Source organism: Styela clava, chromosome 11 (assembly GCF_964204865.1).
Source record: "Styela clava chromosome 11, kaStyClav1.hap1.2, whole genome shotgun sequence".
Taxonomy (NCBI): domain Eukaryota; kingdom Metazoa; phylum Chordata; class Ascidiacea; order Stolidobranchia; family Styelidae; genus Styela; species Styela clava.
In genome coordinates, this window is record NC_135260.1 from 8,222,657 (window position 1) to 8,293,692 (window position 71,036).

The window sequence follows — 71,036 nt, forward strand, 5'->3', positions numbered from 1 at the left end:
CGTCAGGCTGTTGCAAGAACTAAGCGCTGGTTGTTGTGGTCATATCGAGTATCCGTTTTAGACGCCGCAGTACTACATGCCTAATATGGCAAACTATACCTATACGTCATGCGACGCAGCATTTTTGAGCGGCAGACAAGCAGCATATAAACAAGCTGTTGTTATGGCAGCGCACTATGCTATTCGAGCACGTCGGTGATAGTCGCTACTGCAAAAATTTTGCCTCGACGATTCAGCATATCCTTGTAAGATTGGGATTAATGAGTAGAACGCCACAAACCGGCAAATATTGTCTGTTTATTTACTTTGGTGCTACTACGAGATACGTGTAGTACTAGTCACCTACATATAGGCACGTATATATATGAATTAGCTTAGTATTGAGAAAATGATTATTTCTGCCGAGTTTTGTAGTACTTTCTGACGTGTTGTGATATATACTACGTCGTCCACGAAGGAATTGAGCTGCTGCGTTTTGTGTAGTTATTATACAAAACAAATATACATTGGAAGAACAAATTGCAAATTAATTAAGATTAGATCAAATAAGTCATGTCCTCCCACACTAATTTGTATTTATTTTTTACTTTATGTCGTATCAGTGCGTTACAATAAGAAACGTTTTAGTTAAAATCGATAAAACGCAGAAACAGCCCAAATGGAAGAGAATTTTGCTGAAATACGAGCCTTGTTACCCCCAGAATGCGTTCCCATTTGGGATAAAATGATGAGCATTGATATGTCAGAATTTTTTACTGTCAAGAAAAAGACTTTACCCATTGAAGACTGGAAAGGGCATAAAATGCAACCTTCATTCAAAGCTGAAACCGTCCGGTTTGCTTATGAAGATTGGACGCCAAGAGAAGGCGACGTATTCGTTGTGGCCTATCCTAAAACAGGTATAAAATTTATAGTAGTCTTGTATTATTAAATATTTTTGGGATACCATAGATCTTGTGGGATGTAGGTCTTGTTTGCGAAAAAAGGTAACGACTAGTTTTAACATAAATCGTCTAAACTCTAATTAATATAAATTTTTATATTTATCCAACTATTAGTTGTTGCGCATCTTTTGCGTCGCAGACCATAGTCTAGGGACAAAACATATTGTTTGGATCGGACAGTCAAGATTAGATCTCCTGCCGTATTTGATAGTACATTAACATAGTTACCCAATTGATTATATATAAGCACGTCGGGGTTTGTATTAAAAAGGGGCGAGAGACAAGTCAGAACGTAATAGCGTATAATAAAATACTGTAGAACTGTGACGATCAAGTCGGCAATAAAATATCAATTGTGTGCTGGTGAAATCTGATATTATTGTATTCGATGTTGGTGGTTGGGGAAGACGGCGCTTAAAAATAGTCGTGTTGGTATGATCATGGTGGTGAGTTAGTTTTGAAAATGTTTTCTCGCATTTTTGCTTGGCCGAATTCTCTATGGGTTTTTAAAATATCCGCATTGAAGCCAGTCATCTACCCATCTCTTATTACAGGACTAAATTGGACAAACGAAATTGTAAAACAATTGTTATACTTTGGACAAGAACGAGACTACAGAATAATGTCAAGTCAGGCAATGGTCATGAGCCTTATTGAAGGAGGGTGGTGTAAGCTATGTTTTCATTTTTGAATCTCATTCGAGAACCATGATTACAATCTAATCATCTTTAATTACTATTCTCTAATAAATGACAAGGTTTTAGTTGAATATTTGATTCAATTTGCTATCTTTGTGATAATCGACCAATGGCCGAACTAAAGTTGCCTACGGCTCTTTATCGTTTATAATTTTGTCTTTGCAGCTGAAAAATACAAAATATTTGATGCAATGCCATTAAAAAGAAGAATATTATGCACACATTTACCTGCACCAGTGATAAATGTCGACAAAATCAAGAAAGTCAACGCGAAGGTAAACATTTCAAAAAATGTATTTCACCCATCTACTCAAATACGATATGTTATGTTTTAGTTTAAAGAGGCGTCCTTACACAGTATACTCTTTTATTCCACATTTTAGTAAAATCAGTTGTTATATATATATATATTATTAGGGAGTGTTTCATATATTTTGGTTCTGAATTAAAAACACCCGTTTTGTGCCGAACTACTATATATATATACTATTTGTTTTTTATATTTACCCTGGGCCTGGAAAATTTTTGTCAAGAAAGAGTTCTATTTATTATAAACCATTTCGCTGCTCTCCGAAAATTTCAAGTTTACTGTTTCTTCTTAGGTTGTCTACGTGTTGCGCAATCCCAAAGATCAAGCAGTGTCCTGGTTTAACTTCATTCCAAAGTTGCCGAATCTACAAATCGAACCGCTAGATAAATTATTTGGATCAGACTGGGCTACTTTTCTGGACAGCTTTATTGCGGGTATATATTTAACATTTTTATCTTGCCATTTGAGTAGTATATGACTTTACTTTTTGTCGACGACTTTGTCAAGCATGTATGTATATATATGTGTGTGTGTGTTTGTGGGATTAGTGTGTGTGATTTCTTCAAAAATATATGCACGATCGTGTCATTCCTGTGTGCCTGAGATACACTTTTACCGGAATTCAGAGAACATTTTTTTTTTTATATTTAGGCAAAATGCCCATCGGTATGCGTGACGGGGAATGGTATTTGGACCATATTTTAGGATGGCTACAGCATAGAGACGATAAGAATGTGATGTTTTTCTATTACGAAGATATGAAACAGGTATGTACAAAATTGAGATCTCATAACAACACATCTTCTGCCATTTTATCATTTATTGCTATATGTTTAAGTTTATATATATATATATATATATATCAAATGTTATAGAATCCGGTAAAAGAATTTAGCAGAATGGCGAAGTTTTTGGATTTAAATCTCACTGAAGAAAACATACGAGAAGTTGCCGAGAAAGTTGCCTTTTCGAGCATGAAAAAATCAGATCAAAAAAGCGGAAAAGAAAATGTTGATCAAAATTTGAGAAATCAACTTGGAATACTTAGAAAAGGTGAGGCGTAAATTCATAGCAGAGTCTGCTTTAATGTCAGCACACAGTTGTAGTTCCAAACAGTTGTTCTCGCCATTTTAAAAATCTTTTAAATCAACGCGTTTTCAATTTTTTTTTAATTGTTGAATTGTTAATTAAGAAGTTTATGAGCGTGAGAAATGTGTTATTCTCTTTTTCTTTTAAGTATTCGTTGACTTTGTTTTGACGAAATATTAGATATATATACCGAATTTTTGTGCAAGCTAAGTTCTAGAATAATTTAAAATATCGTATATATAATATAAAACGTTTTTTCTATCAGGTGAAGTTGGTGGTTGGAAAGACCATTTCACGGTTGCTCAATCTGAACAGATGGACAAAGAAGTGAAGAACAAACTTGGAAATACTGATATAAAATTCAAATACACTTTATAGTTAGATAGAAAAAAGTTGAAAATGAAGCACGTTTAAATACAAGTTATTAATATACCTAAATATATGAAATCATGTGTTTTCCTTCTATAGCTGGTTCGACAATATTATATGCTATATACGTTTGGAGAAGCAAGCAAATTCGGCATGTTTTAACACCGCTTTTGTACGCCCTCAATACTTTGTGAATGTCGAAATCATAGCAGTTAACAAATAAAAGTGTGATTTTTCAACTTTGGCATAAACTCTTGATCACAGCGCAGTATATGGGTTCGAGGTCAGATGTGACTGCGTTGAATGCTTAAAACCAGGCAACGCAAAGGCGTGGGAAAAATTGAAGAAATGTCTGTCCCATGACTGTTTATTTAAACCAGGGGTGGGCATCATACGGCCTGCGGTCCAGGTCCAGCCCGCGACGAGATTTTGACTAGCCCGCTGACTGTATCCAATCACACTCTGTAATGTGGTCCGACGCATCATTCCTGAAAGTTGCCGATCGCTCTACTCCCACCGCACTGTCAGTGCGAGCTGGTGAAACAAACAATTGCTTTAGTGAACAAACAATTGCGTTAGCACACTTGTTAAACAATATAAGGTCAAAGCAGGGAGCGCTGTAAACATTCCCTAGCACTGTTATCAGTTATATTTAAATTCTAATATAAATAGATTTTAGAAATTAGATTTTATAGATATATATTAGGTTTTATTGACCATGGAATATCCCAAGAAACGTACAGTTGACAGAGAGTGTCGAGCATTTAATAAAGATTGGATACCGAAGTATTTTTTGTAAGAATCCGACCAATCGAGGACTTCATTTTCCCACATCTGGCCCGCCGACTAGAAAAGTTGCCCACACCTGATTTAAACCTTTGGATAGTTGGATAGATATTGCTAGTCTTATAGTTTTGCATTTTATATATAGCATTGTTATATATGTAAACAATTTGAATAAAATATAAGCTTTTGAAGCGTTCAAAACAGACCTGCTAATTGACCTGAATTTTTTCAGTTGGGTTTGAGTTCGAATGGAAAGTATGTCACGACTCACGAATCTGATTTAATCTGGAGAAATGTTTGCTCGCCAATACACAGGACAACCTTTGAGATTCAGTAAACTAGATTTGTTTTATTGTACAAAGCAACCTACCAAATAGTAAAAATGTAACGTCATCTCTACTATCATACAACACACAAAGCCAAATTATAATTCGCAATAAGGTGTTGTTATTAAAGTAAATGGGGACCAGGTGCAAGATGTAAATTTTATCGTATTGTGATCTTATTGAGAGTACCCTGCGCATATGATGGCCCTTCACCGTAATCTCCAGATAGCGATGTTGGTTGGTTAATTCGTTAATGCCATGCTCACCGATAACAACTGTTACGCGAATATAAAATCCCCGATTTTGTTAACACAGAAACTTTATCCTAGTTTATCCATACTCCCTTTGTAAACGCTCGTCAGTCAGTGAAGATAATATTATGATTTATTTTTACCCCAGCAGGAAGGATAGTTTATAGAACATCTTCATTTGGGATATGTTACAATTATCTGACGAATATATAGCTGAACCCAAAATTATCTTGTAGAAAACGAGACAACCTTCCAACAGTTAACTCTTTCACATTTACATTCACGTAGCCTACAATAACCGTCAATCTTATACATAATACAAAATAGTGAATATTGGGGGGCTAACTATAATGACCTCGTGGTCGTATAGCTCTTTTGTTTGACTTCTGACATGTATGAACCGAATGATAATAATAAGTATAATTATACAAGTTGATACAGAAATGTCTGAATGTCCTAATAAATTGTAGTGTGATGAATATTGTAAATCTGTCCATGGTATTACATACGGCCACAATAATTTTGCCCTGCCTTACACCGTTACACGAACCTATGAACAAGTACTAAATGGTGCTTATAGCGCCTATCCATATGTCGTCGACCACCGCGAGGTCTTTTATATAAAAGGCAAGTGAATGGGGCTTCTAAATCAAATTATATTTCTCCACGGCCTGAACTAGTTAACACCAAGTGCGATTCAGAATGTTGCAGAAGTTTGACGGAAGACTCATTTTTGGCGCATGTTCCGATGTTCGGTAAACGACGTAAGTACTTTTATTTGGCGTGGTACAACGATTTTGCATGTGTTATTCCTAACCCCCACCTTGCTCTGTCACTCGAAGATTACGTCACTACAACCTCACAATCACGTCAAAGAGCTTGCCAGAGTATAACTACAATCGCCCGAAATGGCATCTTCGGCGGCGATATCGAACTCACTTATTAACGCCAGGTATCGGGATCGTTACGACGAGAGAAATAGCTTGCTCGATTTCGGGTGATCGCATGCGCGTCTTGAATGACAGTTGGTATAGTTTGGAGGACCTTAAGGTTACTGTAGCGTCGTAGTGACGTAATTTTCGAATGACTTAGTCAGATGGGAGTTAAAAATATCATATGTAATATTGTATTTTTTTTTTGGCCCCATTTTTTTTTTATTAATAATGATAGAAATGCAGCGGTAGAACTCATGCCATAGTACTAGACTAGCTGTAGCTTTGAGGTGGATGCCAGGTAATAGCGTAGTAGACGTCATGTCATATGACGTCACCATTCTGAGCCCAAACAAAGTAAATAGACTTCTCGACGAGGACTTTCACAAATATATCGCAACATACCCTCTCAAGCCTTGGGCGTTAGATATATACCAATTACTTACAGTGCGCATGTCGCGAAATAGCTATAGGTTAACCATGCCTTGTTTGGAAGATAAACAGCCAACAAATTGTTGCACAAACAGCCGTCAGGCTGTTGCAATAACTAAGCGCTGCTTGTTGTGGTCGGTGACCGTACATTTGAACCCATGTACATTTGAACCCATGCGTATATCCACGGGTTCAATCTATATGCGGGTGCTAAAACCCATGGGTTAGGGTTAGTATGGGTTTAACTATCCGTGAAACAAAAAAAATTCCATAGGTGCAATAGCATACAGGTGCAATTGTCATGGGTTCAAATGTAATGGAACCGTTGTGGTCATATCGAGTTTCCGTTTTAGACGCCGCAGTACTACATGCCTAATATGGCAAACTATACCTATACGTCATGCGACGCAATCAATCAATCAATCAATCGTTTATTTTGTCATCACAAAAAAACACGTTCAAACATAAAGTGACACAATGAATAAATTACAGTACTAATCATGTTTTTGCGTGACTGGAGTCGCGAGGCACCTAAGAAGGTCTTCAAGCAGCGACACCTACAGCGCTACAGGTTAGAATAAATATAATTAAATAAGGGATAAAATGAATAAATCCTAGGAATAAGTCACATAAGTTACAGCGACATTCGAAATGTATGCGATTATGACACAGTAAAACAGCAGCATTTTTGAGCGGCAGACAAGCAGCATAAAAACAAGCTGTCGTTATGGCAGCGTACTATGCTATTCGAGCACGTCGGTGATAGTCGCTACTGCAAAAATTTTGCCTCGACGATTCAGCATATCCGTGTAAGATTGGGATTCATGAGTAGAACGCCACAAACCGGCAAATATTGTCTGTTTATTTACTTTGGTGCTACTACGAGATACGTGTAGTACTAGTCACCTACATATAGGCACGTATATATATGAATTAGCTTAGTATTGAGAAAATGATTATTTCTGCCGAGTTTTGTAGTACTTTCTGACGTGTTGTGATGTATACTACGTCGTCCACGAAGGAATTGAGCTGCTGCGTTTTGTGTAGTTATTATACAAAACAAATATACATTGGAAGAACAAATTGCAAATTAATTAAGATTAGATCAAATAAGTCATGTCCTCCCACACTAATTTGTATTTATTTTTTACTTTATGTCGTATCAGTGCGTTACAATAAGAAACGTTTTAGTTAAAATCGATAAAACGCAGAAACAGCCCAAATGGAAGAGAATTTTGCTGAAATACGAGCCTTGTTACCCCCAGAATGCGTTCCCATTTGGGATAAAATGATGAGCATTGATATGTCAGAATTTTTTACTGTCAAGAAAAAGACTTTACCCATTGAAGACTGGAAAGGGCATAAAATGCAACCTTCATTCAAAGCTGAAACCGTCCGGTTTGCTTATGAAGATTGGACGCCAAGAGAAGGCGACGTATTCGTTGTGGCCTATCCTAAAACAGGTATAAAATTTATAGTAGTCTTGTATTATTAAATATTTTTGGGATACCATAGATCTTGTGGGATGTAGGTCTTGTTTGCGAAAAAAGGTAACGACTAGTTTTAACATTAATCGTCTAAACTCTAATTAATATAAATTTTTATATTTATCCAACTATTAGTTGTTGCGCATCTTTTGCGTCGCAGACCATAGTCTAGGGACAAAACATATTGTTTGGATCGGACAGTCAAGATTAGATCTCCTGCCGTATTTGATAGTACATTAACATAGTTACCCAATTGATTATATATAAGCACGTCGGGGTTTGTATTAAAAAGGGGCGAGAGACAAGTTGCTTGGCCGAATTCTCTATGGGTTTTTAAAATATCCACATTGAAGCCAGTCATCTACCCATCTCTTATTACAGGACTAAATTGGACAAACGAAATTGTAAAACAATTGTTATACTTTGGACAAGAACGAGACTACAGAATAATGTCAAGTCAGCCAATGGTCATGAGCCTTATTGAAGGAGGGTGGTGTAAGCTATGTTTTCATTTTTGAATCTCATTCGAGAACCATGATTACAATCTAATCATCTTTAATTACTATTCTCTAATAAATGACAAGGTTTTAGTTGAATATTTGATTCAATTTGCTATCTTTGTGATAATCGACCAATGGCCGAACTAAAGTTGCCTACGGCTCTTTATCGTTTATAATTTTGTCTTTGCAGCTGAAAAATACAAAATATTTGATGCAATGCCATTAAAAAAAAGAATATTATGCACACATTTACCTGCACCAGTGATAAATGTCGACAAAATCAAGAAAGTCAACGCGAAGGTAAACATTTCAAAAAATGTATTTCACCCATCTACTCAAATACGATATGTTATGTTTTAGTTTAAAGAGGCGTCCTTACACAGTATACTCTTTTATTCCACATTTTAGTAAAATCAGTTGTTATATATATATATATATTATTAGGGAGTGTTTCATATATTTTGGTTCTGAATTAAAAACACCCGTTTTGTGCCGAACTACTATATATATATACTATTTGTTTTTTATATTTACCCTGGGCCTGGAAAATTTTTGTCAAGAAAGAGTTCCATCTATTATAAACCATTTCGCTGCTCTCCGAAAATTTCAAGTTTACTGTTTCTTCTTAGGTTGTCTACGTGTTGCGCAATCCCAAAGATCAAGCAGTGTCCTGGTTTAACTTCATTCCAAAGTTGCCGAATCTACAAATCGAACCGCTAGATAAATTATTTGGATCAGACTGGGCTACTTTTCTGGACAGCTTTATTGCGGGTATATATTTAACATTTTTATCTTTCCATTTGAGTAGTATATGACTTTACTTTTTATCGGCGACTTTGTCAAGCATGTATGTATATATATGTGTGTGTGTGTTTGTGGGATTAGTGTGTGTGATTTCTTCAAAAAATATATGCACGATCGTGTCATTCCTGTGTGCCTGAGATACACTTTTACCGGAATTCAGAGAACATTTTTTTTTTATATTTAGGCAAAATGCCCATCGGTATGCGTGACGGGGAATGGTATTTGGACCATATTTTAGGATGGCTACAGCATAGAGACGATAAGAATGTGATGTTTTTCTATTACGAAGATATGAAACAGGTATGTACAAAAATGATATCTCATAACAACACACCTTCTGCCATTTTATCATTTATTGCTATATGTTTAAGTTTATATATATATATATATCAAATGTAATAGAATCCGGTAAAAGAATTTAGCAGAATGGCGAAGTTTTTGGATTTAAATCTCACTGAAGAAAACATACGAGAAATTGCCGAGAAAGTTGCCTTTTCGAGCATGAAAAAATCAGATCAAAAAAGCGGAAAAGAAAATGTTGATCAAAATTTGAGAAATCAACTTGGAATACTTAGAAAAGGTGAGGCGTAAATTCATAGCAGAGTCTGCTTTAATGCCAGCACACAGTTGTAGTTCCAAACAGTTGTTCTCGCCATTTTAAAAATCTTTTAAATCAACGCGTTTTCAATTTTTTTTTAATTGTTGAATTGTTAATTAAGAAGTTTATGAGCGTGAGAAATGTGTTATTCTCTTTTTCTTTTAAGTATTCGTTGACTTTGTTTTGACGAAATATTAGATATATATACCAAATTTTTGTGCAAGCTAAGTTCTAGAATAATTTAAAATATCGTATATATAATATAAAACGTTTTTTCTATCAGGTGAAGTTGGTGGTTGGAAAGACCATTTCACGGTTGCTCAATCTGAACAGATGGACAAAGAAGTGAAGAACAAACTTGGAAATACTGATATAAAATTCAAATACACTTTATAGTTAGATAGAAAAAAGTTGAAAATGAAGCACGTTTAAATACAAGTTATTAATATACCTAAATATATGAAATCATGTGTTTTCCTTCTATAGCTGGTTCGACAATATTATATGCTATATACGTTTGGAGAAGCAAGCAAATTCGGCATGTTTTAACACCGCTTTTGTACGCCCTCAATACTTTGTGAATGTCAAAATCATAGCAGTTAACAAATAAAAGTGTGATTTTTCAACTTTGGCATAAACTCTTGATCACAGCGCAGTATATGGGTTCGAGGTCAGATGTGACTGCGTTGAATGCTTAAAACCAGGCAACGCAAAGGCGTGGGAAAAATTGAAGAAATGTCTGTCCCATGACTGTTTATTTAAACCAGGGGTGGGCATCATACGGCCCGCGGTCCAGGTCCAGCCCGCGACGAGATTTTGACTAGCCCGCTGACTGTATCCAACCACACTATGTAATGTGATCCGACGCATCATTCCTGAAAGTTGCCGATCGCTCTACTCCCACCGCACTGTCAGTGCGAGCTGGTGAAACAAACAATTGCTTTAGTGAACAAACAATTGCGTTAGCACACTTGTTAAACAAACAATATAAGGTCAAAGCAGGGAGCGTTGTAAACATTCCCTAGCACTGTTATCAGTCATATTTAAATTCTAAATATAAATAGATTTTAGAAATTAGATTTTATAGATATATATTAGGTTTTATTGACCATGGAATATCCCAAGAAACGTACAGTTGACAGAGAGTGTCGAGCATTTAATAAAGATTGGATACCGAAGTATTTTTTGTAAGAATCCGACCAATCGAGGACTTCATTTTCCCACATCTGGCCCGCCGACTAGAAAAGTTGCCCACACCGGATTTAAACCTTTGGATAGTTGGATAGATATTGCTAGTCTTATAGTTTTGCATTTTATATATAGCATTGTTATATATGTAAACAATTTGAATAAAATATAAGCTTTTGAAGCGTTCAAAACAGACCTGCTAAGTGCTAATTGACCTGAATTTTTTCAGTTGGGTTTGAGTTCGAATGGAAAGTATGTCACGACTCACGAATCTGATTTAATCTGGTGAAATGTTTGCTCGCCAATACACAGGACAACCTTTGAGATTCAGTAAACTAGATTTGTTTTATTGTACAAAGCAACCTACCAAATAGTAAAAATGTAACGTCATCTCTACTATCATACAACACACAAAGCCAAATTATAATTTGCAATAAGGTGTTGTTATTAAAGTTAATGGGGACCAGGTGCAAGATGTAAATTTTATCGTATTGTGATCTTATTGAGAGTACCCTGCGCATATGATGGCCCTTCACCGTAATCTCCAGATAGCGATGTTGGTTGGTTAATTCGTTAAAGCCATGGTCACCGACAACAACTGTTACGCGAAATTAAAATCCCCGATTTTGGTAACACAGAAACTTAATATTATTAAGTTACAGAAAGATAATATTATTCATATTTTCCCCAGTAGAAAGGACAGTTTATAAGACATTTTCTTTCACATTTACATTCACGTACAATAACGGTCAATCTTATACATAATACAATATATTGAATATTGGGAATACGATACAATATAAGGAATACAATATAATGACCTCGTGGTCGTATCGCCCCCCGAGGTCTGTACCAAAAACTTCTTAGTATTTTTTATTGTTGCAATGTTCGTTTTCTGGTTGATGAACAATAAATTTTCTCTCTTTCTCTTAATCATGTGATTGGCGGTGGTTTCTCGCTCGTGAAAAGAGGGATACGATAAACATTTAAATAGATGAGAGCAACTAGAGCCCCTCGGTCGCTTACCAGAAAAAAATAAGTCCAAATGTTGCATCACCATTAAATTCTTACTGGTTAGGCACTGATGGACATGAAAATGCCCAAATACTACACGCGGATATCTATTTTTGGATAAATAACTTATGTCTCCGATGTAGTTGTGCTGGTATCCGACTGTTTTTTTTTCAGCTTTTCACTTCTCTCATTTTGGTTCGCGTATACAATATTGTTCAATTCGATATATTTGTAACCATGCGATACTTGAATAGTTAAAATAATATTTAGTCCGTGTTTTTTTCCTGGTTTTATTTTGGTCGAAGTATTTTAGTCTCCGGTGCTAAAATTGATAAAGCTGGTTGTAATGTGACTCCGTACACTAATTTGCTCCAGTGGTTAACGCGAAAATAAGCTTACGTTCGTTTTTCTTGATCGGTTTATCTTTACGTCTCACAGTCTTTAAGATCCGAATAGTCTATTTGCATTCTGCCTGGTACCGGTACCGGTATTACTTTTTGGTTTGGAGGTATAACAATTGAAGTCGCGATCTAAGATAGGGAAACACTTGAATATCAAGAATGGCGACATCTTTAGGAGCTAACCGATATAATCGTCAAAACTGGGAAGAATCGGTGAGTTGTCAAAATCATTCTGTCAAGTTTATGACTTGATATTCATAGCACCCATACCTGCAAACAATTGAATAAGCTTAATACGGAATAAATATAGAATTAGGAATAAAGCTATAAATACATGAAATAGCTTGGAAAGGTTGAGAAATATACAATTGGACAACCAGAATCAGAACAAAATTATTTTTAATTTTTGCCTGACCTCAAATCGCAGAATCATTTATTTTTGTTTGACTTCTGACATGTATGAACCGAATGATAATAATAAGTATAATTATACAAGTTGATACAGAAATGTCCTAATAAATTGTAGTGTGATGAATATTGAAACTGAAATTTAAATCTTCACTTTCTGACTTTAGGATTTCCCGATTCTATGCCAGACATGCCTTGGAGACAATCCATACATCAGAATGGTAAGTTTTTGTGTTGCCATCGACAGAATTGCTTGTTGTAGTCGTATGTACCGTATTTATTCAATTATAACGCGCACTCGTGTATACTGGTATAACGCGCACCTTTAAATTTTGAATGAAAATTGGTATAAAATTCTTTTTTTTATTTTTTCTCTACTAACTACTGGTAAGCACATAAGGTAACAACTCACAGCATGAACAAAAATTTATTAAAAGCACACAGTAATTCAAAACTCTTCAAAATCGGATTCAGTCTCTGACTTTTGTGCAATTTTTGTTTTCTGGCGTAGTGCAAGTCCATACCTTCTCATAAACTTTTGTGCCCAACCATTAGATGCTTTAAAGGTTGAATCTTTGCAAATCTTTTGTGCACGGAGTCTAATATGGAGCGAAGTGACGATGTACCCACTAGATCTTTGATCAACTATCCAATCATAAAGCTCCTTCTCCAACTCTGGGTACCGGGCTTGTCTCCCTCGCCGCGCTTTCTTTGTTTTGTTCATATCTTTTGAACAACTTTCTGCTTTCTCCAATCTCTGACATTTGTCTCTGGTACATTGAATTCTCTAGAAGCTTTTCTATTTCCATGAGTTTCCGCATAATCAACAACCTCCAGTTTGAATGCAGCCCTATATGCAGAACGTTTTTGTCTTGCCATAATAGATAATGGGTAATATATAATGGGTATCTACAGTACAGTACGATAATGGCAAATAAATATTCTCAACGCAGCGGGAATGTCAAACACATGCTGAGCTGTCGCATGTGCGTGTGCTTGCACGAAATCGAACGCTTGCACGAATGTCAAACGCACGCTGAGCTGTCGCATGTGCGTGTGCTTGCACGAAATCGTCCTGCATTGGAATGTGCATGCGCGAGCGCACGCACGTTTCAGATGTTTAAAACCACATTTTCAATACCGCATTTCTCAGACCTCGTGTATAACGCGCAGCATTGATTTTTGCCTAAAATTCAGTTCAAAATTTTGCGCGTTATAATCGAATAAATACGGTATGTAGCTTATTGTCATGATTCAGTGATTATTTCAATTTTTTTAAATTGAAACATTTCACTTCACTGATTAAAATCCTATAAACAACTAAGTGTAACTGTGTTGCTATCTAATCTACCTCTAGTGACTTTAATAGCTGAAAAATATTCTGATAAGATTTAAGACAAACCAAATTTTTCGATGAAAAAATCTGCAATTATCGGTTAAAAAATCTTAAATTATTACAGCAGTTAACGGATAAAAAATGCTAGTGTCCACAATTTGGACATCCCTGCTATAGATGAATTCAATACAAATATACTTTTCCATACTTTATATACTAATGAGAAGAAATCAACTGTTTTTGTTTTTCATAGACTAAGGAAAAATTTGGCAAAGAATGTAAAATTTGTGATCGACCGTTCACAATATTCCGATGGTGTCCGGGTGCCAGGATGAGATTTAAGAAAACTGAAGTCTGTCAAACTTGTTCAAAACTCAAAAATATCTGCCAAACTTGCCTACTGGATCTCGAATATGGTAAGGATTACGATAAACAAAATTTGTCTAGTTGTATATCTATAAGTTAGTATTAGTACTCTTGAATAAACACTTAAATTTATAAGCCTTATTTTAAATGCATACCGGTAATTATTTCCAACAAGGTAAAGAGATGTTTTTATGCTCGGGCCATGTGATGAAAGAAATGCACTGCATTCCATTAAAACAAATAACCTCCGATATTTTTGCAAAATCTTAGACACATAGCGCGTGTGAAATTTTCGAGGATGTGTAAGCCTATTCAACTAACTACTAATATATTTCATGAATGAAATACGGTTCAAGTAAACAAACGAGAAATGAGATTTTTGGGATGTAGCAGCCATGTTGAAAAATTGGCTACGGCATACTTATGTCAAATTCAATTTCAAAATTGGGACATGCTCTGCTTTTCAGGCAAATGTTTACATTAATTTTCAGGTTTGCCCGTTCAAGTTCGAGACCATGCACTGGGACTGATTGACGATCTTCCCAAATCAGACGTAAACAAAGAATTTTATACTCAAAATATGGAAAGAGAGGTAAATATTATTTCAAGTTTGGTTATAAAATATTTATACACTATTTTCTCAAAATGAGCTTCAGAAATAAATGTTCAAATTTAAACAGTTGAAAAATGCTTGTCTGAAGAAGTTCGACCTCGTATAAATGAAACGTTACAGACATACATTTATGCTAGTGTGCAGCAAGACTCTTGAATTAAATTAAATATTTAAACTGCGAAAAAACACAGTATGACTCTCACATTGCGTCAAATAAAATAGTAATGATTTCAATTTATATTCAACAGTAATCATGTAACTACCCTGAAAAAGGTATATTCTAAGTGGTTCCCAACTAGGATTTTGATCTCGGGAAGGAATTACAGAATATAATTTTGTATTATTATTTAGTTAATACTAGCCTAGCCTATTATTGTAATGCATATTTATCCTCACATTATAAACTATTCAAATTTGCAAAAGCAATCGCGCTCCAGAAGTGTTTGTATGAATATGAAGGTAACTTATTTTGTTTGCCTACTTTACATCAAGTTGTGTAAAAGGACTGAAACCTATGGGCAGGGGTATATTCACTTGGCTAACACTGACAGTCCCCGAACTCGTAATAGAACTAAAATAAAGAAAAAAACGAATAAAAGTATGTCCTAACCCTAACCTGGTACACACACTACGGGAGTACCAAAGCCAGTGTGCGAGTTGCAAATAACATTAGCTCACGATCCCTTGAAAATTGAACAAATAACAGAACAGAATGTTTCTAACATTTTCAACATATTCACAGATTGCTAATACAGATGGAACAGTAGCTGTGGGCTCTGTTGGGAGAAGTCAAGCTGCCAATGATTTGCTAATGAGAATGGCAAGAACCACACCTTATTACAAAAGAAATCAAGCTCATATTTGTTCTTTTTGGGTAAAAGGGGAATGCAAAAGAGGAGAGGAATGTCCTTATAGGTATGAAACATTGCGACTTTGTCTTATTGATCTAGCATTCTATTAAAGGAATGTTGATGTAAAAATAGAATTCCCTCCGAGACCAGGCAACATCATTTAGTCTTGAATATTCTATTATAGACTCATACTGTCTAAAATGAGTTTTTTATTAATCTATTATACTTATTATTATTTACCTGTAATCATCTACAACAGGCATGAATCACCCACTGATCCAGAAGATCCTCTTTCAGACCAAAACATTAAGGATCGTTATTATGGAATTAATGATCCAGTTGCAGATAAAATGATGAAAAGGGCTCAAAATTCTGCTGATATAAATCTGGTAGCCCCAGAAGATAAAACCATAACTACTTTATATGTAGGTGGTCTCACAGAGGAAATAGAAGAACAAGATTTAAGGTAGTGTGTAGCTCATTGAAATACTTAAATAGTTTTGAAATTGAATGGATTCCAAATAGAAATAGGCAAAGGAATCTATATAATAATTTAATGACTTCAAAAATATTTGTCTGATAGTTATATAAAACAACCATAGTACCATAGGCTAGTGATAACTTGACTTGAGATAATGGTCATTGTAATCAGTCATATAAATTAATCTTATTTTTATAAATATAATATTGTTTATCTTTAATGAGCTGAGATATTTAAAGGTTTATGGTCTGGTTTATTAACAATCTAATTAATGCACTGTCCTTTATTTTAAACTAGTCCTCCCTTATTAAAAATACCCAAGTAATCTATTAAAAATATCAATTTAATAAACTTTATATGATTGATGGTTTTTTTTTATTTTTCATTCGGAATTGGGTATTGAATTGACCATCTCTATCATTAAGTGTACCAGTAAATTATTCAAACAGTATCAAATGACATTTCCATATGTACAACCCATGAAGTTTTTCTTTGGTCGAGGTGCATTCGTCCAACATTTCAATGTGGTATTAATTTAAGAAAGGTCTTTTTGAAGTCACATTCTTCAAGGTTAAAAAATTCCTGTTTAGGGTGCCACACTCGAATGTTGAAATTGGAAGAGCTATCATTTGTTGCTTTCTAGACTAACCTCGATTTTTTTTATCTATAGAGATCATTTTTATCAATTTGGAGAGATAAGATCGATACACATTGCATCAAAACAGAGTTGTGCCTTTGTTCAGTTCACAAAAAGATCAGATGCTACATCAGCTGCTGAAAAAAGTGTTGGAAAACTTATTATCAAAGGAAAAAGGTACATATCATTCTCATATTACAATATTTATTATATATTTATACTCATTCAAGTCATTGATGAAATTTTCTATTTCAAAAGCCATTTATCTATAATATAATTCCTGGTTAAACAGTGTACCAAGGAGTATTCAGTCAGTTGCAATTGTATGTGAAGACAATTATATCCAGGAAATGTGATGCAGTCCTCCAGTCCCAAATGTGTAGATAAACCAAATATAACATGTACTTGTGGGACCAACTTGGAATCTATGGCTGTTGTATTGTCTCAATGTCAAATAATCTTGTCCTTCAGATTAAACATTCGTTGGGGAAGATCACAAGGATCTGGTAGATCAGATTCTGATAGTAAGCGTGGTAGTGAGGACAAAGAAAAACCGGTTGCTCGTGTTCCTGGATTACCTGGAGGTAAAATACGGGTTCCTATTCGAATGGAAATGAAATGTTTCAACATTTCAGATTCTTGATTTTAAGAATTATTTAGACTAAATTCAATTGAAATATCATTTTGAACTATGGAAGTCTCACACTAGTACTAAAGAATATGACTTCTACTTGTCCTTATTAAACACAACTCGATTAAAAAGCGATCAATATTCAATATATTGAAAAATATGACCGGTATATGGTATCTCCGAACACATACATAGTAATAATCATAATTATAAGTTTTTCAATTTTGGTCATGTGTGGTTGAAAATAATTTCCGATTAGATATAATTTTTCTTGCTATTACTTCGTCTAAAAGTTCATTTAGTTTTTGAAATAGAATTGGTGCCCTATCATAGTTTTAAAACAACATCCAAAGACGGTCAATTCTGGGGGAATCTTAAATAAATCACTGACTGTAGGCCATTCATACACAAATATTTACATCTGCCATTTTTCATTAAATAAAAATCTTTATTCACAGCTTTGCCAATGCCTGAAGATGTTTTGAAAGGAGATGGTGAACGACGGGGCAAGAAACGTCCTCACAATTTTAACGAACCTCCCCCACCAGGAACTTTTGGTCCACCTGGAATGATGCCACCGCCACCTTTCATGGCTCAAGGTCCCCCACCTTTGATGGGAATGCCTCCACCACTTATGGCACCACCTCTCATGCGACCAGGTTAGTACCTGAGTACTTTCTATTATTAACCATATTCTTGACCTGGCTGTGGAGTCTGGATTTGTCATTTTTCACTAATATCAGGGTTGTATTGTCTGATTTTGAATCAATTTGAGTCTGATTTTGGACTCCTAACGGTGGTAATGGAATTTATGAAAGCCCAAATTTGCGACAGAAAGAAAAATATTGTCCAAGGATTACCATAAAAAATGCCTGTTTACACATACAGAGTTCGGAATCTAAGTCTTAATAAGTTAAATTTTTATCTCTTCGAAAATAACCCAGATTTGGAGTCTGATATGAATTCTTCCAAACTTTTCCCAATTATTACTGTATTGCCTTGCGAGTAGTTTGAAATGGCAGCTTGTGTGATTTTAAACAATGATCGTCAGAACCAAACCAAAGTTTGATTTATTGTAGGTGCCCATACCCTCAACACCATACTTAATCAGGTAATAATGCACGTTTTCTGGTAAATTGTTTATGTAAATGTAATGATCTTATACCAATTTTCTAGGACCTGGTCCAGGATTTATGGGACCTCCAAACGTGAACCAACAAAGACCACAGGCATATTATCCATCGCAAAATCCTCAAAGACTGGGCAAAAATCCATGAAGATTTCACAACAAACCAATAAAAGATGACCAAAGGAATTATGGAGTACCGAAGTCTATGACCCCATTGCCATACATCTATTGTGGAGAACTGGTGAATTGTGATAAGCTCGGCATGACATTTTTTTCTGCTGTTTTATGAATGCTAAATCGACCACATAATAGAAACTTTGTATATAAATTTGTATTTTGTCTTGATTGAATCATGGTTAGCTAGTATGTACAGATGCAGTGAATTCAAGAGGCACTGATGATTGCTGAATATTGCCACTAGATCTGACATACCAATTACCATTAGTGAAGATAGAGTGTCATGGGTTAGGCGAGGCAGATTTGACCAATGAATGATATATAGATGAGCTTTGGCCAGTTCCGGAATATGTTTTTCTGCAACATGTGGGCGTGGCCATATAAACTCAAGAAGTTTTTTAAAAATGCCTTTGTGTTGCAGTGACTGATTTTTGTGGCCTTAGTTGTTAATTTAAAACCCGAATTAACAGCCTCCTATTATCTTGATTTCATGTATGCATTACATTCTCAAGCAAAATATCAAGCCAGTAAGGTTCTCAAATCTTTGTTCAGGAAACTGCAAATATCTGCATGTTACTCATTATGTGCAGCCGAGATTGTGTTACAAATAACCTCTGACTTATGCAGTCCTCCTTTGCGATTTCAGAAATTTGTACAAACAAAAATAGTTGTGTATTTAATAAACTTTGAATAGGAAATGGGATGTAAGAACATTGAAGTTACCAGATTCACAGTGGGATATAATATAGTAATACAGTCTGTATTGCATAAATATTTGGTGTAATCCATTATAAAAAAATTACATTTTTCTGTGTAGTTACAGTGAATGATGAGGAAAGCTATGCACAGGAATTGAAAACTAATAACTTGTTCTAAGTCTGTCTGCATATGGTTCAAACCAAAGGAGAATAAACAATTGGAACTTTTCTCTAAAAATGGGTTAATTGGTGTAAATATCACACTGCACAATTACCACAATATCTGAATTTGAAAATATAGAACTATATTTTCCCATTTATCCTGGACAGGAATGCAAATAGAACGATTCGCCTCTAGTCCAGTCAGGTATAAGAATAGTTGAACTAACAGTGTATTGGGTGTATAATGCCTTAACAATGCATAAGTCTTTGTGCATGTTATGTGAAATCATCAACGAGTTTGTTTTTTAATAATAACTTCCTGAACGATTAAAAAAATACTTATGGCTAAGAGAAGCATAGGAAAAATGGTATAAAACTCTCATAGCATGATGAAGAAAATTTTATGGCTACCGATATATCAAAAAATAATTTCTAGAAAAAGGTAAGAAAAATTTCTGGCCTAAAAAATTAAAAATCATATTTCAATTAGAGGGAAATTATAACAATGTAGGTACGGTAATTTAAAATAGTCACAGTCGATTGTCGGCGTTACATAATATGAGTAAGCCATTTTTTAAGAGATGGAAAAGTAGGACTGATTTGTCTCCGATTTTCAATTGTCATTAATCTTAATTATATTCATGATGCAAGTCTTCTTCCCCTGTGTCTTGCAGCTTCAATTCTCAGAAGTTCAAGTCTTTGCCAGGCAGGAAACAGATGCCTTGTAAAGAAAATACGCAATTTCAAAGACCATACATTAAATTGCTTCTCTTTTTCTTCCATTTCTTTAGTGATAACTTCAGGCGAACTACCTTTACTTTTTGGACTCGCCATTGCCATTTCTTCTCCATCCTCATCCATGTCATCAAACATAGATGAAAGATCTATACTCGAGGATGAAGAGGTTCGTCGAATACTTGGTCGTCCAGTGGGATCCTCAATTCCAAGTTCTTCCAGCTTGGACATTGTTGTGTCCATCTTTTCTTCCATGTCATTTTCTTTTACTGATTCTGCATCTGATTTAATTGTTGCTAATTCTGAATTCATATCATCTTCATCTATACTGGTGATTGTAGCTGGTTGTGACGATACTGTTTTAGAACTTCTAGCGCTCGTGTGCCTCGCATAAGCAGATCCTGGTCGAGAATGTCCCAATGAACTCTTTGCACTGCTAGGCCCGCTGTTAAACTTTCGACGAACCTTTGGAGCTTGAAAAGGAGCAGGTTGTTTCATCATTTCTTCATCTACAAATAAAACTGCACTTGCTAATAGGGCTTCAAAATATTCAAGAAATGTCATTTCTATTTCAAGGTTATAGACACCACCTTGCACTACGCTTGGATTGTCTGATGCGAGAATTTTTAAGAATGCATCTGCTGAAAGACGTGGGCCAATTATTTGGAAGTCTTTCAATGCCAATAAAAGTTTTCTCATTCTGAGAGTTGGCTCACGTGTCTGTTGTTCGCACAGTGATCTATAAATTTTCCAACTTCCTTCCATATATGCTAATGCATTAATTGTCCTACGTGGGTCGAATAGAAAACCACCCTTCACTCGACCGGAATATTTCATGATATGTTCAGACATGAGCATTTGTAAGCATTGAGGCAAGATATATGACTGGGATCTAAATGAACCACTAGAAGGTCCAGAAGATTTTGATTTATCTTTTTTTGTTTTACTATTCGTTGGGCGGTTAGTATTATTTCTGATTTTATCTCGAAACATAGCAAAACTTAGAATAGTAATAGCACTTAAAAAGTCTGATAATGAAAGTCTCTCAGTTGGTTGGTGGACAGAACCCTTTTCAAGGCAAGCTGCGATTATCCTGTCCATTTCTGGTAAGGATAATCCATAATGATGTATGTGACTGTCTTTAACAAATCGCCAAAACTGAAGACGTGTCATTTCTGATTTTGTGCTCTGCACTCGATTATGTCCAAGTGTGCAGTAAAAGTGATAAACTTGACGTAAGTTAGATATATTTCTGAGGATGAGAAACGTTACTTGAGTCTGTTCGTCTTTTCTTTGTGACAGAGGAAAATTTTGAAGCAGCGCATTAAGTTTTAGTGTCAAATTTGGTGCAAGTACGTTGCCACTACCATCACGACCCATCATTGTGAAATACTGATCGCATTCTTTAGAACAAGTTCTTACAGAACCACGAAGCCTCTAGCAATAATGGAGCAAATGGCATCAATATTGTAGATACATAACTATATCCATATATTGATCAGGCTATTCCAATGTTGAGGAATATATCCTATGTTATTATAGACATTCAAATCACCATCATTTCATTCGTTTTTGAAGGATATTTTCAATCTTTAATGAGCATGTATCACTATCATTTACAACAAATTCACTGAAAATAAGCATTGGTTCATTACTCATCACTATTAATAATAAACCAAACAAGCAAAACAACGAATAGGCTTCGAGCATGAATAAAACTAAATGTTACCCATGCTGTCATTTCATGTTATGCTGCTTAATTTATCTGACTTCAATAATTTGAAATCAGACGTTACACTACCACAGTACTAATATATATTATAGAGCATCAATTATGAGAAATAGAATATCTACTAGCAAAAACTTCGAACTTCTAGAATTCTATTATAAACCTCTAGAATTCTTTGTCTTCTCGTTGCGTCGTCACTGATTTCACCAGTGAAACAAATAGAGAAATAGACAAAAGCCACCAGCATGAAACAAAACACCTTACACATCAACGTCAATAAAAGCTGACAAATACCGACGTTTATCTGGTGCAACAGCCTATATAGTGTCAGTCATTAACGATACTATATGATGATTGCTTATTCTTATATATAATCAGAATATTTCTTGTCTGAGATCGCAAATACTGTAATATTATACCAATGTTCATATGAAATAAATTAACTTTACTAGCTTTTACTGGGGAATCCCCAGCGTGATAATCAATCATGCGTCACCGTTGCTATGGATACGCTCACGCTTTCGTTTGGTTGGCAAACGCTGAGGCTTCTTTCCTATTTACACCCTACATTTCTCGACCCTGTACAGAGATTGTGACAGTAAGGCAATCGAGGGCTCCGTGTTATTAGATACAAAACAAAAGCCAGGTAGATGATATGAAAGAATTGTATGTTTGACTTGCTTCAGAAGACAATAAGACGGCCATATTAATATGGCCAATCCCTTTGTGATTTTGATGTTTTCGATATCAAATTTCGCTTGCTTGCGTGGAAAAGAAGGTACGAGCTTTCAGTAAATGCGCGAGATTTTATTGTTTGTTGAAACTCAAAACATGTTTGTTAATGAGAGTTTAACATTCTTGAAGGCAGACGTGAGTTATTGTTGACCTGATTTCCTGTTGTTTTGCCACCTGTTAGATTACTTGGTACGTTTTTGCATTTGCGCAAACTCGATGAAGGCGAGAATGTTATTTTGTTGAAAACGGATAGATGTATCTGTAGTACAAGTTTTATATGTCTTTGGGAAAAAATATTTAAAAATAGAAGATAGTCTTCATCAGAGAGCTAATGAATAAAATTGGTAGAAAATGAAGAAGATTGTTTTACAAAAATATAATCCATACTACTTAAGTTAAAGACATTTCATTTATTTTTATATTAACTTTTAACTTAAAGTCTTGTCTTGTATATTGAATATATAATGATCTATGTATGAATAATATTATGGTAAGAAAATTAGAATGGGTAACTTGGATCTGCAGTGAAAAGATGCATTATAAGGGTGAAGATTTATGGCATTTCAGTGATTTTTTTTTAATACAAATAGAAGTTTTTATTTTTATTGCAACCAAAATACCAAGTGTTACAAATTTTTGCAATGCATTCAAAACATTTTGATTTATTGTCAGTTAGGATACATTTTGTTAAACAATATGGCTAAAGGTCGAAAGCATTCTGCTGCAGGACAGGGATCAAGAGCAACATCAGCCAGTGTATCATCAGCGAAAGGTAAAAAGAAAAAAGATGAAAAGGAACCAGAAGCATCTAAGCAAGAAGAAGAACAAGAAGCTCAAGCTGCCGAAGCAGAGTTAGAAAATATTGAAACAAAATCAGTTGCTGAAAGCGACAGTGGAAAAGCTTGCGGAGACATGTCAGGAAATGTTGAAGTGGTCGATCCAGATGACGGTCAGGACTATCTTGAACCATCATTGACTGAAATTATTGTTACCCATTATGAAGGTGATCGTGGCCGTGGCGGGATTTACGATGGTTACGGGGAGGCTCAATTTGTTAGTGGTAATGTTTTCAAGGGAAATTTTGATAAAGGACACATGCATGGTAAAGGATCTTACATATGGAGCAATGGAATGAAATATGAAGGAGATTTCTGTAACAATCGTATCACAGGTTATGGAACTTATAAATGGCCTGATGGTAGTGTATATGAAGGTGAAGTCTCGAATGGATTTCGTCATGGCGTTGGTGTTTTCAGATCTCCCCAGCAAGGTGTGTCATATTCTGGCCAGTGGTATCTTGGAAAACGACATGGAAGAGGGATAATGAATTACAGTGAGCAATCTTGGTATGAAGGAGATTGGGTTAATAATGCAAGGCATGGATTTGGTGTTCGTCGATATAGAACTGGTGAATAATTTTTCTAGTTTGGAATTTTTTGTTGTCAAATCTTCCATATTTATATATACACAAATGCAAAGCTGAATGTTTTCATTCAATAACTGTAATAATGTTGCAAATTAATCTTCTCGGGGGCAGTATTGGTGATCCAAGACAGATGCCAAAAATTTGGTTTGTTTGTAAATTTGGATAATTGTCTTTCTGAAGACTACAGATTCATATGTTGAAATTTTTGCTTGTCTAAAGCCTTATTTAGGGCAAAAGATGACACGTTAAAATTTGTTATTCATATAAAGTTAATTGTTATTATGAACTAAACTGTTTTTCTATATTTTTGCAGGCAATGTTTTTGAAGGTCGCTGGACAAATGACAAGCGCCATGGCGAAGGAACAATGCGGTGGCTTGCAACAAATGAAACATATCGTGGCATGTGGGAGAATGGCGTTCAACATGGCTATGGTACTCACACCTGGTATCTTCAACGTGTTCCTGGCTCACAGTACCCACTCAGAAATGAATATATAGGGGATTTTATAAATGGACTTCGGCACGGAAGAGGAAAATTCTTTTATGCCAGTGGAGCTGTCTATGATGGAGAGTGGGAAAACGGCAAAAAGAGTGGTTGGGGTAAATTCATCTTCAAAAATGGACGAGTGTTTGAGGGACAGTTTGACAATGACCACATGGTTGATTATCCAACTTTTGAGATTAGTGGCTCAAAGACCCCCGATCTGACACAGATTCGTACTCGCACTCCTGTTGGTTGGGAAGAACAAGATGTTTGTAGTGATAGTCTGGAAGGCAGTGGTGCCCAGACACTTGGTCCAGGGTTAACTTTGGACATTGATACTCTTTTGGAAGAATTTCCAGAAGAAGAAAGAGCTGAAGAGCTCAAGCAAGTCAGCCATCTTGTCCTTCGAAACATCACAATTTTCCGTCGAGTTTACAGCTTTTATAGTGCTTTGGGCCATGATCGATCATTGGATAACACATTTGTCATGACGAGATTTCAATTTTGGCGTTTTCTCAAAGATTGCAAGGTATGCTGAAGGTCTATCATCAAATAGGTTACAAAACATTTTAGTTGTTTTTTAATATACTAGTAACTAATAGAAAAAATTAGAACTTAATTCAACTGATTTTAGTTTTTCTTGGTTTGAATAGTTTCATTCACTATGTACCGTATATATAGTGTATAATGTATATATAGTATTTCTGCAAAATTGTTCACTGAAAATTTCATACCTAGATTCATCATCGCCAGAAATCTCTTTCGTGGATGGATAGAGCCATAGCTCGATGTCACGCAGCAGAAGATATTCACAATCCCATGGAAAAGGTCCTAATGCGGGAATTTTTGAGCAACATCGTCATTTTGTCTCATTTTATTTTTAAAGATGAAGTTACCAAACCTGCAATTAAGCAAAGTCCTAACCAAAAGAATGCTCCGAATTCATTGATTCTTGCACAGTGTCTACAACAACTTATAACACACCACGTTACCAAGTATTCTTGCATTGTCAAAGGATTTTTCATGTTTGAACCGCGACGTGCCATCACCGCCCTCAACTATATGGACAAGAGTTGGCAGATATATCTCATAATTGCCAATCCTAATCCAAATCCTCCACACGATATCATCATGAAGATGCGACAATTTCTGTTCACTTTACGAGATTTAAAAATCGTGGGGAAGCGATTGCCGGCAGCAACGGCTCTGAAAGTCATGTCGCAAGACGACCCAGCCGTTTACGCCGATGATGCCTGTAATTTGGAACTAGAAATGACGTTTTTGGAATTCTTTGAAGCGCTCATTGGCTGTGCTTTATACATGTACGATGCCGTAGAAGAAGATGAACCGACCGCCGCACAATCACAAGTGTTACATCAAACCCAATCCAGGCGAGGATCAACTCCATCGGATATTCTTTCCCATCACCCGGACGAAAGTCGTTTGGGATCGCCCACACGATCACAATCAGTTCTCTCACACGCGACGCAAGATGCTTCAATGCAGCAGCTTCACCAAAAGTCTTCAACATCACAAGTAAAAGCATCTACTATAGATATCAATCCCATAGACAGTGGATTAGCGAGCAAGGAATCAATAGCAAAAGTAACTGGTGGCGCAAGCTCGGGCGGCTTCCTTCAAACACTTTCTCAGTTAACAGTAAAAGAACAAGACGAAGCGACAACGATCGCTGATGAAAACGAATCAGAATATCAAGATCCAACTGCGAGAAACACAGAAGTTAATATAAGCCAGGAAGATCGTGAATACAGTACATGGGCGGAAAAGCTACACTATTTCTTCACAGTTTTATTATTCCCTGCTTGGGATAAAATGGCCGCTTTGAAGACCGAAGTGGTTAGATTTCGTAAAGAACAACAAGAAAAAGAGAGAATAGAAGCAATACAAAAAGAATCAGAACGGCGAACGCAAAGCTTTCATGCTTTGGAAAAAGTACCCAGCGATGAAGACATTGCAGCAGAAAGACAAGACGAAGAAGAAATATTGGGAGACGAAGAATCACAAATCGTTGGAACTTTATCAACGGCCCCGACACCACCACCGGAGGCCACTAAGTCATCTAGTAGCGTAAAAGGAAAAAGTGGAAAGGGCGCCAAAAAGAAAAAGTGAATTTTGCAAACAACTGTGCATTTGACTTTGTCGTATTTCTGTAATATATTAACGCATTTGTATATTTGGCTAAGGAATGGTTTATTTCGTATTTTTAAAATCTTTCACGCCTCTTCTAACGTTTTAATTTTTGCCATGTCCATTTTCGACTTCGTGAGTTTGGAGTGTAAAACATACTCAACTATATTGGTCTAAAAAATGAAAATATCTTCCATTTGCTGTCCTGTAATTCTTATTCAACGTTTTTGTATCTATATTTTATTAAAGAGGATATATTTTTTATATACTTCATTGTAGCTTTTCGCATAAATTAAATTTTTAAAACAAAGTTAGCACTTATTATCCACTGTATAGAACAAGAGTAATTACAAGCTAGCCTTTCAGCAAATTCAAACTCAAGTACAGCAACAGCCCGAACATGACAGCGCGCCTTTAACAGCAGCCAGCAATCTAGACATTAACATTTGCGTGTGCAATTTTGACATGCTATTAGGATGAGCACAACTGCTTTTAAGTTTGGTGTCCTCACTCCTCAGTCATTTATCTACAATAATAGGGATCCAAATAAGGATCCATTCCTTCATTAATTTTTACAATTTCAAGAAAAATACCTTTTTGTGAAAAAATATTAAAGTAGTCGAGTCAACTTCAGAAATTTTGTGTATTTCCACTAGTAATGACTTTGTATCTTTTGTAGCAATCCCCGCAAGATAAATAAAAAATGAATAATTATCCAGTAAAGGTAAGAAATACAGATTGCGCTGAAAATTCAAATTTTAAAATCATTCCTAACTGGAGAATTACCAATTTCTTATCATAAAACGTGACGGGGGTGTTTTTCTCAAATATCACATTTTTGCATTAGTGGCGGGGACTTTCTTCAAAATATCCATGACTTTTTGTACGTTATGTATTCAGACCCTAACGTAATTTCTCTGTTGTACAGCTCAAAGATAATGCATTCATCCATCACACTTTATAGCCTTGGCTAAAGGGTCCAATATTTAAAAAATTAGTCATGCGTGGGTCGCGCCTAAACGTTTCTCTTCATTTTACTGAGCATGTTCAGCATACACTAATGGCATTTAATGGTACTATTCTGGTTAAACGAGTAAGGATGCATCTCTCTGTTATTCTCGTTCGTTAGCGGTAAATGGGTCAACTATACCGTAACATGCATATATTCAACAGGCGTCAGCTGTCGCATTTAGCGTGTTGCGTGACGATAAAAGAATGCTTATTTGAAAGCAGGCAGGACATTTGGCTCCAGATTACCTCAGTGTTTGGTTGTTGATGTGATATGGGGGTATCGTGGAAGATTATGTTGTTCAAGCATATAGCGAGATGTTCGATTTTGTATTGTTCTGCTGTCTGATTTGTCTGGCTTAAATTGCAGCGGGTTTAAAACTTGCGTCCTGAATTCTCGAAATTATATGTAATGCTTTGAAAGTTTGCACAATATCTGATTTTCGGAATAATCTGTAAACGTCATAGCTACCTTGTATCATATTTATGAGTATATCAGAGGTTTTCAGGTTGATTTACATGTTTTCAACGCGTTTTTATTAAAAGTAACGTCAGTGGTAGACTTAAGAAGTGCGCAGGAAATAACAAATTCGCAATCGCAAAATACGCCATCACCATGCATGTACCAGTAGGAAGTATACGACAATTTCCCCCAAACGTTTCAATTCAAGAAATGTCGAGAAGAAAGGGATAAAATAGTATAGAAAATGAATAAGCAATCAGCATGAACGTAAAATCTCGGCAAACTATTCAGAACCTATTTTCAAGCATGCTAATGTGCGTTAAAATGATTTTGTTAAATTTAAATATCATTCTTCAAAACATTGTACATTTTACGGCTCTACCCAGAAATGCTCCACGATTCCGCAGTTTTCTGCTGCTTTGTACAATCGATACAAGGTCACTAGGGTTTAAATTTTGCTTGTTGTTCCCCGGGGCAAAATATGTACTTCTGTTACAACGGATATGTGTTTAAAATACGCATTGCTATAGTAGTGGCTATATTAGATGTAAATAAACTGTATAAGATACAATGAAACGGGCGATTAGATAGCCACAGAGATGGCTATCTCTTTATCATCCACTAATAACGTGAGTATTTTTAGTTTCGCAGAATTGCCTATAGTGTATTGTCATTCTCGGTTTTCATGCCTTGAAATTTTAAAATGAAATGGAAAATTACGTATCATTACTTTTACTGTGTTACATTACGACTCGTGATCTGTAACCAAAGATTGCATGGAACGGAGTAGAACCACTATACCTCCTAAATGTTTATGTATTCGTTTCAATAAAAGCGGTCGTGCTTAGCGCCTGTGGATCGATGTATATTTAAACTCCAGGTCTATAAACGCTATATCCGGTAGTTATTAATAATATTTATTCTCGAGCCATAAAGCGGAAATCACGTAAACCTATCCATATGAGGTCAGGATTTTCGATGGAATGCTTGTTCATACTGTCATACGACTACTTTGCTGTTTGACACATTATCGTATATTATCACCTCGAATTTGGTCGGAATGGCTTTGGTAATATTTGTAAAAGGTGCATTGAAAAGTGTAGAATTTAGGGAAGGTAAGTCAATACGTTATCGATGCAGACTAAGTCTAATTTATGGATATAAGTTTATCAAACTGTCTGTCAACTGCCAAGTTACGACAGGCCTCACCAAAAAGTGGCAACGAAACTAACTAACTGGTTATCCCGACTTCAGAGTTATGCTTTATTTCGTATGAAATTGATTTGGCATGCCCGCACCGATATACGTGGAATTCGGGAGTGAATAAAACAAAACTTTCAGTGTTCATTTCGTTCACATTACGTCTTGTTCGTATCAAGTTAATTGGCGGTTGGCGAGATAAAGTAAACTAAACATTCGCACCCCCTAATTAATTCTGAATAATTGTTTGCCAAGTACGTTCTTTGGATAGTACTGGCATTTAAAAGTATTTATCTATTGTCCACGTATGAATTTGGCTTCGTGTGTCACATTCAACTCTTTAGAAAACGATGACGTCATTCTTGAAATGTCAAGAGGATTTCTGAAACACCGCATTGACCCCTTGCGCACAAACATTTATTATTTGCTCAGGCAGAACACGATAAAACACATCAGTACGACCTCACAATGTCAATACCTTTCAGTGAAACATTTGGAAATCGACGTAATGTACATCAGTAATTTGAGAGACGTTTTCTCATCAAAATGATATTCGACTGAATCGGGTTAATCGATGGCATACAGTGTAACATGGCTACAAAGCGCAAGCAGTATAGTGTTTTATTGAACAGAATTCCGTCATTATACATTGTAGAATGCCGCTATCGTCTGGTCGCTTGAACTTTACGCCCTAATTGTAGTGAAATGGCAAAAGTTACAGACAGGGCGTGGTATTAGCTCAAATATAAAATTTTATTTGTTTTAAGTCACAAATTAACAAATTTAAAAATCAATCAGCGCTAATGAACTTTGATGTCATTTCCCATCATAGATTTCGTGACTGAGCGATGAGGGACAATGGATTACTCAATAGCAGTGTTAATCCTGCTTGGTGAGCGATAGACTTTGATAGCAGGGGTTTTGTCCATCTGCATTTTCTTATTTTGATCTAAATTTGAATATATTGAGTTCTATGAAGTTTAGAAATTTTATAAATACTGTTGTTAATGTTCTATACTATTTTTAAAGTTGAGTGTTGTTCTTAAAAGCTGCTACTTTGCTCTAATTTTTGTTGAAAGTATATTCATTTTTGCGTTTAATATTCAACTTATTCTTAAATCTCAGAATGGAATATTTTTACTAAAAAACTGCTTTTCATTTTCTAGCATAATTAGTTATTATTTGCTTAAGCTAGTGGCTTCACAAAATCTGGAATAAAATGCCTCGCCCAAGGGTTCAGACATCATTGACTTTATTCGGATCTCCGCCATATGGATTTCGAATTTCTGGAGGAATAGAATTCAACCAACCCTTGGTTATAACTCGAGTAAGTGCTGACTTTGTTATTTTCACCCAGTTGCATCAATATTGTATATTTATAGTAAGGATTGGTCTTTTTAATGATCTGTTATTCAAGGCAAATTTTTTTTTCTGAAAAAATTGTAACAGCATTGACCAAATAAAAATTCAGATTATATTTAAAGATATTTATTGCTAACATGATCTATTGACATTTTTTTTTTTCAGGTAACCCCTGGAAGTTTAGCTGCAAGAAGTGGTGTGCAGTCAGGAGATGTTGTTATTGCAGTTAACAATCAATATGTACAAGATTTATCTCAAGATCAATGTGAAGCAAAAGTGAGACAAGCAGTTGGGTCTTTACATATGGTTCTCGAAAAGTGAGTAGAGTTGATATTGTAACAAGTTATTTTTCAATAATATCATAATCTAAATTATTTTTAATAAAGATATAAAAAGCATGGGTAGATATGATCTGAGCTTTCAAAAAATTCATTGTTGATGATCACAGATTTCATTAACTGTCAACGTTCTGGAAGTGTTCTGTCATTAAAACCAACTTTCCATCATTATTATCTCAAACAGACTTTAGAAATCACAACATGTATTGTATTCAGAGTATTTACATAAATTATTTGTTGTTACTTTTAATCAACAGACACTTTCAGTACCTAGGATTTAGTCCACATGGAGATTGTTCCATATCCTTACATAACAATGTTAGTTTTATTAGTTAAATTGTAGTTATTGAATGTACAAATTAAAACTTTACTAATGAAAAGCAAGTGTTCCTCATTGGTGCTGTAGGAATGATCTTATATTTACTCATAAAAGTTACTATGCCTATACTTCATTTTTCTGTCATATCTATAGCAGGCGGGCTTTCGGGGCTTATCGAGTTACTCTATCGGAATGTCATTTATTTTGATATTTTCACATCTTCATTCTTACAGTATGTAACTATTTTTTATAAATGCATTTGGACTAGTCTGTCAATGTAAAATCCATCTGTTAGCATAGTTATTGTGATCCAAATGAAATAGATAGCATGCATTTTCGAACTGAAAATTATTTTGATTGATCAGTTTAAATGCTATGATTGTGGTACCAATACATCATTCTTCAATGATATTGTTTTATCAATTGAATAACTTGGATGGTTAGTCTCTTAACATGCTTAACCTAGCATGAATGATATATGTCCCATGTTTGAAATGGCCATCCCAGCTATTGTCAATTTTACGCTAGTAAATATTACTGCTAATATGCTCTGTCTCAGTTAAGTATATTTTTAGCTCTGCCATGATATTCCCACCAGAATAATGGTGATTGATCAGATCTGTGAATACATTTTACTTCCTGTCATGTTATGTAATGGAACTGGAAATTATCATACAATAGATGAAAAAGCTAATATAATTTCAACACTAGTTATTTCATATGGTCTTATTTTGTGGTTACTTATGGCTACTCATAAAAATAATAGGACCACTTATTAATATTGTAGATTGTATTTGATGATAAAAGAGTTAGTCGTCTGTTTGATGCTGTTTTCCAACCTTACATGCTTACAGACATTCATGTCCAAAATAGTGGGTTTTTTATGTTATGTCCCAGTGCAGTACTTCCGAACCAAGGGTACACGGAAGAATCCCACCCAGTATATAATTTTTGCATGCATGATATGAAAACAGGATAGCAAAATTAAGCTACTCCTCATTGGTCTAACTTGCATCAAGTTGGACATTTGGTCTTGTTTGTTCTCTTTAATGTGAGAAATTCAAGGCAGTTTCTGTAAGCATTAGAAGCATTGTGTCTGGTTCAAGTTCACAAGTTCCTGACACTAAAAAGGTTGTAAACCACTTCCAATCATATATATGCTCATTTTAAAAAGTTCAGTGAAAATGGTACAAAGCTGGCTGCCTTGTGACATTTCACTGTACTATTACTGTCATGTTTTATTAAATAAGTTTGGAAAGAGTGAATTAAAACAGAATGCATAGGAATGAATTTTGCTTCAATTATTTTTTAAATCATAACACATAATATTTTCATTTTAGGAATGCTGCAAAAGTAACAGAACTCCCAGGAGGTCAAGTTCAGGTTGATGGTGATAGGAGTATTTATGTAAGTACAATTATTTCTTATCAATATCTCACAAAAACTCCACTTATTTTGCCATGGAAAAAAGGTCGATCTTTAATGAGTATATGACTGAGACCACACATGTCAAAAGTCCATTGAAATTTTCCGGATTTGTGTGCTTTGACCATTAGAAGCTTTTACATCGAATGCATGAAATGATATGCAGCTGTGTATTGGAATGCCGATACTTCATTTCCACAGCGACTGAGATTTTTTATGATAATGACAAGATCGTGTTACACTATGAAATGGAATCAGTTTTTAATCAAAATTTTGAATGCTTGATCATTTAAACACATAAATTATCAATTATTGAAAGATGAAACATGTTTATTAAGAAGAGGAATTCTAATTCGGTGTCAGACATTCATATTAGGTAAAAAAAAAAAACTTGCCATTCGACAATTCGAATAATTTAAAAAATTTACTATCCCAATGCAGCCAACTTCTACAGTCGCAAAATTGTGACTGTGGATGTAACAATGTAGAATATTTCCCTAATCATATATTTTGTCTGTTTCACATGCATGGTTGTTGATTTGACTTTACCAATATACTTGATGCATGATACAAATCATACACACTGGAATACACATAGACTGCTGTCAAAGACACCCAGCAAAGAATATCCAAATATAATAGAAGTGCAAAACCATTTGGTGCGCCGGCCACAACTGCAACAGAATGTGAAGTAGAGAAGCCCGCGGAGACAAAACCAGGATTTAAACCTGTTTCATTTAAACCAAAAACGCAATGTGCCGATGAAACAACGCTTCCTACTTCTGCTAGAGGGGAGCCAGACGGCATAAACTCAGCTACAGAAGGTATTGCGAAGGTAACCATAGAAAACCCTGACGATGCAAATGCGAATGGCTCAGCTAAGTCTACTTATGATGTAGGCAAATATAATCGCAGACCAGCGCCATTCAAACCCGGAAATGCATCTAATAATTCTAATGTTGCAACTCTACCAGAACCAGACGACTTTCCTCCACCACCGGATTTTGTGCTAGACTCCCAGGAGCAACCTCCATATATGGTAACGTCAAATGCAGGTTCTGGCAATCCAACCAACAAGACAGTAACCAAAAAGATAATTGTTGGCGGTAACTCTCCACTAGGTCTTTACTCAGGTGCAAATGCAGCCGAGACATACAAGGCTCAGGTTGGAGATTTATAAATCCTAATACTGTACTTAATTTGTATACAGTTTTATCATTTGCAGCAGTACCTTGTTAACCATAACCATAATCAATCATTGTCAATATTCCTTCCATTACCACTTTAATATTGCAAAAACATCGCCTACCATGGGCTGATGGATTTGTAATTTTTCTATGCACAGATACAGTGACGTTTGCTGGTATAAATAACCATGTCAGTAATATAACATTTTATTAAAATGGCTTCGTCGCATTTGCAGACTCTTTTCTGGCTCTATTAATGCCTTTCACCCTATTAGGTGTCAGGAGTCACCATATATATATCGTTTGCATATTCGTTCGTTTTAAGAACATGCGGTGTGATTTTCCAAAACATATCAATATTTCCACTTTTTCATGAGGCCCAAACACAATCCGTTTCTACATTCGTCTTAGTTGCCAAATTAAGTTGATTAAGATATGTAAGAAATTTATTCTAATTGTGGACCTTTGACAAATGACTGTATTTTGTGAAAAAAATGGAAGGCACTTATAGACGTTTTTACTACTATTAATCATTTTTGCTAGATACATACATACACTTATTTGCACATGCATGATTTTTTAAAGTCGTAAGTACTGATTTTATTATTAAGCATGTATTTGTTTATTGCACTGCTTCGCTTACCGTGCCAGAAACATTTTCTTGAGAAATGCTTGACGAAACAGGCCCGTATTTGTTCAGCATCTGCACAATGACATGTTTCTGGCACTGGATTGTATAAAAAATTAATGGAAAGCTTCCGAATCAAGTGTTTAGCATGATTGTGATTGTAATGAAATAAAAAAGTATATTCTTCACCAATCAGCATTCAGTGTGTGTTTGAATTATGGCGTTTCCTAGTGTTATGTAAGTTCAAAAGTTTGTATTCAAAATATGGTAATTGCCACTGCAAACCACCCCTGGTTGATCAATTGTATGTTTGCATATTAATGGGAATGTTAATTTTTCATTGGTTATTACCCAGTGTTTCCAGGGCTTTATCCCGCAGGAAGACGTACCAAATTGACTGCGCCAAACAAGATGGTAAAGCCGGGATTCAAACATTTCAACCGATTCATTTGAAACTATTCAATTTTACACTTTTTAATATGTTAAGGCAGGTGTGCAAACTACGGCCCGCAAAGAAAAATCGTGCGGCCCGCGAAGAAGTGCCGGTTTTGAAAGATGTGCTCGCGAAACGAGCTTTTACTTTAATCAATCTTGAACGTGCGAGCAATTTCAAGCCTATAACAGTACCCGGAGTGCCACTACCATATCAGTGAAACTAGCTAGCAAGAACTGTTGAAAAAAAACACAATGTTATATATAAATGCATGTTTCTCACTGAATTCGTTTAAATTTGGTGTGACAACAGTTTTGAATATATCAGTTTCCTTTAGAAATTTGTTGCGTCTTAACTGAATATTTCTGCCAAGACCCCGAACATTGCACCGTAAAATCAATAAAAAAAAATAAACAATTTTTTATGCTCGCATCTACTGTACAATAGAAATCATACTTAAGTAAAGCTCTGGAAAAATCCAACTTACGAAAATTCTTTTCGTAAAAATATTGTTTCGACCAACGTAAGATTTTCTACATATATACGAAAGGCCGACAATCGAAAACAAAAAACGCGTGTAGTGACATTTGTTTATTTTAGGTTAATGCAATGCTTGAAGGTGTCCAATTCGAATTTAATATTCGAATATCGCGAACTTCGAATATCGTTCTTGGCGTTTGTAAGAATACCGAATATGGCACACATATCCTAGCGCCGGCCCGCCGTCAACGTTTTGATCCAAAACATTTTACAATTATTTCATTTTTTAACGTAATCAAAGGCAGTCGGTAGTAAGTTACAGTCGGCATGAAAGGATTTCAATTAGCTCTGACTTGGGGTGCTTATTTCACGTCACGGATGTTTGTGATTGAAAATATTTTACAATTATTATAGTATATTTGAATTTTGTCGAGATAGTTTGTGCGACCTCGGCAATAAATCTAAAAGCTAATTGTGTTGTTTTCATTCTTTCATTTCGATAGTGACCGAACATGAGGGCACATTGGTTCCATTTCTTGCAATTTAGAGCGTATAAAATGGCTCTTAAATATTATTTAGTATCTATCGCGGCGTCGTTGATGACGATATCGTTTAGTTTAAGTTAACGGTATCAATATATAATCAAAAATAAAATCATAACAGCCGACATGAAATATTTAAATCAGCGTCGACTCGCAAAGATTTTCGGTTTTAATTCTTGAAACTGCAAAATAAAAAGAGTAAATTCTTAAATTTTGAATTTCATGCGCGTGTGCTCATTTTCGTACATTACGTTTTCTCTTATATTTCAATTTTAATGCCTCCTCCGACCGCCGTCCTCCCACTCTCACGGTCTTCGCTTAGCTCAGTCAAATATTATAACAAATTTTGTGGGGGCTTGGAACGGATTATATCATTTTCCAGGTAAAGAGCGTCCGTACTTAGGAAATTTTCTACTTACGAAAGGGCTTGGAACAAATTAATTTAATTCCAATTACAAAATCCCTTTCGCAAGTAGAAAATTCTGCAAGGTACGCATGGTGAGAAGAAAGAACAGAGAAATATCGAATAAAAACTACAAATTTGTATTGTAATATTGTATCCAGAGATTTTCGTAGGTAGAGTTCCTAAGTTCGGCCCGCGGCTTCACCCAGTTACTTGTATTTGGCCCGCCTATAAAAAAGGTTGCACTCCCCTGTGTTAAGACATTGAAATAAGTGTTAGGAGCAGGGTTACCATAGAACCACTTGCAACTCTGCGAGAGCTGGCAGGTTTGAATACATGGGCAAAATATATACGTGCAAGAGGGTTGCCGTACGCCTATCTCCCGCGGGTCATTACGGCTTTTTCTTTCATTCAAGACCGTGCATTCGGATCAATTACGCAATTATTATATCGTCAATATTACGATTAGGGCTTCTTGAATACATGAAGTTCTACCAACTCTATGCTTGAACAAATCTGGTTTCAACCAGTTTAAAGTCGTTTTCAAATAATTACTGGGCTGGAATTCAATGTCATTGTTGAGGAAAAATCTATTTATATGAAATGGGGCGATTAGGACTTTGTTTGTAATTTCGCGTTTAATCTGTCACCAAACAGGTGTTTGATCGCCACGACAACCTGGTGCTCTAAATAAAGAGCCTAAATCATGAGCGTGAAGTAGTCAAAATTAATTCGTCAAACTTTTTCTGGACACAAATGAAACTTATATATATATAGAGCTGAAAAACTTAATGATGAGACAGAGATTTGAGACCAGTGAAACAAGGACGCCCAAGCTTCAAATGAGCTACTAGTTTAGCGTCTGCGCTTTGTTTTCATTGAAAATATATTCTTCCGCTAGTTCATGATGTAGTAGGTGGGAGGAGACGCATAGCCATATAGCCAAGTCAAGTCTTCAGGCATTTTCAAAAATTTCTAGGAAATTTGAAACGTCGGCATTATGAGCAAAATTCGCCAGCATATTATCCTAGATGTTAACCCATGATCTCCTGCTGTTCCATTTACTCTTCGTATAGTAGGTATTAAACTCAATCATGATCACAACGTAACTGTATTCATATCTTGACGTGTATTATGATATGCAGTTTTGTTTTTCAGGGGTTAAGTTAACTTCCACATCTCGACATTGAGTCTGGTTACCCCTAAAAATGACTTTAAATTAATATATTGCGTTTGTGTCAACAGGGGTATCGGTGGTATCGATGTTTTCTCTTCAACTACTTCGGTCAAGCGTAATCATTACAACAAACCCCCCATTCGGTGCAAATGTCTTTAAACGACTTCAAGTTGACCGATATTGCAATTGTGAATATTTGCGTTTCTTCACCTGGGGCGTATTTTGTTCACTTCGTATATATGACTCAGGTTGCATTACATTCTCACAGGACGTAGAAAGACAACTTTAGATGTCATACATTACTCACGCCACTTCACTCACTGTCACTGTTTCTTGTAACTCCAACACCCAATAAGCTTACTCTGACTAAGGAGCTTGTAGCTACATGTTGACTTAGATGAACTTGGGGGATTTGGGACAAACTCGGTCAATGCTTGCAATTACCCTTTAGCGCAGATGGAGTGTCACGTTACATATGGAAGTTTTGGAAGCTTGTTGCGATATTGTATTTGCGCATAAACAATAAGTCCCAAACTGGAATAATCCAGAGAATATAACGAGGGTCGGGATAATTAATTCATTGTTGCGTACTTTAGAATTTTCAGTGGAGACCGCAAATTCGTGGTGAAATAGGGTGGATGCTCTGAATATTTATTTGGAGTAATGCAATCAATATTTTACTTTTATTGCAACTTTACTACAACGTTATCGTGTACAGTTTATTATCTTCCCAGCGACCTATATTTCAAACTCATCATATTGTATTACTCATACTGTTGTATTTCTAAAGGAGCCAAACCACGCTGGAACTGCACACAACAGAACAGCCAAAGGATTCCGTCCTGGACCCCCTGTTGCTCATAAGTAGGTTTCTAAATCTGAAACATTAGACTACAATACTTAAGCCAGGATGCAGCAATAACAGTGCAGTTTGCTTTCCCTTGAACTTGTTATAATTTATATTCACTTCAATATTCCTGATGTTCGACTTCCTTTAACCCTTTCCGTGCGGTGGGCACGTATACGTACCCACGATAAAACTCGCTAGATTGCGGCGGGTACGTTGATGTACTCCACTGTTTTATTTAGCAATGGGTCGCAAACTGTTGTTCTAGTTTTTCCGGGTTTTAGTTTATTGATAAGAAGTCTTCTTCGAGATTAACATAAGCGACGGTAAATCTCGCTTTCGTTTACCATGGGAATTTTATTTGCGGCGGAACGAGGGAGTGTTTTTGAAATTTATGCAAATTTTGGTGTTTTTTGGGTGGTAATAGAAGACATATTACCCCTTCCATCTACCAAAATATTTTGAGTAAGATAACGAAATTGCTACAGCAATATTATGCTATTGTTTGCCAACCAAGAAGCGGTAACAGTAAAGGATTTAGCGAATATTTCTATTTTTTATCACGGTTTGAAGTTTCAACACCCAAGAAAAAAAAATGCCTTTTTTTATCCGGTTTGTGACTCAGACCACCCCTTTCAAAAAAAATTTTTTTTTTTCAATCGCCAATTGCAAGCTCTTTAAATAAGCTTTCCAACGAGCCGTCAGTGGGCAGCAGAGGATCATTACTTTTTCGTTAGTCGATCGATTAGTTGTGGGGGTACAAATGCATATAGTCGGTGTAGCAAATACGATTATTTTATAAAAAATAAAAATCGCATGGAAAGGGTTAAAAAGCGACGTTTGGGAATTTAAAAGATATGTAAACTAAATTGGTTTCTCAAGCCCCATCAAGTAGCAAACCTCGATAAGTTTGAATGAAGTCCGAATGTTGGCTCATATACGCTACCGCTTTTTACTTTCAAAATAAGCTTGTTATGTTATTTTTAGGCCTGGCGGATACGCACCTCCATCAATGTCAGACCCATCACAATCCCCAGTTTTTGACCCAAATGCTCTCAAGCAAGCTGCAACTATCAAACAAGGATTGATGGTGGTAAGGCATTACATTTTTATATATTTATATAGCTTCGAATGTGTGATTTTGTAAGCGTAATGCGCTAAAGAGTCCGTGCATTGAACATTTCGTTAAGACGAACGTGAATTACGTATTTAAATTTGCATGAATCACTTTTACATGAGTTGTCACGGTTAGAGCATAAGCCATAAAGAAAGAGCGTTTGTAACCCATAAAGTTTACTGGAACAACCTTACTTAGAAGGGTTTATAATGGTCAGGCCTTCGTGATTAAGGTTTTTCGTTGAAACAAAATTAACCGAATTACTAATTGACATTAATAGATGCAAGGTCCGGGAAAGTCGAAAGTGGTACATGCGCAATATAACACACCCATGGGAATTTATTCCAATGACAACATCATCGATACTGTTCAAGCACAAGCGAAATCCGTTGGTGTCTCATTGCCTGGGTGAGTTTAAAATATGCGAAAGCGTTAATTAATTGATCGGGTAGTTTAAGCTTCTGGACCTATGCCTTTATAAATCTGTATATAATTGAATCAACATGAAATTGTTGGACTCTTTAGATGTCTCCAAGAATGCGGAACTAGAAGGTTGATATAAGACGTTCAGCATAGAATTACCGAAGGTTGAGGCGACTACAAAATGGATCCTGTTAATAATGCCCGTCAGCAATATTTGTGCTTGCAAAGTACTCATTTTTTTCAAAATGAGTTTCAACCTTCGCTTTTAAAGTTATTCATAGTTAGCACTACATTGGTAAAATATGCAACATATAAATTCTGTACAACGAGGATACGCTGTGTACGAGGACAGAGAATTGTTGGGAAAACATTGGTACTTTACGTGCCTGCTTTAATAAAGTTATTTTGAAAATAGTGAGAGACATATACTTGCTTTAATGAGAATAAAGTGGGCTACCTCTCTTCTTCTTACGCAGCTACATTTTTATTAACAATATTTCAGAGCACAAGACGAATCTGCTTACCAACCAGACGTCAACTCGGCTGTTTATAAAGCGGTGCACAGAGCAGACATCAGACCACAGCGTCAGCATCAATCCCGCAGTTTCAAGATTCTTTCAGAGATTGTACAAGATGAATAGAACAAACAAAAAACTCAATAGAGTCACTCATTTGATAATTGCTGGTACAGTTTTACAACCTCTAAACTTCAAATCACGAGAGCTTCAACTGAATCTATTCTACAAAAAAGAAGTTTTTTTCATACAACTGCTTGTGTCGGTTGAAATTAATCAAATTCTTGATGCCATTTTTCTATACTATAAGACTTGGTTAATTTATCCACGTTTCTGCAACATAAATTTAGACATTGGGAGCTTCTCTTGCACAGCCACTGGTGATATACGGTCACTGCATCAAATCATCTACAGCTAATGGCAACTCAACCCGCTTCTGACCGGGCATGAATAATGTACTATTTTTTCATACATCTGCACTTTCTTCACCTATCTTTTTATTTAAAAAATTTCGGTGCCTATAAATAGTACACACCGCTTGAACGGGTGAATCTATTTGTGTTAGTTCTAGTAATTGTGCTTGCCCTAGTTCTATGCTGCATATATTTTACAATAAAACTCATGGTTACCTAAATCTTTCGTAAATTTACGGCTGGGCATACAAAGTAAAGTACAAAAGAGTAACTGGTTCGCCAAGGCTTAACAATACGGGGACTGAGTATCTATCTCGGGTAAAAAGCTGCTGTTCTCTTAACGCAAACAAATACCTCCGTATCATACTAAATCACTGCGGGACTGGAGAGGCAGAAAATTCTGGGATGACTTGACGACTTGCGCATCACCCTAGCTTGTTCTTAGTTTGGCCATAGCCAAGCGCAGGTTATGGAGCTGTGTGGGTCACCTATTCAAACCGTGGAAAGATAATACTAACAAAAAGGTTTAGTGAACATGACCGCTGGCATGAACAATTAAGTGCCTGAGTATTCCAATGTATGAACTAATGAGGAGCCTTCCAGTGAAGCAATCACCTTTGGTGAGATGGAATCACCAGTTTCACTCCAAGAGTGTCAATGGGCAATATCCATAACAAGTTTTTGAATAACATACAATCAACTTCATACAAAAAAGATTCTGCTGTGGAGGCAGTGTATTTAAGTAACAAATATTACTTATATTGAATTGTTGTAAACCAGTCTGGTTTCATTAAACTAGCAGCAGTAATGGCAGTCCAGAGACGGTGGCAGGCATTCTGCGGAATTGAACCCTAATCCCTACCGAGAATGTCGGAGTTATTCTCTCATGACTAGTTATGAAAACAATCGTATTGTGTTGTCAGCAGCAGATGAAAAAATCCACGGTTGAGATGGATGGAAACAACAATCTAAAACACCTAAATTCCTTTCTACTCTGTGACCTTTTAATACCTTCACAGGAACAATAAGTGGATTCTGCAGAAGATCACTAAAAATGGAAACAAATATAAAATTAAAAAGCAGAGAATTCTGTGTAGTTCGAGAGATATGAAGAGACAAATTTTATAACAAAGTCTGTCAAAAAGAAATCAAATCCATATAAACTTATATAAACCAACATAGAATTCCTATTAATATGACACTGGAATTGATGGAAAAATCAAGTTTTTACAAATCACACATTTTATTATTTTTCCACATTAAAAAGACTAAATTGAATTATTATAATACCTTTCAAATTTTTCAAGGATCTTCCTATTTAAAGTAAAAATTCATCAAACACTCGTACTCACCTATATACCATACCATGACTGACAATAACAGATCCATCATCAGAACACGAGGCAAATAATGGATAACGTTTATGATAACAACATGATCTAATCGCTCGCTTGTGATACCGTAATGTTTGATATGGTTTCATTGATAAATCCATATCAAACCACATCAATCGTCCATCATAACTTCCAACCAAAATATCATCACCTAAAAAATGATCATTGTTATAACGGGTATCGCCAAACAGATTTTCGATTTCAAGATTTGTATTTGAGACAAAATAACAAAATTTTATATATGTATGAAGTTTCTAAACGAGAATATATGTTCAGAGACCAAAGACTGATCGATCGAAAGTTAGGGGATCCCCCAAAACAGCGCTCTTACTCCATAGTGACACCTTGTGTCCCGTCACTAATTAATCAATAACTCGCTAATTATACGACATAATTCGTCCAAAATTGATAGGCTTCTGGTCCGAGATATGATAAACGGACATGCAAAATTTGGAGCAGATTCAATCTCGCTTTCGTGAGATATCGCGTGCATCTAACAGACAGACAGACATACAGACAAATTCTTAAAATCTATAAATAATAACCAGTATTTGAAAAGAAGACGTATATACTAATATCCATCTTTGCCTCAAATAGAAGGCATTTATTATATTGGAACATATTTGAATCACATATACCCACTTGATTCAAACTGCTTATTTTCATTAATTTTTGGTTTAATATATGGTTTAAATTATACAGTTTGATGTTCTAAATTCTATCATTTTTTAGTTTCGAAAAGTGCAGTAATTGGGTATAATGGACTGAATGATACAAAAATCTACTATGTTTAAGACTAACCTTTTGGATGAACAGAAATACTAGAAATCCATTTTGCATTTGCAATTAATTTTTTACTTAACGTCTGTTTGATCAGGTTGTAAACACGAATGATAGTTTGTGACTGTAACAGAAAATTAAATTTGAATAATTGTGACAGTTAGCATGGTTCAATATATGATTAAGCTGGTAGCCATTCATTTTTGAACAAGCTGGCTTTTGATACCAGCGCAGAGCAGCAATCTTGCAATTTTAAAATTACTATATCAAAGTTCCTATTACTCTATCCAATCCTACCCAGCAAACATTGTCATAGATCCTCAACAAAGGAAAAATCTCGGCATATCTTTCGAAAAGACACAAAATTGGTCTCCTCAGAAATTTCAAAATATCTTAAAATATATTTTCTTCAAACAACTCCTTAGGAAATAAGATTGCAAAGAAAAGCAGATGATCAGTGTAAAAAAGCAGATGTCTTGGAGTAAATGCAAATTTTACATTACTTTATCATGGACATGGATAATCATTTTTCACACCATTTTAAAAAAAAAATCATGCAGAATTCCAACTCACCGCTACAAATAAGAAAGGTCTGTTTGGATGAAATAGAACACATTGTACTAATCCTTTGCATTTACTGAATGGATTTTGTGACCTTCGTTTGGTTAGCTGATGAAGAAGTACTTGCATATGTCCATTACCTGGCAATACTGTGGCAAAATAATCACCTTTACCATGCCAGGTAACTTTGGAAACAGCCTGCAAAATAAATAAGTATGATTAATTAAAATATACAAAAATTCAAAAGTAATTCATCTTATGAAATAACTTTTGTTTTTAAAAAAGAAAATCAGACTAAATTTATGATCTGCAAAATTCATGCAAAAAAGTGTGAAAAATAAATGTGATACATACAGAAAATTATTTGGTAATTTTTCACTAAATCAATCTAAAAACAACATTTGAATATATAATTTTACTGGCAATAAATGCTTCTAACTACTAAACAACATTGATTTATGATTTAGTCAAGACAAGTACTGTATCAAAGTGTACCGAAAAGTATCAAACTGTACCTAATTTTACAAAAAAAAGATATAACACCAAAACAACTATTTTTTACTAAGTCCATATAAAAAAATATAATTTATAATTTTGCTTTCTATGAGGCAATTTCAACTAATAAACCAATAGCTAATTATTAGTAAATTTTCAATATTCGTGTATGTGTTTTCACACAAATGTACCAATTTTGACACTAAAATTATTTCTGATTCAACTACCTTTCCATGATCCAATACAATTCTGAAACCATTTTTGAATTCTTCTCCTGGTTCGACAATACGCCATGGTATTAATTGACTAGAGGCTGCATTTTCATTTCCAATTTCGGTATCTTCTTGAGATGGTTCTTCGTAAGAATTTATCAATTGATCAGATGCTTGACATATCAATCTATCTCCAACATAAGGATTGATAATCACCACTGAATTTGCACTGAAAAACAGAAGAGATATGAGTGGAAAAGTAAATATATAACGGACTAAAATTGATTGATAGTATAAAAATAGAGCAATGTTCAAATTAACACAAAGGCCAAAACAAAGTAGTATCAAATTTTAGCCTTCCAGCGACAACAATCTTTAACTAATAAAAATTTCAAAGTAATTGATCCAGTATTTAAAAAGAAGGAGGGTTTTTATACAACAACATGAATAGTAAACAATCCATAGGTCCACCCTGGTTCCATTACATTTGAACCAACGTACATTTGAACCCGTAATTTGAACCCAAGACAATTGCACCTATGAAAATTTTTTTGTTTTACTGATATTTGAACCCATACTAACCCTCCCCCATGGGTTTTAGCACCCGCATATAGATTGAACCCGCAGATATACACATGAGTTCAAATGTGCGCTGGTTCAAATGTATGGCCACCGTCCACTCTGTGTCAAAAACAAAAATCAAAGCAGATATTTTCAAAGCATACACTCCATTGAGCATTGGTTCCAAACCCCTACAATATCTTGCATATAAATAACATCTGTGAAATGTTAAAAAATGTAAAATGTTATCTGTAAAATCTTACATTACAGCAGCCAGCAGACAGACACTTGCATTGGGACACCATACCACACATTTGACAACATCATCAGTATGAATGATTCGAACACATCTACCACTACTCACTTCCCAAACACGAATAGTTTTATCATCACTACCTGAAAGAAAAGATCAATTACAATCTAATTAGGTTTAATTGAAATTGAGTTTTTCCTATCATAGCGATTCAGGTTGGTGGACTCAAATATTAATAATAATATGTAAGGATATAAAAGATACAGATCAAGTTTAAGCTTGTTCTAACGAACATCGATATATTTGAAATTTGTGCATTGAACTCGATTAGACAAGAGGTCCCGTGAAAATCTAATGCAATTCAACCCTAAATTTTTGACATTCAAGGCGCTCATAATTGGAATTATAATTATAGTTTTCTAATTTAGAATCCCATCAAACAAATTATCATAATTCTGAATACTCTGAATGGGTAAACACCAAAAATGAAAAGATAAAGCGGTAGCGTCACTTATCTGGATTCTAAAATATTAATAATATATTTGTATTTGGAATATCAAAAATCACGCAAATTATTGTAATGTAAAGCAATTAATTACCTGAAGCGATCCATTGTCCAGATTGATGAACAGAAATGGACCTAATGATATTTTCATGTCCTCGATAACATAGAGCTTGTACTGTAGGAAATGGTTGCAAGTCACTCGGTTTTGGTAATTTTGGAATCAAATCTTCTGGATCAACATTAACCTGGAAAAATTGTTGGAAGATCATTTTATGGAAGAAGAAGTTGTACCAGAATTCAGACACTGTTTGATTGGACAATCCAAAAATTTGAATTTACGATATTCACTCTGGAGCAATAGAGACGCAATTACCAAAATATATTTATGCAGAAGAGCGTCTCACATTATCAGTGATTTCATGCAAATGAAATTGGACCACATAAAATAATACATGGTACACAAAGTCAAAAAGATTTTTATATTGTCGTCAAGAAGCAAACTGATTTCACAAATTTGCGTTACTACCTGTACTTAGAACTTGACATAAAATGATCAAATCTTTTCAGAGACCACTTGTAACATTGTATGACTTTTTGCACACAAAAGCAAACTTGTGCATCGCATGATCAAATTTGCATATATTATGAAAATTTGATAATTTAATCAGTAAAGTGAAAGTTTCTCCCCAAAAGTTTGTATTACAGACAGTAAATCTATGACTTTAAAGTTTGGGAATTTGTGCTCTAGTTTCTCAAATAAAGAATGAAATCCTGCCCCCTTTCAGCCAGAAGACTAGAAATGCAAACTTACTCTCATTTTTCGTTGTCTTGGACATAAATATAAATCAAGGCATCTTGCAAAAGCATCTTGAATAAATTTAGGATACTGAGGAACTTTCCGTAAACAATCATATTTTTGAGGCACAAAATTTGTTTTCCTATCCTCTGGATCCTCTTGTTCCCATGCCAGTCTCTAGATAGAGTATTTTTTGATTGAAATAGGATAATTCGAGTAAATTGCTATTAAAAATAGAGTGTCTTTATCAGCGTAGCAAGTTTAATAATAGAGGAAAAACCTAATAGGTATTATATTTGAACAATATACATATAAACATTCTCGAATTTGAATGGAAACTTGTAGAACTCCATGACTGCCCCGGTGAAACCCCGGTAGAGAACAACTGGGTTAGAAAATTGACGTTGGTTGCGAATACAGGTCCGATACAATTTTAATATATCACAATTCTCGAAAAAATCATAAAATGTACTAAACTCCCAACTTCAAATTTCGTTGAAATAATGAAAAAAACAGTACTTTCCACGATGGGTAATCTTCTATTAAACTTTTACTGGATGATTTATAAGCTAAAAGAAAAAATTAAAGTCACCTCTTCTTCGGACATTAGATATTCAGGTGGAGGATTATAAGAAGCTTCATGTCCTGGCAATTTGACTTTTGGTGCAGGAATATGCATCTTACGACGAGCAATTTGACTGTGTGACTGGAATTTAATACAAGAAAAAATATAAAATATTTTACTATTCAATTATTATTGCAATCACAAAGAGAGAGAGAGAGAGAGAGAGACATAATCATATGACAAACCATGCCTTCTGATACCGTTACGAGTTACCAGTTTTAGGAATAGCCAAGAAGTTGGATGTTTCATGTTTATGGATTTAATTAGTAAACAGGCAAACGATCTATGCAGACTAGAATATTTACAGAGTGGCCTACATAGTAATTTTTTCAAAATATTTGAAACCGATAATTGAGCAAAAATTTCATATTTTCTTTATGCTCACCAAGTTTTCATCTTTGCTATCTGCCCACAAATCAAAAAATACAGGTTGTTCATCTTCTTTTTTCTCTTTTCTAGGTTTTAACCAACCCATCTTGATGGCATGCACAAGTTTCCCAACCTAGAAATGTATTCAACAAAAACTGTTAAATCTGTAGTTTTACGTGTTTACATTAATATCAGAGTCGAGGCCAGATTTGTGTTTCAATATTCCCGGAGAATTCGGGAAATATTCGTTCGAAATTTTGAACTTCCAATACTGGTGAGCAAGGTCAAAATTTGAATGGAAACTGAAAAGCCTAACCCATTCCCATTTGATCATTTTGAAAGATGAATATTTAATGATTTTAAAACAAAAACACTTTGTTGAAATACAGTTCTAGCCATCAAACATATACCTGTTGGTCACAATTCAAATAGCAAACTGTTTCATTTCGCCAACTCAAAATTCTTACTACTGACCTTAAGTTTTTCATGATGTGATGGTGTAAAACTTCTCTTGTGTGCTGGTGCATTGTTGATAGGATGAATCATTTTTTCATGTGTGAAGAAATCGACATAAGGCTAAATAGCAAAAGACAAAACCTTATAATCCAGATCTTTGAAATAAAAAGCAAAAACTTCCTTCATTCAATAGAAACAAGCCAGGGAGGCTAATTATACTGAGATACATATCTCCTATTCCCGAGCTTCCATACTCTTTTTTTATTTCATACCTATAACGACGCTCCAGAAGTGTGTGTACCAAAATGGAGGTGACTAATTTTGTTCGCTTACTTTACATCAAGTTGTATAAAGGGACTGAAACCTATGGGCAGGGGGTATATTCACTTGGCTAACACAGACAGTCCACGAACTCGTAATAGAACTAAAATGAGAAAAATCGGAATAAGATTATGGCCCAACCCTGACCTGGTACACAAAATACAGGAGTACACCTGAGTCTATACCTGCTTTACCAACAAAATCCACTAAAGGTATGTCTCACAAAATCTAGGGGAAAATAATTTATGTATCTATTCCCTTATTAAGTCTTCAAGTTTGACGCTTATTTTTAAAACAAATTGATATGTTACCTCATAGGGATCGATTGTTGAATTATAAAATTTTCCAGTCTTAAGTCTTGACACAAGTTGCAATTCATCTTCAGTCAATTTATGATCACGAGCTGTGTTTTCATCATAAACAGTTTTCCTGAGAAAATGAAATCATAAATAGAATTAGCACCAATACTATAGACAGCAGTAGGTGGTTCAGATATTACCCATATTATATTTTCAAAGCCCAGATCATTAAAGTAAAGAGTTTAGAGACTCTTATTTAACCAAGAATTGTAGAAAACACAAGGTACAGCTGTAATATAGAAACACCAGACAATAAATTATTAAAATTCCTTAAATAAAAAAATAAATCCTTGATTCCAATATCTTACCAATAATCAGGATTGTCCATTTTGTCTAAAAATTTATCCAGTTCATCCATATTTCTGATGGGTTTAGATATTTGTTTCCCATCCAAGTCATAACCGATATGTGGGAAATTCTCGTACCATTTCATAGGTATATTTCCTACTGTGTTCCTAATATCCTGTAAATGAAGAAAATATACATATTACATAAACACCATCGGAAACATGGGAGGAAAAATGGTGCTACGCCAGGTGATTCGAATTGAGATATTCACATTTAGCAATAGGCAGTAATTTGAAAACTGTTGGCTATCTCTGAGAAATTTTCTTTTCCATATGACGCTTACTCATGTCTTTCATACTTGTACTAGCAGCAACTGATATCTAATGACATGTGTGGAATCGTTCTCGTTCGACATTGCCTATCTAATTTATTACAAGCTGGGTAAAACTAATTATAGACTATATTTTTTTATGGTTCTGTTTCAAATAAATGTAAAATTAAATTAAATGTTTCAAATAAATGTGATAAAAAATTCATTTTATAATTTTAATAATAATAATAATTTTAGCAATAGACCTTTCTGAATGATATTTTTCTTTTGATGTCGTTTTTTTAGACAAATTCACTCAAAGATTATTTGTTGTTGGATATTCGCAACAACAGACTTTGTTGAAGTGCACATTCAACAGATCTATGATATTCTTATATTATATACAATGTTACCTCTTCATCAGATGTGTCATTATCATCATTATTGGCATCTGTAACGTCAGAGGATGGTGTTACTCGCTTTATGATTGATGAAGATTCTGTTTTCTCTTGATCCTGATTTCTTTCATCACTCAATTTTAAATAATCTTCATCAACACCAGAATCTTCACTTGATAAATCAAAATCTGGGAAAATAATGAATGGAATAAAGCATAGCCCAAAAAATTGAGTTGGCGTACAATAGCGTAAATATTGACAAAATGAATCCATTCAGCAGTGCGGATAAGATAGATAGTTAATCTTGAAAAATTCATACATTAATAAACACTAATAGAAAGAGAAAATTCTGGAGAGCGAGCAAAACCTCGCAAAATAAATATAGACATATTATTGGAATTTTAGTCCGATGTTTCTGTTCGTGCTTTAATTGGAATGGCGTCATGTTTGAATCTTCATAAAGTAAATGTTTTCGACTCCCAGGGTTTGAAATTTCAAGCATGATTATTTGAGCAGGTAGGATTGGAAAATGAAATTTTCTAGAAAAAATTTTGTTACCAAGAGTGACAGATTGAGTCAAAATTTTAAGAAATGAATTGATGAAAATGTTCTCGGGAATTTAACAAGATCAATAAATTTCATAAACACAATGTTAATTACCTGACTCATTTTCACTCAGTTCATCTTCAGAGGACTCCTCTATCTTTATATTAGTGTCAAGAATCTGAATAAATAGAATAATAATATGACCGTCAAAAAATATTTCAGTATTTATATTGTCTCATATCTGCATATGTGATTACAGGATTAGTGCATAGAGGAGTACTGGAGTAGGTTAGGTCAGGTAATTTAGTAACTGCTGGTCCCAATGCTGTTTATGTCAGTAGTAATAACTTATGACGTTACCAATATTTGAAAGTTTGTGGAATTTTAAATATTTTAAAATCTGGAAATAAAATCTTCAGTTTTACAGAATTGTCACTTACTTTATTACTATCGTCATCCAGCTTCCGCTTTTCAATTGACTTCCTCATTCTAATCCAAGTGTGAGATCTTTTTAATTACTACAAATCAAATTGTTTATGCAATACTGCAATACCGGTACCCTGACCTGACAGCAGGAAAGTATGTCGGTATGGTACGTACAGACAGACGTACGGTAGGCTACTCTGGACAGAAAAATAAATCAATCAATTACAAACTTGCTGACAAAAAACTCTTCAATAATCAGGCACTATCAGTCAGTCAGTAGGTCAGCATGGGAAAATATGGCAAAAGCATCGCATGGTGACATGCTTGTGCTTTTCTTCAAAAACGTGAAAACAAACCCTTCGTAAAAAACAGGACTCCAACCACCGTCGTTACACCGATGCAATTCTGATACAGGAGACATTGCATGGCAAAAATATCTAATGGTCATTTCTGAAGCATTATATGGAAAGAAGCAATTATCAAGTTGACAAAGCACAAAAATCAAAAACTGAAATGTATTAGAGAATGCGAAAATAAGCAGATTTATATTGGTATCCGTAGTTATAAATGATATTTTACTGGATAAGATAAATGGGAAAAAGTATTAACGAAGTTTGAAGAACTTAAAAGGAAAACATCAAAAAGAATCCAGGGTAAGGTCGCTGCGCTACCCGCGAGGGGAAATGTATGGAAATATTTGTAGTAAATTTAGAAGCATATGTTTGTTTGAAGTTTGTTGGAGGACCCGGGTCGTTGCGCCGGACGAATGACGGAAATTCGTCCGGCGCTGTGCCCCCGACCACTCTAGTCCATTAGGAAGTTCAAATACCCTGTAATAAACTGATCACCCCTTACCGGAGTCGAATTTTTCCAATTTTAAGGTCCGTGATCACTCAACCGTTACGAAATTTTTTTGACATAAACTAGACCTCAACTACCTTGCATGACCCGAATATGGCGCCTCTACCTTCTACCATTCTCGAGATATAACGTGAAATCACTGGGGCGTGACTGAGGTGATGGAGAAATAAAATTTCTTTCAAAATAGATTCAAATAATTTTTCTAAACATGCCCATGCCTTTACTTTCTCAACAGGTCCTTTCAGAGGCCCGCAATAAGCCAAAATCACTAGACCATGACTGGGGAGTGAGAGAAAAAAAATTTCTTGAAAAAAGCATTAAACTAAATTTTCCCAACATATCTATCTATTTTATTTCTCGATAGCTCAATTTTTAGGTGCGCAACCTTCTTACGCCACTGGAGGGCGATTGGGAGGGGGAATTCCCAAGATTCAGGTGGTGAAATATTCTATATATTAGTCCCTTTGAGGTTTAAGCATCACTTTGCCCCAAAACCAATTCCAAGTGCTCCTAATAGCCCAAAAACCATATTATCTAAGTGGGCGTGGCTTTCCACACGTTTTCTCACCACTGGGGGGGCGGTGGCAGTGCCCCCACCCCCAATTGCACTTGGAAAAAATCCCAATACTCGGGCAAACGCTTTCTGGCCCCGGAAACGCAGCTAAACGACTTCTAAACCCCAAAATCACTCTTGCGAGACTTGATTGACAGCTTGAAATAATTAATGTCACGCAACCTTAAATTTGGGCCACCAAAAGCCCGTTTTGGCCCACTTCCTTTGGCCCGATCGTTCTGAAAAATTTTATTTGCTATTTTGGTAACTGCACCCTACTACATGCCAAGTTTCGTTCCGATCGGCCCGCCAGTTTTCTGGGAAATGGTAACTCGATGGGTCTTAGCCAAGAGACTTCGTCACATTATTTTTGCCCTACGCGCAAAGTCTTTTGACCATTACTGTGCATACGCACTAAAGTGCTACACTGTTGCCTGACCATCCAGGGGAAGGTCGCTACGCTACCCGCGAGGGGAAATGTATGGAAATATTTTTAGTAAATTAAGAAGCAGATGTTTGTTTGAAGTTTGTTGGAGGACCCGGGTCGTTGCGTCGGACGAATGGCGGAAATTCGTCCGGCGCTGTGCCCCCGACCCCTCTAGTCCATTAAGAAGTTCAAATACCCTGTAATAAACTGATCACCCCTAACCGGAGTGGAATTTTTCTAATTTTAAGGTCCGTGATCACTCAACCGTGACGAATTTTTTTTGCCATAAACTACCCCTCAACTACCTTGTATGACCCGAATATGGCACCTCTACCTTCTACCATTCTCCAGATATAACGTAAAATCACTGGAGCGTGACTGAGGAGATGGAGAAATAAAATTTCTTTCAAAATAGATTCAAATAATTTTTCTAAACATGCCCATGCCTTTACTTTCTCAACAGGTCCTTTCAGAGGCCTGCAATAAGCCAAAATCACTAGACCATGACTGGGGAGTGAGAGAAAAAAAATTTCTTGAAAAAAGCATTAAACTAAATTTTCCCAACATACCTATCTATTTTATTTCTCGATATCTTCGTTTTTAGGTGCGCAACCTTCTTACGCCACTGGAGGGCGATTGGGAGGGGGAAGTCCCAAAGTTGAGGTGGTGAAATATTCTATATATTGGTCCCTTTGAGATTTGAGCATCACTTTGCCCAAAAACCAATTCCAAGTGCTCCTAATAGCCCCAAAACGATATTACCTAAGTGGGCGTGGCTTTCCACACGTTTTCTCACCATTGGGGGGGCGGTGGCACTGCCCCCACCCCCAAATATACTTGGAAAAATTCCCAATACTCGGGCAAACGCTCTCCGACCCCGGAAACAGAGCTAAACGGCCTCTAAACCCCAAACTCACTCTCGCGTGACTTGACGGACAGCCGATTGACCAATCAGCAGCTTCGGGCCACTAAAATCCCGTTTTGGCCCACTTCCTTTGGCCCGATCGCTCCCAAAAATTTTCTGTGTTCTTTTGGTAACTAGCCCCCGCTACATGCAAAGTTTCGTCCGGATCGGCCCTGTGGTTCTTCAGATAATAGTGATTCACGGTCGCTTAGAGTAGTTAGCTTTAGCTATTGACTTTCGTGCAACGAAATTTGATTCTATACTGTGCATACGCACTTTCAGTGCTCTCGGGTTGCCTAACCATCCAGAATAAACGTCTGCCTGCGGCACACGACGAGGGGGGCCGCGGGCGCACAAATGGTTGGTTGGGCTCAGGCCGGTTTTGTCTACGACGCTCGGGCCGCCATCCGTTGCGTCGGACGGATCGCGGCATGATCCGACCGACGCCATCGGCCCCCCCTAACATAAAGGGTTTCAACGGTACGGACTGGAGTATATTTTTATCAATTTTAAGGTCCGTGATCACTCGACCATGACGAAATTTTATAGGCATAAACTTTACTCCAACTACCTCGTATACCCCAAATACGAGACCCCTATCTATTACCGTTCTCGAGATATGGCCTAAAATCACTGGACCGTGACTGAAGGCTAATAGAAAAAAAATTTTGCTGATACGTGATTGGAATAATTTTTCTGATCACGCCCATGCCTTTAGATTCTTGATATGACCTCTCAGAAGCCGGCAAAAGGCCAAAATCACTAGACCGTGACGGAGGCACGGGAGCAAAAAAATTTCTTGGAAAAAGTATTAAACTAAACTTTCTCAACCTACCTATGTATTTTTTTTCCTCAATATCTCAAATCTTAAGCGCAACATTCCGAACTCACTGGACCGTTACGGGGAAGGGGAATCCCCAAAGTTGAGGTGGTAATATATTCTATTAATTAGTCCCTTCCATAAATATGCATCACTTTGCCCCAAAACCGATTCCAAAGACTCCTAATCGTCCAAAAACCATATTACCCAAGTGGGCGTGGCTTTCCACAAGTTTTCTCACCACTGGGGGGGCGGGGGCACTTCCCCCACCCCCAAACATGTTTGGAAAAATTCCCAATGCCCGGGCGAACTGTTTCCCGGCCCGGAAACGCAGCCAAACGGCTTCTAAACCCCAAAATCACTCTTGCGTGACTTGACTGACAGCCCATTGACCAATCAGCAGCTTTGGGCCACTAAAAGCCAGTTTTGGCCCACTTGCCCTGGCCCGATCGTTCCGAAAAATTTTCTTTGTTAGTTTCCCCCCGTCCCCCATCTTTTGACACCTCGGGCGTGTCTCTACCATTTGCGGTTCTCCGAAAACACTCACTACTAGAGCCGTCGCCTATATTACCCACATATCATACACTTGGCCGCCGGCTTTCGATTTCTGTTGCAACTATCGTTGCCATATGCACTGACGTGGGCGGAATAGCATCCAGAATAAACGTCTGCCTGCGGCACACGACGAGGGGGGCCGCGGGCGCACAAATGGTTGGTTGGGCTCAGGCCGGTTTTGTCTACGACGCTCGAGCCGCAATCTGTTGCGTCGGACGGATCGCGGCATGATCCGACCGACGCCATCGGCCCCCCCTAACATAAAGGGTTTCAACGGTACGGACTGGAGTATATTTTTATCAATTTTGAGGTCAGTGATCACTCGACCGTGACGAAATTCTATAGGCATAAACTTTACTCCAACTACCTCGTATACCCCAAATACGAGACCCCTATCTATTACCGTTCTCGAGATATGGCCTAAAATCACTGGACCGTGACTGAAGGCTAATAGAAAAAAAATTTTGCTGATACGTGATTGGAATAATTTTTCTGATCACGCCCATGCCTTTAGATTCTTGATATGACCTCTCAGAAGCCGGCAAAAGACCAAAATCACTAGACCGTGACAGAGGCACGGGAGCAAAAAAATTTCTTGAAAAAAGTATTAAACTAAACTTTCTCAACCTACCTATGTATTTTTTTTCCTCAATATCTCAAATCTTAAGCGCAACATTCCGAACTCACTGGACCGTTACGGGGAAGGGGAATCCCCAAAGTTGAGGTGGTAATATATTCTATTAATTAGTCCCTTCCATAAATATGCATCACTTTGCCCCAAAACCGATTCCAAAGACTCCTAATCGTCCAAAAACCATATTACCCAAGTGGGCGTGGCTTTCCACACGTTTTCTCACCACTGGGGGGGCGGGGGCACTTCCCCCACCCCCAAACATGTTTGGAAAAATTCCCAATGCCCGGGCGAACCGTTTCCCGGCCCGGAAACGCAGCCAAACGGCTTCTAAACCCCAAAATCACTCTTGCGTGACTTGACTGACAGCCCATTGACCAATCAGCAGCTTTGGGCCACTAAAAGCCAGTTTTGGCCCACTTGCCCTGGCCCGATCGTTCCGAAAAATTTTCTTTGTTAGTTTCCCCCCGTCCCCCATCTTTTGACACCTCGGGCGTGTCTCTACCATTTGCGGTTCTCCGAAAACACTCACTACTAGAGCCGTCGCCTATATTACCCACATATCATACACTTGGCCGCCGGCTTTCGATTTCTGTTGCAACTATCGTTGCCATATGCACTGACGTGGGCGGAATAGCATCCAGGGGAAGGTCGCTACGCTACCCGCGAGGGGAAATGTATGGAAATATTTTTAGTAAATTAAGAAGCATTTGTTTGTTTGAAGTTTGTTGGAGGACCCGGGTCGTTGCGCCGGACGAATGACGGAAATTCGTCCGGCGCTGTGCCCCCCGACCCCGCTAGTCCATTAAGAAGTTCAAATACCCTGTAATAAACTGATCACCACTAACCGGAGTCGAATTTTTCCAATTATAAGGTCCGTGATCACTCAACCGTGACGAATTTTTTTTGACATAAACTAGACCTCAACTACCTTGTATGACCCAAATATGGCACCTCTACCTTCTACCATTCTCCAGATATAACGTAAAATCACTGGAGCGTGACTGAGGAGATGGAGAAATAAAATTTCTTTCAAAATAGATTCAAATAATTTTTTTAAACATGCCCGTGCCTTTACTTTCTCAACAGGTCCTTTCAGAGGCCTGCAATAGGCCAAAATCACTAGACCATGACTGGGGAGTGAGAGAAAAAAAATTTCTTGAAAAAAGCATTAAACTAAATTTTCCCAACATACCTATCTATTTTATTTCTCTGATAGCTTCGTTTTTAGGTGCGCAACCTTCTTACGCCACTGGAGGGCGATTGGGAGGGGGATGTCCCAAAGTTGAGGTGGTGAAATATTCTATATATTGGTCCCTTTGAGATTTGAGCATCACTTTGCCCAAAAACCAATTCCAAGTGCTCCTAATAGCCCCAAAACGATATTACCTAAGTGGGCGTGGCTTTCCACACGTTTTCTCACCAGTGGGGGGGCGGTGGCACTGCCCCCACCCCCAAATATACTTGGAAAAATTCCCAATACTCGGGCAAACGCTTTCCGACCCCGGAAACGGAGCTAAACGGCCTCTAAACCCCAAACTCACTCTCGCGTGACTTGACGGACAGCCGATTGACCAATCAGCAGCTCCGGGACACTAAAATCCCGTTTTGGCACACTTCCTCTGGCCCGATCGCTCCCAAAAATTTTCTGTGTTTGTTTGGTAACTAGACCCCGCTACATGCAAAGTTTCGTCCGGATCGGCCCTGTGGTTCTTCAGATAATAGTGATTCACGGTCGCTTAGAGTAGTTAGCTTTAGCTATTGACTTTCGTGCAACGAAATTTGATTCTATACTGTGCATACGCACTTTCAGTGCTTTCGGGTTGCCTAACCATCCAGGGGAAGGTCGCTACGCTACCCGCGAGGGGAAATGTATGGAAATATTTTTAGTAAATTAAGAAGCAGATGTTTGTTTGAAGTTTGTTGGAGGACCCGGGTCGTTGCGCCGGACGAATGGCGGAAATTCGTCCGGCGCTGTGCCCCCGACCCCGCTAGTCCATTAAGAAGTTCAAATGCCCTGTAATAAACTGATCACCCCTAACCGGAGTCGAATTTTTCCAATTTTAAGGTCCGTGATCACTCAACCGTGACGAATTTTTTTTGACATAAACTAGATCTCAACTACTTTGTATGACCCAAATATGGCACCTCTACCTTCTACCATTCTCGAGATATAACGTAAAATCACTGGAGCGTGACTGAGGAGATGGAGAAATAAAATTTCTTCCAAAATAGATTCAAATAATTTTTCTAAACATGCCCATGCCTTTACTTTCTCAACAGGTCCTTTCAGAGGCCTGCAATAAGCCAAAATCACTAGACCATGACTGGGGAGTGAGAAAAAAAAAATTTCTCAAAAAAAGCATTAAACTAAATTTTCCCAACATACCTATCTATTTTATTTCTCGATAGCTTCGTTTTTTGGTGCCTAACCTTCTAACGCCACTGGAGGGCGATTGGGAGGGGGAATTCCCAAAGTTGAGGTGGTGAAATATTCTATATATTAGTCCCTTTGAGATTTGAGCATCACTTTGCCCTAAAACCAATTCCAAGTGCTCCTAATAGCCCCAAAACGATATTACCCAAGTGGGCGTGGCTTTCCACACGTTTTCTCACCACTGGGGGGGTGGTGGCACTGCCCCCACCCCCAATTACACTTGGAAAAATTCCCAATACTCGGGCAAACGCTTTCCGACCCCGGAAACGGAGCTAAACGGCCTCTAAACCCCAAACTCACTCTCGCGTGACTTGACGGACAGCCGATTGACCAATCAGCAGCTTCGGGCCACTAAAATCCCGTTTTGGCCCACTTCCTTTGGCCCGATCGCTCCCAAAAATTTTCTGTGTTCGTTTGGTAACTAGCCCCCGCTACATGCAAAGTTTCGTCCGGATCGGCCCTGTGGTTCTTCAGATAATAGTGATTCACGGTCGCTTAGAGTAGTTAGCTGTAGCTATTGACTTTCGTGCAACGAAATTTGATTCTATACTGTGCATACGCACTTTCAGTGCTCTCGGGTTGCCTAACCATCCAGGGGAGGTCGCTACGCTACCCGCGAGGGGAAATGTATAGAAATATTTTTAGTAAATTAAGAAGCAGATGTTTGTTTGAAGTTTGTTGGAGGACCCGGGTCGTTGCGCCGGACGAATGGCGGGAAATTCGTCCGGCGCTGTGCCCCCGACCCCTTCAGTCCATTAAGAAGTTCAAATACCACGTAATAAACTGATCACCCCTAACCGGAGTCCAATTTTTCCAATTTTAAGGTCCGTGATCACTCAACCGTGACGAATTTTTTTTGACACAAACTAGACCTCAACTACCTTGTATGACCCAAATATGGCACCTCTACCTTCTACCATTCTTGAGATATAACGTAAAATCACTGGAGCGTGACTGAGGAGATGAGGAAATAAAATTTCTTCCAAAATAGATTCATATAATTTTTCTTAACATGCCCATGCCTTTACTTTCTTAATAGGTCCTTTCAGAGGCCTGCAATAAGCAAAAATCACTAGACCATGACTGGGGAGTGAGAGAAAAAAAATTTCTTGAAAAAAGCATTAAACTAAATTTTCCCAACATACCTATCTATTTTATTTCTCGATAGCTTCGTTTTTAGGTGCGCAACCTTCTTACGCCACTGGAGGGCGATTGGGAGGGGTAATTCCCAAAGTTAAGGTGGTGAAATATTCTATATATTAGGCCCTTTGAGATTTGAGCATCACTTTGCCCAAAAACCACTTCCAAGTGCTCCTAATAGCCCAAAAACCATATTACCTAAGTGGGCGTGGCTTTCCACACGTTTTCTCACCACTGGGGGGGCGGTGGCAGTGCCCCCACCCCCAATTACACTTGGAAAAAATCCCAATACTCGGGCAAACGCTTTTTGGCCCCGGAAACGGAGCTAAACGGCCTCTAAACCCCAAAATCACATAGCGTGGCTTGATTGACAGCTCAATGTCGCGCATCCTTTAATTTTTCCACTAGAACCCCGTTTTGGCCCACTTCCCCTAGTCCGATCGTTCTGAAAAATTTTGTGTGTTAGTTTGGTAACTTCCACCCGCTACATGCCAAGTTTCGTCCCGATCGGCCCTCCAGTTTTCTGGGAAATAGTCAATCTCACAGTGCTATCGCTTTATAATGGAGCTATTTGTCTTCTGTGCAAAGACTTCTGATTTCAACTGTGCATAACGCACTAAAGTGCTACCCTTTTGCCTTACCATCCAGAAGAGGTCGCTGCGCTACCCGCGAGGGAAAAGGGGATGTCTGTTTGAAATTGTTGTTAACGAAGTAGTGCTGTCGAGGTGGTTATTTCGAGTGGCACGTCGTCACGCCGGACAAATGGCGGAGATTCGTCCGGCGTAGGGCCCCCGTCCATGTGCGTCAACTCACATAATTCGGAGGTACCCACTTCCGAGTTGCTCAATAGCAACATTGTTTCTTTTGGTTTATATACTAGCGATTTATTCTAACCTAACGTTTGTGGTGTGTGACTTGATTGACGGCTTGATTACCTTGCAACCCTCTCAGTCCCACAAAACCCCAGTTATGACCCCCTTCCTGCGATACGATCGCTCTTAAAAATTTTCTGGGTCGTTTTGGTAACATCCTCCGCACTCGTGCAAAGTTTCGGCCTTATCGGCCCGTCAGTTGTTTGGGAAATGCTCGTTCTACGCCAGACTCACAGTATACTTCAGAATTGTACCACTAACGCTCGACGAGCAAAATTTCACGAAATAAATAATATTATGAACGAAGTGATCACCGTTGCCTGACAGCCTGCCTGCGTCATCATCTCGGTTGACGCTCTTCAGAGGTACCCACCTCCGACCTCTTCATTATGAGTATATTTCTTTTTCGTTTATATAGTAGCAATATACTTTTATCCCACCGTTTGTGGTGTGTGAATTGATTGACGGCTTGATTACCTTGCAACCTCTCTCCGTCCCACAAAACCCCCGTTTTAATCCCCTTCCTGCGTTCCGATCGATTTGAAAAATTTTCTGGGTCGTTTTGGTAAAGGTCCCTGCACCCGTGCGAAGTTTCGGCCCGATCGGCCCGGCAGTTGTCTGGGAAATGCTCGTTTTACGCCCGACTCACAGTATATACTTTCATATACCATCGCCGAATGGGCGAGGCATCAAACACGCCTTGACTGACAGCTCGATTGGCCAATAACCGATTCGGGCCACTAAAAGCCCGTTTTGACCCCTTTCCCAAAACGCGACCTCTCTGAAAAATTTTCTGGGTCGTTTTGGTAAAGGTCCCTGCACGCGTGCAAAGTTTCAGCCCGATCGGCCCGGCAGTTGTCTGGGAAATGCTCGTTTCCTCTCCCTCACAGTATATACTTTCATCTACCATCGCCGAATGGGCGAGGCTTCAAACACGCCTTGACTGACAGCTCGATTGGCCAATAACCGATGCGGGCCACTAAAAGCCCGTTTTGAGCCCTTTTTCCAAACGCGATCGCTCTGAAAAATTTTCTGGGTCGTTTTGGAAAAGGTCCCTGCACCCGTGCAAAGTTTCGGCCCGATCGGCCCGGCAGTTGTCTGGGAAATGCTCGTTCTACGCCCGACTCACAGTATACTTCCGAAATCGCAAAGTGACAAAAAATCAAAATGATTGCGCGCAAAGCGCTTTTCGTTTATGTACCCATCGATCTATTCTATCCTAACGTTTGTGGTGTTTTCATACGCAAAACTTTCGAAGACCCTGGCGAGCGACTGAGTGGGGTAATTCCCCGTTCGACGGCGATAAAACTTTCATTTAATCATCCTCTTCGAGAAACAAGTGACACTTTGATCGAAAACCCGTTCAAAAGTCTACGAATAGCCGAAAACAAACGAAGCTCGAGTAGGCGGGGTCTGGCACACGTTTAACCACCACAGAGGGCGGGGGGGCCAGCCCCCGCCGCCCAAAGTACTCGAAAAAATTGCCAGGGATCGGCCAAACGCTCACCCGTCCCGGAAACGCCGTTAAACGGACTCGAATTCAATCGGCGGGACTTGATTGATTGACATATTGACAGGTGACCGCACCCCGATTTTCAACCCCCGTTTTGACCCCCTTCCTCCGACCCGATCGCGCTGTAAAATTTTCTGGGTCGTTTTGGTAACGGTCCCCGCACCCGTGCAAAGTTTCGGCCCGATCGACCCGGCAGTTATCTGGGAAATGCTCGTTACCTACCCTTCGTCAAGGCTACTTCAACTACCACCACCTACGCTCAACGCGCAAGGATACACGACATTTATTGTGACAGAGCAAAAAACGCTCAAAGGTTGCAAGACCATCAAGTAAAAATTATGGATACAAAATAAAGCTAATGAATTTGATTATGGAGAAAAGTGTACAAAATGTTTTTCAAAAGTTTGAAGGAAAAACCTAAAAAATGCACTATAGAAAGAATAAAAGATAAGAATGGCAATTACTTCCATAATTTGAAAGAAAAGTTGAATATAGAGAAGCAATATTGAACAAGTTTATATAAAAAAAGTGAGACAAACAAAAAAGAGCAATCTCTTTTTTAAACGCCTTGGAAATAAGATTTGCGATGAAGATGCAATTGCTATTAACTCCAAAATAATTATGGATGAAATAGGAAGAACCATAAAAAACAACAAGAAATATAAAACCCCTGGACCAGATGAATTAAGCAAGGAGTTCTATGAATATTGTTGGATAATTGGAAGATAATAAAATAAAAGTTCACGGAAGTAATGCAGGAGATATATGATGAAGAGTACATACCAACAGACATGAAATTAGGATATATGACATTAATACATAAAAAAGGAGAAGAAGATATACTGTAATAGCAAATTACACACCAATAAGCTTGCTGAATTATGGTTACAAACTGATGTCAAAAATTTTAACGAATCGGATTAAAATGGAGATGCCGACAATAATAAGTCAATATCAATCTGCAATACCTGGGGGGAAAATCACAGATTCATTAGTTTTGGTACCAGATATATTTCCTGAAGTGGAACGAGGCAATAGTAAATCATTTTTGGTATCCTCGGATTTTGAAATGGCATTTGATTCTGTCGATCTGGAGTATATGTATGTATTAGAAAAAAATTGGTTTTAAAAATAAAATAATTAGTGTAATAAAGGCAATGCAAAATAACATAAAAAAAATGTATTATCATCAATGATGGAACAAGAGAGCTATGCTCAAATATACGGACACGTAGCGCCACCCAATGGCAATAATTTTGATGATGTCATAGCAACAACAAAAAAGTAATAGCCTTCTGGAGAAAAATTTTATCTTTAACCACTGAAAATTTCAAAGCAATTGGTCCAGTATTCGAAGAGAAAAGCGATTTTTTAATAATAATGACGAAAGAAAATAACAATAACAAAATTTTGAAACGATCGTTATGGCCACTAAATGTGTCTAATAAATGAAAGTTTTAGTATTGAAAGATGGGTCAGACAAGGTGATCCAGTAAATCCTATCCTATCCTAAGTTTATGTTTAGAAATGAAGCTGTATTTCAAAACGTAAGGCCATTTGTGGACAGAGTTTTCAAAAACGTTAAAATGTCGATTGTTGGTCGTAAAAATATAGAGACTCAAAGGAATGACTCTAAGTACAAAATCGTAAAGTTCACGATTCAGAAAGATCGTGAACTAATTCAGTGGAAGCCATTATTTCTACAGTACATTCCATATGATCGAATTTGACGCAAGTGTGCCAAACTCTTTCAAATTTTTTTGAAATACCCAAGACAATTGATTAAATTAACCACCTCAATGCGCTGTATATTTTTTCAGTTATATCCAGTGGTGGGATTCAAATTTTTTGTCAGCCGTTTCCATCATACAAATGTCATATTTTCAGGCGGTTCTGTTACAAAAAGTCATGTAATGCTAACCGGTTCGCTGATCTCATAAAATTCTGTGAGACGGTTCTATAGAACCAGTGCGAACCGGCTGGTTATAACTATTAACATATCGGTGGTAGAAATGGGATGTATTCCACTATCAAGCATTTAATTCGTATAGAACCAGTTACATATTACACAATATCCAATCCGATAACCGGAGTTTTTAAAAGCAGGAACAATGGCTGCCTATTTTCGCAAATAAACTTTTTCTAAATAATTTTGATCGGAGAAATTTTAGGAGATCATTCTTCAGAACCAAGGCAGATTCTAATGACTGACCCAGAAGCAGTCGAAGAGCTGAGCTCGGCAAGTCGGCGGGGAAGCCATGCCACGTGTTATCGAAACTTCATTTGAACTAATGTTGGTACGTTTTGAAAATCGGAAGTTTATTATGATTTAGGATAGGATAGGATTTACATATTTATCCCAGGGGAGAGGAAAGCCGATAAGACGGCTTATCCATATGGCGAACCACGGCCTCTCGTCCGGTTACCATTCCAAGTCGGGTATGGGATTAGTTATATTGTTTATTTTCGGAAGCATGGACTTGGTGGTAGAGGAAGCCGTAACCGACCAGCGGTTACGTGAACCACCCAACGACGGCGAGGAGTCCAGCAATCCTCTCGCACATAACCATCCCTGCATGGGATTCGAACCTGCGAATTAAATCAAGCCTACATAATTTAAACATAAGTTGAACATAATTTGTCAAACAATTCCGCCTTTTTCCCAGGATTAGTGTATAATTTCGATACCATTAATAAGAGGAGGAATGGCAGAACACTATTGATCATTTTCCAAAAATTTCATGTGTAGTAGTACCGGGTTTTATTGAATTTACATATTTTTATATTGTTCTAGACTACAGAAAATATTGTTTTTGGTAGATCCATTACGCCGATGGCTGTGGTAAGATCTATTTCCTTTCGCTGTCGTCATAACACATTCCGAGAGATGCCGTAATGCAATGCGGTTTCGATTGTTACCGTCTATGGGAAATGAACTCTGCAATACCAATTCGAACCCAATATGCGAATAAGTTCTCTCAATCACCCCCAGTCACCTTTTTGGGGAATCATGGCATGATATTGTTGGATTTTGTTTTTGAATGAAGCTGCAACAAAACACGGTCAAAGATTCCGAGAAAAGGTTGAGCCTAGATTGATTAGATAAAGGCAGAATCAGACACGAGATTCAGATTGAGATTTGAAGGGTTATCCGGATATGGAGTTAAAAATAGATTTGACAATGTAAGAAAGGGATTGGGAAACGGTGTAGTTACGTACTAGAGTGCCGAAAGGGTCCATTTCTTTTGTTTATCGTATTTTACCCATTACTACGTCTACAAGTAAATTAATAAGTTAAAATTTAAAAATAATTTTTTTTGACATCTTGTTTTTCTAAAATGAAATAAAACGGTGATTTTAAATCGGTATTCCGCGATCACTGATGTTCCTGTTCCATGAACGACATTTGGTTGTTCCGCGACAAATTGTTGTTTCTTGATTTGTTTAATTAACACATTTATGATAACAAATTGAACAATAGAAACCAAAATTCACCAGTACTTACTTAGTTTATGACGAGTCTGGTTTTAATAATAGGAACTTTCAGCGCGAATTATATAACATCTCTGAATATCGTTTTCAGGTTCTGTGACATCATAACATAAATTTGTTTAGCTATTAGAATCAGTGATGGTAGTTTGTCAACATTATTCACACCGTATACCACACGTTATATCAATCACTCTGGCCATAGCGCAGGGGTGTGCAACCTTTTTACAGGCGGGCCAAATACAAGTAACTGGGTGAAACCGCGGGCCGCAATTAGAAACTCTACCAACGAAAGTCTCTGGATACAAAAATATTGTAGTTTTTATTCGGTATTTCTGTTCTTTCTTCTTACCATGTGTACCTTAAAAGAATTCACTACCTGCGAACGGGTTTCTGTTATTTTGTTAAATTAATTTGTTTCAAGCCCCTTCGTAAGTAGAAAATTCCGTAAGTATGAACGCTCTTTACCTGAAAATATATTAACCCGTTCTAAGCCCCCACAAAACTCGGACATAATATTTCACTGGGCTAGGCGAAGGCCTTTAAGAGTGGGAGGAAGGCGGAGCAGGCGTTAAAGGTTTTAATTCTTAGAGAGAACGTAATGTGAGAAAATGAGCACACGCACATGAAATTCAAAATTAGAATTAACTCTTCTTATTTTGCAGTTTAATTTACTTTTTTATATCATTTTCTCTAGTTTTAACTGTTACGCATATCATCACAATATGCTTTTAGATTTTGTGCCGAGGCCGCACAAAATATCTCCACAAAATTGAAATATACGTTAATAATAGTAAAATATTTTTAATCAAAAACATCCGTTACGTGTAATAAGCACTTCAAGTCAGAGCTAATTCAATTCTTTCCATGTCAACTGTAATTTACTGCCGTGCCGCACACACGACCGCCTTCGATTACGATAAAAATGACATAATTGTAAAATGTTTTAAATCGAAACGTTGACGGTGTCGCTGTGATATGTGCACCATATTCGGTATTCTCACAAACACGAAAAACGATATTGGAAATTCGCGATATTCGAATAATAAATTCGAATTGGATCTCTGTGCGTCACGCACTGCATTAAGTCAACCTAAAACTAGAGCTGCGTGCAGTTTTAACAGGCTTCCCGCGTAAAAAAAATTTGCATTTTATTGCTAGCTGAGAACTTCTGCACATTTGAGGTGAATTTCAAGTTTGTAGGACCAATTTGAAAAAATAATATTAATAAATAAATAATAATAATAATAAAACACAGGAATACAATAGGTTCCCTGCTGACAAGCAGCGGGAAGCCTAATTAACAAATGTCACCACACGCGTTTTTTGTTTTCGGCCTTTCGCACGTTGAAAATCTTAAGTTAGCTGAAGCAATATTTTTACGAGAAGAATTTTTGTAGTTAGATTTTTTGCCTCCAAAGCCTTTCGTAGGTAGAGTTTCTAGTGTAGTTGCAAGCACAATTTATTTTTATTTTTTCATTACACATTATCCCATCCGAGGGTGACGTGATGACGTGAAAAATACAAACATAAGAACCGTGATAACGTGAAAAATACGATAAAATCTTAAGCTGTTGGTATGATTGATAATTTCGTATTGGGCGTGGGAAAATTGTGAGTATGAATCATCAAGTTTTCCCGCGAAAACCAAAACGATGTGTGAAATTGATTAGTGATCCATATCGATGATAACAATTTCATATTACATAGAAAGTCTACCAAATGCTTTCTGAGCAGTGCTATGGATATTGAAATAAATGAAGACCAGCACAATGAAAATAGAAAAAATTGAAGATGGCTTCGCAGTTTGTTTAAAAACATGCATATTATGGATATCACGACGTCAGACGTTGTGGTCACGGTCACGTCACGAGTTTTAAATGCCTTGGGCTAATATTGGCAATGAATAACACGATTATGTGGCAGAGTACGAAAATTACATAATGTGAAATTTTGTGATTCATTCACCGCAGAAATATGTTTAATCACATATCGTAGTGAAAGAATTAATTTGATGACGTATAATTTTCGTAAGCGCGAAAAAAGCCAAAAATGTCTATTTTCAAGTGGTGTCGTAATCTGGAAAAATCTTATTCGTCTTATTCCGCAATGGGTTACTTACTTTTTAAGTAAACTACACCACCAGTATGGTATATGCATGCGGCATAGCAAATCTACCCTCGTCGTGTGTTTGCACTTTCGTCACAGTCTGACGATATGCGTATGCAAAATGAAGTCCCTGGGGCTTTTCCATTTACGAAACTACAAAAATATGCATCAGCTACGTAGGTCAATAATTCTTACTGAAAAACCAATCGGGGACTCTTATCTCAGACATTTTACAACAAGTTGAAATAGAGCAAGTTACTGCAAAAACAGTGACGTATTTTGGTGTATTCTCAATATTTACCAATCGTCATCGCGACTATAAATTTGGATTCTTTGTTTAATGTAGAGTAAGAAGATTAAGACATCAATTTCCCTCCTTACAACGGGTCGTACGTATTTGTACTTATGTGAGATCGGAAACTCATTTGCAATATTGTTTGCTTGGTGACGTTATACTAACAAAATAAAAATAACGATTATTACAATGAACTTGAAACATAAATAACAAATATGCGTACACAAGTATATTATTATGTACTGAAAACGCACCGATTTATTCATCCGAATAATATATATAAGTAGAGCGACTAACAAAACAATATTAAACATAAGAACACACGAATTCAGCTAACTTTTTTAGTTCATTTTGAGAAATTCCTTTCACATGAGTCAAAAGTTCGAGATAAGGCCGCGCATGCGGTGCTTTATTTGTGAATGCCATTCGAATGAATCATATTCGGAAATAATTCATAAGTACCTTTAATCGCCATAGACAATCCCCTTGTTCAACAAATTCAACTTTTACAATCTTGTGGGATAAATCCCGAAAAAAAAAACGCACAGCCCTAGAACGCCAATTGTTGTAGCCACAAACCACCATCGCCGAATCAGCATACACAATTAATATTATTTAAAATTGAGAAGTTTGTTTAATTATTCTGGTTATTTTTAGCGTCCTTTTCTAATTTCGTATTATCATTTTCGAAACTTTTGTTAGTTTTAAGGGTGAAACAAAATACACATAGGCCTACTTTGTAAGAAATAAAAACACACATGTAAACACGGCAGGATGTCGAACCAAGTTTCATAATTATGTCCGGAAGCAAGACTGAACTTAAAAATTGAAAAACGGGTGGAACGAATTATTATGTAAGGCAAAGTGAACGCGCTACGTGTTTGCGGTGTCGGGTATTTACAATTTGACATTAATATATTATTCACGCCGTTCATCTGAGTAGAAATAATAAGCATCGTAAGCGAGTTGGGTTAAAGAAATACGCAGTCAAGTTTTAGTTAAGGGATTTTAGTAATTCATGAAATTCTCAATATGTCGAAATATGCAATTTAAAATCCATTTTTTCCAAATATGCAATATTTGTACAATATTTAGATCCATTTTGGCGAGCAGTTTGAGAAAGGGCTACAGAATACAGTGTAGGCTATATATGTAAATCAGCATAATATGCATTAACTAATAAAATATAAAAGTATGATGTTATAGTATTTTGTGTATTACCCAGTAAGAGTAAAACGTTTTACAAGTACAGTATTAAGGTGCCAAGCACAATGAAAATACATTCTGTGGTCGCTTGTGACGATAACTGGGGGATTGCCAAAAACGGAACTTTGCCGTGGAAATTACCGTGAGTTCCTTGAAACATATTTTATTTTTCAATTAGATAAAGCGAAGACTTTCGCATTCTTAATATCTCTATAACTCTTCAACGGCCCTGCAGCTATGCGACGGAGTTAGGTGCACGAGCGACGACCACCTGATCAATTATTATATGCTAAGGGCAAAGACGCGAATAACGACGTATTTCTTTATTTTGGGCAAACAATCACGAAGTAAATGCACGTACTGTTTCAAGTGTAAAAATATCCACTAGATCGATATTTTTAGTCAGAGAAGACGCGGTCGGTGCGGAATCACGATCGCTATTTTTGTTCTGAGTGACGGCATTAACCAATATAGCATCGGTAGACTTCTACGGTTTGGTGTTTAAATGTCCCAGAAGAAACACCAGTGATAGAAATTACCGCTCTAAGAGATTTACTTCCTGTCGCACAAAATAAGCACCCACCGTTAAGCCTGACTTACGATGTCAAAAGGAGACAAATGATACGTGAGCGAAAAAATAGGGTTTCCGCCATTGAACCGGCTTGAAGTGGATCGCACCACGGCCACACGAGACCTTCTTTACATATGATCTTCCTTGGGCAACTTGAAAAATAGTTTGTATCGTAATTTTGAAAGCATGAACCACACATAGAACACGCCTCATTGGTGCCAAAATATTTGCCAAGAGCTAGAACTTCAAGCGTATCTATTGAACACCGTTTAAAGCCAGTGCAGTCGCAGTATGAGTAATGCTGAGACAGATGCGCCGCAAATTGCCAAGCGATAAACCACAAGTGACATCACAACCGAAGAGGTCACGTGACGAAAATATCTCATCGCCAGCAGCTAGTGAATTCTGAGGCCAATCTCTGATTGAAAGCATTTATCTATGCGGGATGGGCGTTCAACGTTGCCTGGGGGTAGTTTCATAGTCTATTGTGATTTTTGTAGTAAACTAATCATATAACGCACATCATAGTATTGGCTGACGTGACAGCGACTGCACTGACGCTTCTTCGACTGCACTAAAGGCGTAGAAACAAAGAAAGGCTCGCGAGAGACGTCGACGACGCCCAATGCGCGAAGAACGGAGAAAATCCCACGCGTAGCTCGTCTCTCTTTTATGCTCTCCCACTATTTTGATCTGTGTAGCGTAAGAAGAAATACAACGAGTCACGTAGGAAACGATATCAGCGTTGCCGGGTTTTAACAGCGAGGTCGGTTGTTACAAACCACAAGTTATGAGTTTTGTCAAATCGCGTGATAGTCATTTTCTTAGGTTTTGATTTAGAATATTTTTGAACATGGACGGAATAGGACCTGAGACAGTAAATTCTACGTTGTCACCGGCTGAGATTAACGAACTTTCTAAAATCGACAGCTGTCTTTTCGGTGACCGTGTTTTGGAGAAAGAGGATGAAGCGGCGAGACTGAAGGCACTGTTGAAAAAGGGGGTCGAGCATTACACCAAACTGGCCACTGAGACAAAAGACAATAAAGTATTGTCAGGTCATCTCTGTAAACTGGGGCACTTTCATTTACTACTCGAAGACTACCACAAAGCCTTATCTGCTTACAACAAATACTACACTCTGCACCCAGATCATTGGAGAAATTCTGCTTTCTTGTATGGAGTTGGCATAGTTTATTATCACTTCAGTGCCTTTTCGTGGGCCACAAAGTTTTTCCAGCAATTGATTTACAATGATCCATGCTTTCGAAAAGCAGGGGAAGTATTTTGCAGGTTGGGTCTAATCTTCAAAATAAGTGGCAGCCACGAAGCTGCTATCAAGCATTTTAAACTTGCCCTCAGTGACCACCGTAGCAGTGGAATAAGTAGATGTGAAATAAAATTCCATCTGGGCCATTTATATGAAATTCAACAAAGATTTAATGAAGCTAAAACAGAATATGAAGACATATTGAAGCTTCCCCCAGCTCAACTTACAACTGCTGTGCAGGCAAATACTTTAAGACAGTTAGGATGGCTGTATCATACAGTAGAAGAATTTGATCCTGCAACGAGGTCACAGAAAGCACTGGAGTTACTGCAGAGATCTATTGAAATTGATTCAAACAATGGTCAAACATGGTACTTGCTGGGAAGGTATCATTCCAGCATGGGAAAAGTACATGATGCCTTTGTTTCTTATCGGCAGTCTATCGATAAGTCTGAAGCAAATGCTGATACATGGTGTTCAATCGGGGTTTTATATCAAGAGCAGAACCAACCGATGGATGCTTTGCAAGCTTACATATGTGCTGTGCAGCTTGATAGAGGTCACGAGGCAGC

At 36.9% G+C, this 71,036-nt stretch overlaps 9 protein-coding genes across 11 annotated transcripts in view; 7 read left to right on the top strand and 2 right to left on the bottom strand.

The window, feature by feature from the left end:
* The first annotated feature begins 226 nt into the window (after positions 1-226).
* Positions 227-3,649, top strand: LOC120347468 (cytosolic sulfotransferase 3-like). Its single transcript, XM_039417464.2, has 7 exons — positions 227-899; positions 1,499-1,612; positions 1,808-1,917; positions 2,245-2,386; positions 2,604-2,719; positions 2,828-3,005; positions 3,307-3,649. Exons 1-7 carry the CDS (start codon positions 659-661, stop codon positions 3,417-3,419), a joined length of 1,014 nt encoding a protein of 337 aa, XP_039273398.1. The 5' UTR covers positions 227-658; the 3' UTR covers positions 3,420-3,649.
* Positions 3,650-7,192: 3,543 nt separating this feature from the next.
* Positions 7,193-10,060, top strand: LOC120347523 (cytosolic sulfotransferase 3-like). The gene is made up of 7 exons (XM_039417540.2): positions 7,193-7,600; positions 8,006-8,119; positions 8,315-8,424; positions 8,754-8,895; positions 9,113-9,228; positions 9,331-9,508; positions 9,810-10,060. Exons 1-7 carry the CDS (start codon positions 7,360-7,362, stop codon positions 9,920-9,922), a joined length of 1,014 nt encoding a protein of 337 aa, XP_039273474.2. The 5' UTR covers positions 7,193-7,359; the 3' UTR covers positions 9,923-10,060.
* Positions 10,061-12,146: 2,086 nt separating this feature from the next.
* On the top strand, positions 12,147-18,909 carry LOC120347411 (pre-mRNA-splicing factor RBM22-like). The gene is made up of 10 exons (XM_039417371.2): positions 12,147-12,342; positions 12,705-12,758; positions 14,127-14,289; positions 14,731-14,831; positions 15,595-15,767; positions 15,963-16,169; positions 16,855-16,998; positions 17,293-17,405; positions 17,911-18,111; positions 18,629-18,909. The coding sequence occupies exons 1-10, from the start codon at positions 12,289-12,291 to the stop codon at positions 18,727-18,729; spliced, it is 1,311 nt and encodes a 436-aa protein (XP_039273305.2). The 5' UTR covers positions 12,147-12,288; the 3' UTR covers positions 18,730-18,909.
* Positions 18,910-20,257: 1,348 nt separating this feature from the next.
* Positions 20,258-21,733, bottom strand: LOC120347975 (radial spoke head 10 homolog B-like). The gene has a single exon (XM_039418087.2). The coding sequence runs from the start codon at positions 21,731-21,733 to the stop codon at positions 20,258-20,260; it is 1,476 nt and encodes a 491-aa protein (XP_039274021.2).
* A 1,725-nt stretch (positions 21,734-23,458) lies between these two features.
* LOC120348080 (radial spoke head 10 homolog B2-like) lies at positions 23,459-27,203 on the top strand. Its single transcript, XM_039418194.2, has 3 exons — positions 23,459-24,225; positions 24,557-25,257; positions 25,467-27,203. The coding sequence occupies exons 1-3, from the start codon at positions 23,514-23,516 to the stop codon at positions 26,856-26,858; spliced, it is 2,805 nt and encodes a 934-aa protein (XP_039274128.2). The 5' UTR covers positions 23,459-23,513; the 3' UTR covers positions 26,859-27,203.
* A 3,510-nt stretch (positions 27,204-30,713) lies between these two features.
* Positions 30,714-41,377, top strand: LOC120347004 (PDZ and LIM domain protein 3-like). Of its 2 annotated transcripts, XM_039416804.2 has the most exons (7): positions 30,714-30,874; positions 31,075-31,226; positions 32,907-32,973; positions 38,632-38,705; positions 39,676-39,781; positions 40,086-40,213; positions 40,731-41,377. In XM_039416804.2, the coding sequence occupies exons 1-7, from the start codon at positions 30,767-30,769 to the stop codon at positions 40,867-40,869; spliced, it is 774 nt and encodes a 257-aa protein (XP_039272738.2). In that variant the 5' UTR covers positions 30,714-30,766; the 3' UTR covers positions 40,870-41,377. The 2 variants fall into 2 exon arrangements, with proteins under 2 accessions (XP_039272738.2, XP_039272737.2); XM_039416803.2 differs by lacking the exons at positions 38,632-38,705; positions 39,676-39,781; positions 40,086-40,213; positions 40,731-41,377 and adding an exon at positions 33,590-35,002.
* A 457-nt stretch (positions 41,378-41,834) lies between these two features.
* Positions 41,835-51,130, bottom strand: LOC120347003 (ribosome biogenesis protein bop1-like). Its single transcript, XM_039416802.2, has 16 exons — positions 50,826-51,130; positions 50,500-50,563; positions 49,855-50,027; positions 49,152-49,306; positions 48,796-48,913; positions 48,182-48,283; positions 47,724-47,840; positions 47,306-47,419; positions 46,729-46,890; positions 46,012-46,162; positions 45,423-45,555; positions 44,614-44,827; positions 43,904-44,089; positions 43,352-43,454; positions 42,509-42,701; positions 41,835-42,204 (listed from the first exon to the last, which is right to left on the bottom strand). The coding sequence occupies exons 1-16, from the start codon at positions 50,871-50,873 to the stop codon at positions 42,051-42,053; spliced, it is 2,187 nt and encodes a 728-aa protein (XP_039272736.1). The 5' UTR covers positions 50,874-51,130; the 3' UTR covers positions 41,835-42,050.
* A 17,224-nt stretch (positions 51,131-68,354) lies between these two features.
* Positions 68,355-71,036, top strand: part of LOC120348131 (dihydrofolate reductase-like) — an 11,928-nt gene continuing 9,246 nt past the window's right edge. Inside the window, exon 1 of one of the 2 annotated variants that reach the window (XM_039418253.2) lies at positions 68,355-68,765. In XM_039418253.2, coding sequence (XP_039274187.1) covers positions 68,689-68,765 — 77 coding nt within the window. In that variant the 5' untranslated portion in view covers positions 68,355-68,688. The remainder of the gene's footprint in view (positions 68,766-71,036) is intronic. The other variant, XM_039418254.2, reaches the window with a different exon arrangement.
* Positions 68,867-71,036, top strand: part of LOC120348129 (lysine-specific demethylase 6A-like) — a 7,404-nt gene continuing 5,234 nt past the window's right edge. The window contains exon 1 of the mRNA XM_039418252.2: positions 68,867-71,036. This exon is cut by the window's right edge and continues 5,234 nt beyond it. Within this exon, the coding sequence (XP_039274186.2) occupies positions 70,048-71,036 (989 nt within the window). The 5' untranslated portion in view covers positions 68,867-70,047.

Bases quoted from the DNA above. Each gene is read 5' to 3' on its own strand.
- LOC120347004 (XM_039416803.2), top strand. From the start codon at position 30,767: ATGCCTCGCCCAAGGGTTCAGACATCATTGACTTTATTCGGATCTCCG. The intron at 30,875-31,074 runs GTAAGTGCTGAC...TTTTTTTTTCAG, and splicing joins AACCCTTGGTTATAACTCGA to GTAACCCCTGGAAGTTTAGC. The intron at 32,974-33,589 runs GTAAGTACAATT...GAATACACATAG, and splicing joins ATGGTGATAGGAGTATTTAT to ACTGCTGTCAAAGACACCCA.
- LOC120347003 (XM_039416802.2), bottom strand. From the start codon at position 50,873: ATGAGGAAGTCAATTGAAAAGCGGAAGCTGGATGACGATAGTAATAAA. The intron at 50,028-50,499 runs GTAATTAACATT...TTATTTTCCCAG, and splicing joins ACTGAGTGAAAATGAGTCAG to ATTTTGATTTATCAAGTGAA. The intron at 46,891-47,305 runs GTGACTTTAATT...TACTCTATCTAG, and splicing joins ATCTAATGTCCGAAGAAGAG to AGACTGGCATGGGAACAAGA.
- LOC120347523 (XM_039417540.2), top strand. From the start codon at position 7,360: ATGGAAGAGAATTTTGCTGAAATACGAGCCTTGTTACCCCCAGAATGC. The intron at 8,120-8,314 runs GTAAGCTATGTT...TTGTCTTTGCAG, and splicing joins CCTTATTGAAGGAGGGTGGT to CTGAAAAATACAAAATATTT. The intron at 8,896-9,112 runs GTATATATTTAA...TTTTATATTTAG, and splicing joins TCTGGACAGCTTTATTGCGG to GCAAAATGCCCATCGGTATG.
- LOC120348080 (XM_039418194.2), top strand. From the start codon at position 23,514: ATGGCTAAAGGTCGAAAGCATTCTGCTGCAGGACAGGGATCAAGAGCA. The intron at 24,226-24,556 runs GTGAATAATTTT...ATATTTTTGCAG, and splicing joins TGTTCGTCGATATAGAACTG to GCAATGTTTTTGAAGGTCGC. The intron at 25,258-25,466 runs GTATGCTGAAGG...TTTCATACCTAG, and splicing joins GTTTTCTCAAAGATTGCAAG to ATTCATCATCGCCAGAAATC.
- LOC120347468 (XM_039417464.2), top strand. From the start codon at position 659: ATGGAAGAGAATTTTGCTGAAATACGAGCCTTGTTACCCCCAGAATGC. The intron at 2,387-2,603 runs GTATATATTTAA...TTTTATATTTAG, and splicing joins TCTGGACAGCTTTATTGCGG to GCAAAATGCCCATCGGTATG. The intron at 2,720-2,827 runs GTATGTACAAAA...CAAATGTTATAG, and splicing joins ATTACGAAGATATGAAACAG to AATCCGGTAAAAGAATTTAG.
- LOC120347975 (XM_039418087.2), bottom strand. From the start codon at position 21,733: ATGGGTCGTGATGGTAGTGGCAACGTACTTGCACCAAATTTGACACTA.
- LOC120347411 (XM_039417371.2), top strand. From the start codon at position 12,289: ATGGCGACATCTTTAGGAGCTAACCGATATAATCGTCAAAACTGGGAA. The intron at 16,170-16,854 runs GTAGTGTGTAGC...TTTTATCTATAG, and splicing joins ATAGAAGAACAAGATTTAAG to AGATCATTTTTATCAATTTG. The intron at 16,999-17,292 runs GTACATATCATT...CTTGTCCTTCAG, and splicing joins CTTATTATCAAAGGAAAAAG to ATTAAACATTCGTTGGGGAA.